Raw genomic sequence first — 72,089 nt, 5'->3', positions numbered from 1 at the left:
AATTTATTTTAGATTTTCCTTAGGGTAATTTTAGTGTGCAAATAGTTACCCTTAATACAATTTAGTTAATTTCAGTGCAATGAAAGTTGTACAAGGTAACATTGTGATGACTTGCTCAGGTCAAACTACAGAAGTACAAAATTCTGTCTTATGCATTCTCAGACATTGACTTCTGTGTGGACCAACCTTTATCTATCTTGTGTACTCCAGTTGTGTTGGACTCTGTTGACATAATTTCCACAATTCCCAATTTATTTGCATGACTAATATGAAACATTTGGAGAGCACCATGCTAATAAAAGCTAATCTATTTTGACTGTCAGTCTTTTCGGATATATTCAACTGATGCAGTGTATCATATTAATCTGTCATGAGAAGTGTACTTCAAGTTCTATATGAATGGAAATTTATAATAGCATGACACATAATACTTGTCAGTCTCTTTGGCAGCTACCTACAATTGAAAGTGATTTTTTTTCTAAGTATAGTTCTGAATTTTTCAATGATCTGTTGAGATAAAAAGAGGTAGTGTTACAAGAATTTCAGTAATGAACTATTTTCAATTTAGAACCAATATATCATTATGTTAAGATGGAGTTATTCTGATTTTCTTTCTATCAGCCTTCCTAAGATCTGGGAAGAAGGCTAGTTTCTGTATTGATTAGAGAGAAAGTATTTATATAACAATCTCCTGTATCCTTATCAGTCTGGAAATCAACTCTTACAATACTTTGGAAATCATGACTCTTCTAATGTCCCAAATAAATAATACAGCCAACCTTACCACCCCATTTATTCACCAATTTGTCTACTAAATTTGCATTTCAAATTAGTTAGAGAAGCGATCCTTTGGGGCTAACTGTTGCTTTCTGAAAAATAGCAGAATATTCAAATATGACTAACAAGCTTCTTCACAATTGTGCTTTTCAATAAATGAAAATATTCATTGAAATTCAGTGAAATATGAATGTCAACATATTAGTAAATGACGGAAGATACATGATTCCAAGGCAAAAACAGCAAGTATTAGCAAGCAATATGTAGTTCTAAAAGTTGTAGCTTCAATCCCAAGATGGAATTGTTGTCTCCTTCATTTAACTATATTACTTTTCTGTTTGATTAAGATATGAAGCTGAAAAAGCCCTCCGGCAAAATGTGCAAAATGATGTTGAAAACATCCGTAAGGAGCTAGACAACATGACCATCATAATAACTGACCTGGAAATGGAAATTGAAGCTCTGCGTGAAGATCACATACTTAAAAAAAAAGAGCATGAAGCGGTAAGACAAGTTTCTTCTCTTTCTCCTTACCAAAATCCTGATCATTTCATTTTCTGTATAGAAACCAATTTTGATAGTTCATGCTTATTTTAACATAAAGTTAGAATAATAAATTGTTGATTAAATCTAGTGAAGTGCATCAGAGGATACTAATGTAATCTGTTTTAAGGACTGAAGGTTATGATTCAATATAATTTCTGTTTGTGAATTTTGTCCCTCAAGTCCAAAAAGCATCACTGCAGTTTTGAGACTTCTTAAGCTGATCTAAATATATACAGGTTGCCAACGAAATAAAGTGTTTATTTAAAACAGCAAGGATTAAAACCACTTAGTTTTGTAACTCTAACCACATCTGAACAGACAAATGCTTAATATATTTAAATCCTGCCAATCCCAACACTCTGAATTTTCATTCTGCTTGTACAGGCCAGCACAGCATTCCTTTAGTTTGTACAGGCTTTAGCCTTGATGAATCACACCAAAGGCCCATCTCATTCAACCTTTTCTTTCCCACACTAGCCAAAGAGGCATGAAACTAAAGGGCTCTTCTGTATAGCTTCCTCAGCAAATGATCAGATCAGAAATAATCTGAATTCATTAAAGCTTTGCCTAACCTTCTTTTAAAATTAAACATGTTATCAGCCACCATGGGATATTGGTGCAGAGAATTCCATAGCACATTTGGCTATTATGAGAATGACTTTTGTTGGTCGATAATCTTCATTGATCAGATTCATGGGATATTTGTTGACAGAAAAAACATTTAAAATATGAAGGAGCAAAGACAAACTTACCCCTATCCATTTTCCTTAAACCACACGGAATTTGGGAGTAAGGAGGGTGCTGTTTTACACATACTTTTACTTAAGAATTTAATTTCCTTTTAACTTGCAAATGATAACTCACTAAACTGAGATTACATGTGTACACAATGCTGTTGGTTCTTTCATTCTCAAGAGATCATTGCTGCATATTTCAAAAAGGTACTCCAGCTAATTCATACTATTACAAAGTTCTCATCTAAATGCTAGAATTTTAAAATTAATATCAATGCCCCTTTATTGGGTGTGAAGAACCATTTCTTCCAAATGGAACAGTATCTGATGTAAACCACCACAGATGAAATACGTCAATTGCTCTGTTGAAACACTAATGCTTAATCCCAAAACTAACTTTCAGTGTAAATCAGAAAAGAAGTAAGAAATAGTGTTGCTATTTAGTGCTCCAGAAATATCTTTAATAATATTGTAATTGGTTCTTCTCACCAAGCTATTATGACAGTGACTGAGTTTGGGGGCATTCTGAAAACTTACTGATTACAGCTTCATTTCCTGAGGCAGCAGCAGTAGGCAAAGCATAGGGAGATATTGCAGTGCTGAGAACTTCACCAAACCAGTTTAGCGTGCCTCATAATTAAATTGTTTACATAGTAATTAGGTGTTTTCATCCAGCTGCTCCTTTGGTAATTATATAGAACATTTACATTTTCTGGATAGAAACATAGACTTTTGTAAAATAGGTGATCAAAATAGAAGAAATACTTTCAGATTGAAAAGAGGAAGTCTTCCTTCTCCAAAACAAACAAACAAAAAAAAAAACAATATTCAAATTCTATTTTAGTAAGTATTCAGGACTTCCAAAAGCTGACTCAGCTACGCTAGGCCAAGCCTAGTATTCTTTCACAAACAGAAATACATCCAGCAGAAAGAAGTACGCTCTTGCATCCTACGCTCTCTCTGTTTCAGATCTCCCCATCCAATTGCCTTGCTTGTACAAGGTCTGGCACAGTGACTCTGCAAGTAATTGGTATGTGCGTCATCCTCACCATCACAAGAATTTCCAGTTAATGTCTCTGTGTGCCAAATCACATACCTTCATATCATCCCTTCTCTTCAGTTTTTTGTCTGACATTTCTGAAACCTCACCCTTGAAAACAAACAGCCTGACTCAGATCCAAATTTAGCTGTGTGTAGAATAGATCCATAAAATTAACAAGACAGCTAAATTATCCCTAATTTAGAACTGATTTGTTTCAATAGTCTCCTCCAAGGATGACTAACTGAGGAATTCTAGGATTTGAAGAGCACACATTTTAAAACTGCTGAGATTGAGAAACATTGCCGTGTAGACATATAGGAATCAGACTTCAATCCTATACTTGAACTAGAATGCTTGCTTATGAAGAGTCACAGTCTTTTCATTACAGATGCTTTAAAAGCCTTTAATAACAAAGGAAAACAGTTACTAGAGAATTTAGGACTCAATATATATGTCTTTTTCTGGGGCAATATTTGAAACAAATGCTTATTATGCTGGGTTTATGTGAAGAAGACAGATTTTGTGGTGTTATATGCTATCTACCATTCCAGAGTAAAGTCTAATTACTTTATCTCACAAACATGGTCTTGTAGAAAACCAAGTCACATTTCCTTTACGTTGCTTTTTAATTTCTAAATCCAAACCTATAAAAACAGTTTGTTACCATTTCCCCCCTTTTTATTTGCAGTATATGAGATATTTTAGTATTTTTACCTCTGATTTCTTTCCTTATCAACAAAGGAAGCATTTAAGTATGTATGTAATTATTTTAGCATTCTCTTAATAACATTCTGGAAAGGGATGAAATGGCAAAACCTACCTGATAATGAAAAAAACAACCGAAGGGGGGCAGCATCAGGCAGCTACAGTCCAATTACCTGCTTACCCATAACGTTTGAATTGCTAATTGGTATGGTAGATATACCACAAAATATCTATTTAAAAACAAACTCTTTCCACCTAACCAGAAAGGAAACTGCTCGAACTGGAAGATCAGGCCTTAATTGACAAAATGATTTTGGAAAACTGCAAAAAAAAAAAAAAAAAACCCGACTTGAATATAGCTTGGATTGATTATAAGAATACATTTGACTCTCTGTTGCATGATGTATAATCAGGTGCCTAGAAATAACAAGTGAATAGAAAACACCAAAAGGTTTTTGCAAAAATCAATGCCACAATAGAAGACAGAGTTGCTGGTTAATTTTGAATAGACTGGGAGACGTTTATATCAAGAGAGGAATCTTTCAGGCAGACTCAAGACTCATTTAGAGTTGCCTGCGCTGTTGCCACACATCTAAACTGCAAAGGAGTTGATGGGTAAACAGAGTTTGCAGATGTGTATAGATGGCCGATGCCCACTGCATGTTGTGCTATGTGTGTGCTGTGTGCTGATTGTTGATCTGACGTCCTGTTCTGTGCTTTGCTATTTGATGACCCTCTTGCCACAACATTAAAATTTGCTGACATATAAAAGGAATGCCTACGCAATCATCCCCGAATGTCAGATGCATACATTCCCTCATGTGCAGTGCTAAAAAAGTCTGCTCAAACCTACATTCTCACTAATACTGTTTGTCAGTGCAGACAAACTGTCAACAATATTGCAGTGCAGTGCAGTGCAGACAAACTGTCAACAATATTGAGCAAGTCAGGCAATGGCTATCAAAAACATCTTATAGACTATTCTTATAGGCTATCAAAAACATCTTATAGACATGGATGATCAAAAGCTCACTGTCCATATATATTGCCATGATATTGCAAGGCAATTTGGACTGGACAAATGTGCTACCTTCACCATTAATGGGAAAATAGTAAAATAGAAGAAATCAAGATGCTCTATGGAAATGATATCAAGAGTCTCAATTGATATCCAGAGTCTCAACTGAAGACAATCACTACAAATACATGGGCTGGAACATTAGGCACATTAAAGTCAAGAAGAATGTTAGAAGTGAATAGATCACGAGAGTGAAGATCTTAAAGTCCAAATTCAGTGGAGGAACACATGGCAATTAACATCTGGGCAATTCCAGTCATTAATACACAGCTGGAATAGTGAATTGAACTCAAGCAGGCGTAAAACCTTAAATAGAAAAACCAGTAAAATAATTAATCATGTCTTTCATCCATGCAGCAACACTAATGGACTCTACTTACCAAGGAGCATAGATGGTTATGGAATGTTGCAGGTTCAACTGTTTTCTTCAGACAGTTGAAGAAAAAAAAGGCATTGAAGACTATCTGAAGGACAGTGAAGAAGATACACTGAAGCTAGCATACCATAAAAGCTTACTAAGTACTGGAGAGCCAAAATGGCCTACAAGAAAGACCTAATGAAGAATAAAAAGAAACATAATAAGGCAAAGTATTACTGTACATGTCCAATGCATTAAAAAATATCAGGCCAAGGAAATAATAAAAACACTAAGAACAGAAAGTTGAAGAAAGAGACAGAGGGGCAAATTCTTGCTGCAGAAGATTAAGCTTAAGAACAAATTCATGTAATGCCAGAATTGAGAAGACAGTAACAGACAGCAAATAGCAACTCTGCAAAGACATTGAAGGAACAGTGAACTAACTTGTTAACTGCTGCAAGTAGACTGTACCAATTGATTACAAATAACAGTATGACAAAATAGCAACAATAGTGCACTGTAAAGTCTGCAAGAAATACCATTTGCCTACAAGCAAGAACTAGTCAGACCACAGATTACACAAAGTAATAGAAAATAAAGTGCTCTGGTACCAATATGTTTTGGTGCAATCACAAAGTATCTGGAATACCATTTGAATATTATATGTAGTGATACAATTCCCATCAATTGCAAAAGGTAGCTTTGCTTGGAACAACTTACATCCTGCGACAATACCTTTAACGCTATCAAACAATATATATCTATCCCGGTCCTTGGGAAGACTTGATAGGTGGATGTATATACCAAATTTAGTCTAAATATCTGGCTGACTGTCAGTGAACTATAATAAGCAGCAAACATTCTGCTCATACATATAAGAACAAGAAATCTGAAGCATTTAAATATCTTTTGCAAAATAATTAATCAAAATAGAGGAGGTTTGAAAATGATTTCTTTATCTCAGTGAGGGGGTATTAGGAAAAAAGGAAGGAAACATTTCCATCCTTAATTAAGCCTTAGTCCATTCCTTTCTTCTTGAGCTAAGTCTAGTCAACTGATCAACTTAAGAGACAACTGTGTCTTCCTCTATTAAAGATCTGGGAGTTTGAGATTTCTGTGTAGTATCTTAGTTGTTCATAGCATTGCACCTTTCTGGACAGAGTTCTGATGTTGTGCTTGGATCTGTTGGAGCCACTCTCCTAACTTAGGAATCACAATCTCCTACCATCACTAGGTCTTTACTTTACATCCTTTCTATTCCTCTTTCAGGCTTGATATTTCTTGAACTTCTTGTGCTCCTTCTTCCTAGTGTTGCTGTTACTTGATATTGCTATATCTATCACCATCTGTCTTCTAGTCCTTGTCTACTAACACAATGTCTAGTTGATTGGCCAGTACCACCTTGTCTGTCTGGACTTGGAAGTTCTACAGGATCTTAGTGCTGTTATTCTCCACAACCTTCTGTAGAATCTCTTATCTGGACTTGGGAGGGTCTAAGACATACACTGTCAGGTGTTCCTATATGCAATGACAGCTACTTAGTTGTTTCATTCAGTGTATGTTGTTCTTGCCTACCTCTTATACCACCATTAATATGTTGGACTGCCTCTGAGATCTGCACAGCCTATACTCTGGGCCTTGTGCAGTATGGTAAACTCCTGTTTCAATGGGATCTGGTGCTTAGTGCCTGCTCTTGTGCTGCTATGTTCAGTGCCTCAACGATGTCTTTTATTCCCACCCTTTTCAGCCACATGTCACTTTTAAATGAAAATCAGAATCCTGTTTAACCAGCCAGAATCTGGAATAGTTTGTTGTGATCTTTCTCCAGGCTAATATCCTAGATTTACTTAATTACTTTTTAATAGGCAGGAATATAATCCAGAGACATAGCTGTGAATTTATGCTGAACCACCCTGACTCAAAAATCATCTGCTTTTCCACTGTCATCCTCACTGTTTATTTCCCAGCCTATCAAAGAAAGTTTTCCATGCTTAATTTTATTAATTGTACCTTATTAGCTCTTTGGGAAGCCTTTGTGCTTTACTGAGACAGTGTATTCCAGGAAGTAGGTGTAATGGCTACCATAGACATAGATCATTGAGTCATATCACCTCAAGATTCTGATTTTGAAAGAAAAATTCTCATTGGTCTTTCTCTTGATTCATATTATGGATTGAAGAACCAGCATTTTCATCTTAAAACTCTGGAAAAATTACAGAAAGAGAAATAAAGTTGGAGAAACACTTCCTATTAATTGGTGTTTGAAGTAGTGCAGTCTTAGCCAAGTTGGTGCCTTCTCAGAATACCAGAATTACAATGTTAAAATTCCTGAAAATAGAAACTTGGAAGAATTTCTAGAATTTACACAGGCTTTTCTTATATCATTGAATATGGTGCTCCCAGTATTCATTATAATATTTTCCTTTCATACTTACCTAGATCCCTCTAAGGAATCTGAGGGAATTAAACAAGTTTCAGTTAAACAACAATAGTTGTTACAATATTTCAGACCCTGGAGTTGGTTAATCTCCTGGCAGAATATAAATCAGTAAGACAAAGTGGAAGAGGGAAACATACCATGTCCTTGAGATCTTTCCAGTTTCCATCAATAAACTATTTATCATGCACATATAACCTGGAGCCTGCAACTATATAATTTTCCCCTAAAGGGAAAATATTATTTGACCTTAAAAAGAAACTGTCTGTCAAGATTGGTGCAAAGCATATTTCTATCTTTTTAATGAAGGCAGTTTCCAGAGTTGAGTTACAAAGTCTGAGAAATACTGCTCTAGAGCAACTGTATCTGTGGATTGTGGCTGAAAAGTCTGAATAAGTGCAATATTCTTGTTTTCATATCCAAGATATTCCCCAAGTTATAGTCAACTGTCTAAACTGAATAGTAACCACTACATTTGCTCAGAATCAAAAAAAGGGTGACAATAATAACTGGGTTCATTAAATTATTTTGCGATCTATTTTGGTTTCCTGTGCCATGAACCCCATCACTGCTATTTGTAAAACGTAATTTATGATCTTAATGACCTTTGATAAATATAACACTAGGAAATCCTGTACCATATGGTGAATAAGAGCTGGTCATACAGTACATAATCATATTTTGAGATCTGGACTGTACTGTAAGAGCCTTACCTGGATGCCCTTCAGATTTCTGTGTTGCATCTCACAGAAGCCCCATCCTGAAGACAATTAAGATATTTGGATTGTTATGGAACAATCTACCTGGTGATTGCCAGACTAGGAATTGAAATGATGGATATTTAATTTTAAAATCTAGATAAAAGCAACGGCAAATCTGTAGTTTTCATGCTTGACTAGAATTCATCTATAAATTCTGTGATGAAATGTATAGTTTGTTGAACAAGCTTCAGGGAGTCTATTTCACATATGAGGCTAATGGGCTTTTTATAACATCTACAGTTTTATGTTGCATAAATGGACCCATATTTAAAGATTGCCTTGAACATTCAGAGCTCAATATCCTTATTATAACTGATCATATTAATTTTGAATATAATCGATTATTGCACAGGACTTGCTTCATTTTAGTATAATCTCAATATATACATTTCCCCCAAAAACCAAAACTAAAATGAACACAGATAAACAATGAAACAATACAATGAAACTTTGGAAAAGGTGGATTTATTATCGCAATGTACAACTAAAATACAGGTAGCTCTAGACTTTTTATCATAATTTAGCCCAGAATTACAGCTGTAAGTCATTCTGTTGTTAAGCAGGGAACCATGAGACTGTGCCTGATTTTATAACCGTTCTTGTGATGGTCAAGTGAACATGGCATTCATAAAGCAAATGTGATTGCAAACTGAATGCATGGTCATAAAGTAAGTGCAGGATTTGTAAAGCAAATGTGGCAGTTGTAAAGCAAATTATTATTATTATTTTTTGCCAGAAATAAGAAGTAAGCACTGGCTTCTGGCAAAAGGATATTATAAATCACAGTCATGTGACCAGAGGACACTGCAAATGGCCATAAATATGGGCCAGTTGCCAAGCACCCAAAATGTAATCATGTGACTACAGGAGAGGCAGCTATTGCAACTCTGAATCTGAGTCATAAGTAGTGGAGAAGTCAGTTGTAACTTCACATGGTTACTAAGTGACTGATCGTAAATTGGGGACAATCTATATTCTTTGTACATCCTCTGGATTTAGCCTGCACCTCCGCAAGGGTGGTTCAACTCACAGTTTGGGAGCTCTTACTCTAGAGCACATGAACATAAATAAGTAGGGCAACAATTACAAAAGAAGAAATCCTGATGGGGTTAAATTCACCAATCAGAAAAGAATAGGGGTAGGATAGATCATAAATGCAAATCCAGACTATAGCAACTGTGAGAAAAAGAAGCAGTTTCCGTTAGGATTGAAAAAACTAAACTTCTGATATCACAAAATCTTTTTATAAATATGCAATGCAGTCAAACATTGGGTCAAAGACAGTTTGAAGCCCCCCCCCTTGTTGCCTTTTGAACAGTGTGGCAAGATACATTATTTGCTGTTTGCCTCAGATAATGGAATACTTTTATTATTCATATTTGAAGAGGTTTCGCTGAGTTTTTTTCTTCATTTTTTTCATATACAGAACATGGAGGCATATGGCTCATCCAAAGACTTTAAAGTGAATGTGAAGGTGGACAAAACTCCACAAGAAGATTTATCCAAGATCCTGGCAGGGATAAGAGCAGATTATGAAGCAATAATTGAAAAAAATCGCCAAAGTCTTGATTCTTGGTTCCAACAACAGGTATCCTTTGGGAAAACAAGATGGAGAAATCATGTAGGGTTGTAACTTTGATATCATAGTTATCTACAAGAGGAGTAGGTCTCAAGGTACAATGATTTCACACCCATTTGAAATGTACAAACAAGATATCTGATAAGATATGGAGAATTAAGAAACACCGCCTCTTGATCTAAAAGAAAGCCCTCCCACATGACATCTGATCCTCCTAACATTTAAAGCTCCCTCTGTATCTTAACTTATACCAGCAAGTGTCAATATGCCAATGTCCAATTTTCATACATTCCATGTGTATATTGCATAAAGACTATTATATTATTGAGAAATAATTCTGCCTTTTAACTACTAAGTTCTCCTTAGAGTTGTTGAAAGACAGTTTGCTTTCAAAATTTATTTCACAAGATTTGAGACAAATTTCTCTTGAATGGAATATGGTGCCCCTACACTTATGTAACTGAGGTTATCCCCAGGGGTGTATAAACCTCTTCTGGGGTAGTTGGCAACCATTCCGAATTATCACATTTTCATTTAAAAGAAGACATCCTCCTGTGATGGGAGTGTCTCAATAGGGGTGTTGCCATTACCCATAGCATAGAAATTACATGTTCACTACCTTGCTGTAAAATTGTGTGGAGAATTTCATTTTTGGCTAGGTTTAAACAATTCCTTCATTTATTTTTTATTTCTTTTATGCTCACACAGATTGGAAATGAATCTTCAGAGGGACAACACAACCAGGAAGAACTACAAAATACCCAGAAAGAAATCTCTGAACTGAACCGCACACTGCAAACCCTGGAAATTGATTTCCAGACAGAACTAAATAAGGTGATGCCCTTATACAGGATTGTTCTTTTCTAATCTTCTAATTCAGGGGTGTCAAACTGGGGCCCACAGGCTGGATGCTCACAGGCCATGGCCATCCTGGCTCCACAAAGGCAAAAAACGTCACAATATCTCACAATATATCACGTGATGTTATCAAGTTTGACACCCATGTTCTAATTCAAACCTGCCCAGTCTGACATCTACTAGGCATGCTGAATATAACTGTCATAATACTTGCCCATAGTTGCCATAGTTGTAGTCCAGTACATTTATAGACACCACTTTGGTAAACACTGCTGTAAACTTAATCTGTCCACTCATATTATACTTTGTTTTCCATAAAGTATTTATGGTTAATTTTCCTAGGAATCTGTACATAAGGGAGAAAAGATACATTATAGTTACCTGGGTGTATCTGTATGAATCCCTTCTATTGGATCATTTATATCCAGGTGGTATGCCCTTTTTTTTTCTTTAATTGCAAGGCAAGTAAAAACGGATTTGTGAAATCAGACCAAAGACCAGTTTACACCCAGCAAATGCCTTTAGAAGTTCAGAAATAAGACATGCCAATGAAGGCTTTCCGGTATTTTTCTCAGCATTTGATATAAACAGATGCACTGCCTATGAACATTGTCAACCAATACGTTATGGTGACTAGGTCCATCCTCATCTGCCATGGAAGTTCACTAGTTGACTTTGGCTAGTCATTCTCTCTAGTCCAACCTACTGTTTTATTACTACTACTATTGATTGTTACTATAGGAAAACAAAAGGAGGTGGGAGAGCTATATATGCTTTGCTGAATGTCAGGCAGAATATCAGTAAAGTAAATAAATAAATAAAATAGCATTGTCATTTGAGAGGCCTCTGGTGAGATGGGCAGTCACATAAGTGTGTTCAATCAATCAGTTAATCAATAGCATTCTTAGAGCTAATCCATCATCTTCATGGAGAATACAATTAACTGGATAATGCAGTGTTATGGTAGCAAGACAGGGTCTCTGTACCGCTCTAGCGTTACATAATTCTGATTTGTAGCATTATTTTTATCCTTATAAAAAATATAAGTTCTAAAATAAATGTGCAACTTGCCTTCTGGAAAACTTGTTTTGGGTAACCCCTTCCCCATCCACCAATGCTAAAGCATAGAGGAAGTCTATTTCAGCAAATGGGGATGGGAGGGGGGTGGTAACACATTGCTCATTCTTGTTGAAACAGACCTTTGAATATCGTAGTACATTTTTAGACCCAAAAGCAAGAAAGTCCAAGATGTGCTTTTTACTTTCTCTGCCATTTCTTTGTTGCATGACAGGCAGGGAAATGCTTCTACTATTGTAGGATTCAGAGTTCTGTTATAAAGATTTTACAGCTGAATGGGTATAAGGTTTAAAGAACCTTATAAAATTGTATGATTTTAAAACTGTATTATTTTAAAGAGGGAACCATTCTGAACTTTCAGTCTTCCTAAAAGATATCCTAGAAAATATGAATTTGCCTTTCTAGGTTAAATACACAATATAGCAGAAAAGTAAAAGGGGCTCTGTACATGGTACTACAGATTGTTACTTGAGTTTTCCTTCCTTGTTTAATACTGAATCTTATTATACATTAATCCCTCCTGAGAAACTGAACTGTCATGAAGGGACTGATGAAATATTCCAGACATTGGCCTGGGGCAATTTTAGGCCACCATAATCACTAGAAAAAAATGAAAAGATAATCATTTCCCATAAGCAAAAAAATTATGCAATCAGACAATGATTAAATCATACCAGCGCTAATTAACATGGCAGTTTGAAAAGACAAGTTGTTGCTTCAAGCACTTTACTTTTTAGATTTAAATAAAGAGGAAAGAAGCTAGGACGGGAAGGGAAAAGTAAGTATCTCCCCACTCCACATAAATAATAATAAACCTATAGACAAATATAAATATATGAATTTCAACACTACTTACAGACCAAAGCTTTCATTTATACATATTCAGCAAATAGGGGCATTTCTTGGTTTCTGCGATGCAGAACGCAGTTTGAAAACATAACATTGTTGGCATGTTTCGTTCTTTCAGAAATTTGCCCTAGAAAACAATTTGGGAGAAACCAAGGGTCGCTACGCTTTCCAGCTTCAAAGTATCCAAAACCTCATCAAAAAATGTGAAGAAGAGCTCAGCACGTTTCGACATGATATCAAGTGTCAAAATAATCAGTACAAGGTCCTCTTTGGAATAAAAACACGTCTGGAAAGAGAAATTTCTACTTATCGCCAGCTTCTGGATGGTGATGCTGAGGGGTAAGACACAGTCAACCTCAGGCAGAAAGAGGAAAGAACAAACTTATAATCTAAAAATTGAAGCTAGTGAAGAAATAATTCTGAAAGTAATTTGCAGATCAAAATACATAGGTGGGCAAATGCTGTCCTTTCCAAGTAAAATGCATTCTGAAGGACTACAACCCTTTTTGATATCTGGTGCCACCATAGACACTTGGCTAATGATCATGCTCCCAAAGAATTGCCCAAGTGTTCTGTCAGAGGATTTTGGCATGATGAGACAGTTCTTACGAGATTCTGAGGCTTTCTTCCTGTCACATTTGATCTATTTCTTTTAAAGGGATTTCTATTTCTTTTATTAAGAAACATTTTAGAATTAGCATTCATTTTAGAAATAGGATCGTGTTGTTTGATGCAGCTATTAAGAAATTAGGGCTTTATAGTACTTCGGATTTGAAGCAAAAAGGTTCTTTGAACAATCTTAAAAGTAACATGGAACAGATTTGCTGCTTTTACTGATATTGTTTTTATTACTTCACAGGAAGACCAGCACAAGTCTTAGAGGTAAATATAATCTAGATCCTATTTTTGTAGGAAAAGTCTCAGACAGTTTTAGAAGAGGATTAGTACATGAATATAAGATTAAAGCTATCAGCAACTGCCAATCATGATGAATATAGCTATTTCAAGATCAAAAGCAGCAAGCTGCAAAACACCTGTTGCTCGAAGTCAAATGTGGGAATGAGCTTGGGAGACAGAAGGATGAATTGCTGACTAGATCTATAATTTTCTGGAGAATCAAAGAAAAATTATTTCAGACTTGCAAGGCTGATGTTAACCTTTAAAGTAGCGCAATTAAAGCAGAAGAATGAATAACTAGCTCTATATTTATTAACAGAATCTTGCAGGATTAAAAGTATTCCTAGAGTTAGCTGTTAAGCCTCTGTGGAAACAGGATGTTGATCAATATGTCTTTTAATCGATCCATCATGATTCTTCTTATAGCATTATCTTTATATTATCATTAGCAATCTATTTATGGTCACAGTTGGATAAAATGGCTCTCACAATTACATGCATCCTGTAATATTATGATTGTGAGATGCAAACATGTTGCATTTTCAATCTAGTCCTGACATTCAGGTTTGTGTCTGCATTTCAGTGTTAAGTTTCTACAACTGGGGAAGTGCCTAACTGTTCTGTTAATCCCATCACACCATAGCTTAGTCTCAAGCATATTTACAAAATTAATTGTATAATGCTGCTTCTGTCCTAATACATGACCAAATTTCTTCCAGAACACAGATCAAGCAATCAAAACCTGAAGAAAATTGTGCAAGAGACTGTGGATGGAGAGGTAGTCTCTACCCATACCACTGAGATCAAACGGCAGGCATGATTTCCAATGTGAAGGAAAATTTACTTATCTGAAGATCATATACAGATTTGACTATTTAATGAAAAGAGTTCTATTTCTTATTGGCAGTGCATTATACATTCTTTGGGGATCCTGAATTCTTTTTCTCAATCTTTCATCCACATGTAATTTAATATGAATGCAAATAATTTTCCATCTTCTGTTTTATTGTGCTTCTTTAAAACCTCAAAATAAATAATAATATCATTAATTTATTCTGGTTCCTAGTAATTGGAGTATCTAAGTTTGACCATCAAAGAACTTTCCTCATTCCATGAGCAAATGCTGCACAGTTATATCATTAAAAGAGTACCTGTCAAGTTATTTATGACTAGAATCTCTATAGAAAAGAAAGAGGTGTATTGTCCAAAACATTCCTAGTCATGATTAAATTTTCACGCAGATTCAAGAGAGAAAATTTGGTGAAAGGATGAGAGGTTCTGGAAGTAGGACTGTCTTATAATGACATAAATGATGAAATGTTGTGGTAAAGACAAATCAATTGAACTATGGATGAAACTAATTCTGGCACATCCATACATTATGTGAAGTTAGAAGCTATCCATTAGAGGTACTTTAATAATGGCTGGGCCTCTATACCCAAAGAACAATAAACAGTTTCTACCTAGTAACCTTTTTTGTGGCCATCCTTCTTGCTTTTTGCTGTTTCCAATTGCTTAATCACACATTACACCAAAGCTTGATTAGCAGGAACCGGCACTGGGAGGAGAAAAGTTTATTTTTCTTTCCCAGGAGATGAGTGGGAAACTACTGCCCAAACATAGGCTCCATAGGGAAGAATGTTGCACAAATCAAATGCCTTGCTTACAAGATTCCAGCATGACTGCATATTCTACTTGTATTACATCTTACACTGTTAAAATATCCTACACATGGAATCAGGGAGTTTTATAGATGGGTGGAGAACCTGGAGGTCATTTAGTTGTATTGAAAGCAGGATACAATGTACAATGTGTACAATGTAGGAGGCAAATGCAACATTTCTGAAAATAGCCATCCAACTGTGGTGGTCTCCCATGAAGAATGAGACACGCACGTAGCTCGGGATGAGAGCCCAGAGCTGACTCCAAGACCCTCTTTTATTGTTACAATAGTTTCTACATCACACGGCGTAATAAAAAGGCGTATACAAGGGCGGTTACAATGTATCACATAGCAGACACTTTCCAGATGCAAGGCTGTGCAGGTGGGTGATGTCTCATCCATCCTGTTTCCCGTGTTCTTATCAGAGCCTGTCCAAATGGCTGATGGATGTGTTCCGTGGCTGGAACGGTCTGCTTTGGTATGTCAAGGACTGTATGAGAGCAAGTCTATAAACAGATCTATGCAATTATTCCCACATCTCCTTCTTTTCTGTTTTTTCAATGTTACATTCCTCCAGTTCCAGAAGGGATTTTGTTTCACTGATTAAGGCGTCCTTCCTAGTGGAGGGCGTAACATTTTTGCACATTTGCAGGAGGGAGGGAATACATTGAATGCAACAACATAGCAATACAATTAATATCAAAATGGTTACTATAATAGAAATCAAAGAACATAGCCAGGATCCATCCGGCAGCCAGGACCAAAGGGCACTCCAAATGTCCACAGTGGCTGATCCATCGCTGCGTAAGGGACTGTTTTGGATCATAGATTCCATTTTTCTTACTGTAGCGGAAATATTAGGTTGAAAATCATGTATATACATACAACAATGAGAATGAATTAAAGCACATACACCACCTTTTGCTGCTAAAATAATATCTAAAGCATACCGATTTTGCAAAACTACTTCCCTTATTTCCTCCATTTCTTGATTAATCATTTTAATGCTGTTGATTGTTTCATTAAACATATGAACAGTCCAATTGTTAAGCAAATGAAGGTCCCGATAGTTCATGGCAACTCCTAGATTGGGTAATATCCCTCTGCTGATTTGAGTCTCTAAACTACCACCCAATGTTAGGGGTGGATCCGAGGAACTAGTATCACGTTTGTTCCGCAGGCGTCCATCAGGGAAATCAGGCAAGGCATATACAGCAGGGGTCAAAAGGCCCAGTGTACAGGTGCCTTTCCAATCTTTAGGCACCTGGCGATAGGCTCTATGGCCAAATAGTAGCCACATATCGGATAACTCATAATAACCCTGGCGAGACTCATTAGCAAATGTTATTATGGATTCCATGTCAAGGCAAGCCATGTAAGTACTGACTTTCGTCCATTGATTGCTTCGATAAGTGTTGTTTATCTGAGTAAGGTTGCTTTTGATGGATTTGCATTTCTTTGCGGAATTCCATATAATAACTTGTTGACAATTACTATAATTTCCCAAATAAGTGGCAGTACTGAATAGTCCTGTGCTATAAAAACAAAATCTGGCAGGTTCCATTATACGAGCACCCACAGCATATGTCATATTCAATGTCTCTGTCGTTAACGTTCCACAGCTGCTTCCTTCCTGTTTCATTGAACGGGATGGCATGAAAAATGAGGCCACCACAACTGTCACCAGGAATTTGCATGCAAATCCAACAGTTTGTGACATTAAGTGTAAGAGCAGTGCGCCTGGCATCCCGTACAAAAGCATTAAAAGCTCACAGTCCCTGATCCTCATATGCCTGGCTGAGGTGGTGTACATTGAGCTATATAAGGATGAACACAACGAGCTGGAGTCCAAATGATCTCGCCATAGTCGTCTATTGCAGCGTAGCCTCGACCCCAGGTAATGAGGGAGGCAGGCCCTTTCCAGGTGGGATCAGGCAAACGTTGATAGTATACCTGGGGGCATGAAGAATCTGTGGGAGAAGCAGAAAAATGCCTGCTTGCGGCGGTTGAGCCAGGGGTGCCAGAAACATTCAAAAAGTTTAAGGTAAAAAGTACAAGATTAAGAGTGTTTTGTATCCCAGGCAAGCCAGGGGTATTTTCCCCTTTCTTTTTTGCATGCATGTCTAGAGCCCTTTTTACAGTCTGATTGGCTCGTTCCATGATTGCTTGACCAGTGGAGTTATATGGAATGCCAAATTTATGAACAATAGACCAGCGAGTGCAAAACTGCGCAAAAGAGGTGCTGGTATAAGCAGGACCATTGTCCGTTTTTATTTCTTTTGGGTTGCCCAGGATAGAAAAAGTACAAATACAATGATTAATAACATGTTTAGCATACTCACCCCTTTGAGGGGTGGCCATAATAAAACCTGAATAGGTGTCAATGGAAACATGCAAATATTTCCAGGGGGCAAATGGCAAATATTGTGTAACATCCATTTGCCAAAGTTGACAGCTCTGCGTCCCTCTTGGGTTGACCCCTTGAGGAACAGAGTGTGCTTGGAGGCTGCAGGTGGGACATTGTTGTATGATAGCCGCAGCCTCCATAGCCATTAAAGAAAATTGTTTCATTAAAGCCTTCTTATTTTGATGAAAATACGAATGGCTGTCCCATGGGGTTATGGGAGATAAAACAAGGACAGAGACATCCTGGTGAGTCGAGGCGGCCGAAGCGGCAGCATCCGCCTTGGCATTGCCTTCGGAGATAATACCAGGGAAAGGTTGGTGACTTCTAATATGAGCAGGAAAAAAACAAATAGAGCAGGAATGGAGGATTGGAATGTGAGAAATAAACTAAGGAGAGAGTCATCCAATGAGGGTGACACATATGAGTCAGATAAAGAGGTGAGAACTTTATATACATAAAGACTATCTAAAATATTGTAGCGGCAAGTTCAGCACGCTGAGCAGAAGTTTGAGGAGGAGTAATTTTTGTGTGCCACTGTTCACCCTCCTTCCATACACATGAACCATAGGTCTTGCTGCCATCAACATACAGAGTGACAGCGTTAGGAATGGGAGAAGAAGAAATAGGGGAATGCAGAGAAATTGAAACATTATTAAGGAGTTGGAAGCGAGGATCAGAGGGAATATGACAGGAAACAGATCCTGCCCAATCAGCAAGAGAAAGTTGCAATACATCTGAAGAGGCAAATAAAGGTTCCCATATAGTAAGAGACATGAGGACATATAAAAAAACAATATCAAATCCAATTAAACATTTTGCTCGAAAACGGCCCTTCGTAATTAAAAGAGCAAACATACATGGCAGTGGATTGATAGATTTGCGAGGGGTATTGGGAAGGTGAATCCATTCGACAATGAAGACCCTCCCCTATTGATGTTGGAGAAGGGCAGCTGTAGGAATAGAAGGAGTATTAAATATAGCCAAAGACAGAGGCTAATTGGGAATGGCTCGGTCCACCCAGCGGGTGGAGAGGGCACTATTAATTAAGGCAAAGACATGTTTTTGAGTGGGGTTAAGAACAACAACAGAGGAGGGGGAAGTGTGGCCACGCAGAGCCAAAAACAAGGGTGCCAATTGGGCAGTGGTGAGTGCAAGAAATGGGCGCACAAAATTTATGGTGCCCAAGATTTGTTGTAGAACAACTAAAGTAAGAGGAGAAGGAAGGTGAATGGTAGGGAGTACCGGAATAGAATGAGAGGCTAGGACTTTGTGTCCCAGATATAAAAAGGGAGAATGGGTCTGAATTTTTTCCGGGGTGACAATAAAGCCATAAGAAGCTAAAAGCTGAATGAGGTGGGGAAGGACAGTTTGCACCGTGCTGGGAGGACCCGGTGCGGCTAGGAGAATGTCATCCATATAGTGATAAAGCAAAAAGTTAGGATAGGATTTGCAAAAAGGCAACAAGGCAGCATCCACAAAAGCTTGACATATAGTGGGGCTGTTAAGCATGCCTTGGGGAAGAACAGTCCATTGATAGCGAGGAGTAGGTCGGGACATGTTAGTTTGAGGCAAAGAAAAGGAAAAAAGTTGTTTGTCATCAGGGTGTAGAGGAATGGTAAAAAAAACAGTCTTTTAAATCAATAACCGCCAAATCATAGTCTTTGGGGATCATATTTGGGTTGGGCATTCCGCACTGTAGCAGACCCATGGGTTTAATTATTGTGTTGATAAGGCGGAGATCATGAATAATTCTCCAGTTGCCTGATTTCTTCTTGAGTATAAATACTGGGGTGTTATAAGAACTGGTGGTTGGTTCCAAATGGCCAGATTGTATTTGCTGAAATACCAGTTTCTGCAATGCTTCCTGTTTTTCTAAAGTAAGTGGCCATTGGTCTACCCACACGGGGGTGTCAGAAATGAGTGTAAGCTTCATGGGTAAAGGAGGCATTATTAGTCTTCAAGAATTAACTTCGCATCAAATTGAGAGAGTAAGTCTCTGCCCCATAAATTTGTGTGAAGGGGGAGGACGACAGGTTTAAATTTAGCAGAAATGCCTTTTGTGACTCGTTGTGCAGTAAGCCAATTTTTACTGGAGCTGCTTATTGAAGTCCTCCCACTCCCCTGACTGCCGGTGAGGATTCAAGGGGCCAGTTAAAGGGCCATTCAGCTGTCGTTATGACTGAGACATCCGCACCAGGTCTACAAGGCCAGAGAAGAGAATGCCATTGATTAAAAAAGGCATCACCAGTTTTTGGGGAGTAATTTGCTTTGTTAGTGCCAATAAATCAGAGGAAGGGTTCCCAGAGTGAGGCGCATACACAGCCTCTGGAAGGGAGAGCGCTGCACTTGGTAATAAAACCAAGTGTGCCACCGTATCCCCCCGGTTCATTGTGTCAGGGAGATTGGTATAAAATTGGACTTTTAGGGTGTCTCCATACGTGGGATCTATCATACCTGGAAGCACAAACACTCCTTGTTCCCGGGCAACAGGTGTGGGGAGGATCATTCCCTCCGTTTCTGGAGGCAAGGGTCCAGAATAAAGGGTTTCAGCAACCGTGAGTAGGTTAGGAAAAGTAACAGAAAGATCAGAAGCCAATTTTAAATCAATGCCAGAAAAATATTGCAAAGCAGAAGAAAGAGTAGAGTCTGAAAAGGGTGCAGCCTTTGGAGAGGGGTTAGCTGCAGACCCCTCTGTTAGTTTCCCCGATTGGACTGAGAGGAACGACACCCTTTTTACATTTTGGGCACACAGTTTTGGGCTTGGCTCCGAGGATGGCAGCGGGTCGAGCCGCGCCGCCTCCTGGGGCTCTGCATTGCTTTTTAAAATGACCAGGTTTTCCACAATTGAAGCAAGTGCCTTGGGGTTGATTCCCCTTTTGGATTGCGGCTGCAAGAGTGTCCATTTGAAAAGCATTGGTTCCCACAATGCGGCAGGCTTTAAGAAAGTCCGCAAGGGTAGCCGTGGGACTGGAAACAAGTGGTTTAAGAATGGACTGGCAGTCCGCATTTGCATGTTCATAAGCCAATTTTATGAGGATTTCATTTGCCGCATCTCTGTTTGAAATTTGACGCTCAATGGCAACTTGCAGGCGATTCACAAAGTCTGCATAGGATACAGTCGCGGTTTAGCGAATGGCAGAAAAAGACTGAATCGGGATGCCAGACTCATCAACGTGAGCCATGGCGGAAAGAACACAAGAATTAATGATCGGGAATGCAAAGGGGGTGAAAGTTTGAGCCTGAGCATTAAGGGTAGCAAAAGTGCCTTCTCCGAAGAGTTGTTCCACTGTCCATTGTGAACCTGGGTGATTAGCTCTGTTTTGTGCCTCTCTCTTATATTCAGATTCAAAAACTACGTATTGCGTTCCGTTAAGAAGCATACGGAACAGATCTTTCCAATCTTGAGGCAAGATTCGATATGTGCTGGCAACTGAGTGTATCAGTCCCCGAGTATAGGGACTGGTTATGCCATAATCTTTTGTAGCCTTTTTCAATTCTCAGATCATAGCCAGGGGAAGTGCTTCCCAATCAACCACTATGCCCGCTGCGGTCTGTTGGTAAGTAACAGGGAACAACTCTGTCTCGGATAGGTCAGAGACGCTCAAATCACCATTTTTCAAAGCCTTTTGAAAAGCGCCATGGATGATTCCGGGCCGAGAGACAGGCGGTAACGTGGCAGGAACAGGAGAGGCTGTTTGTTGTTTATCAGGATCCATAGAATTTTCAGGGGCAGAAGGAGGGTTAAAACCAGCTCCGGGTGGCAAGGGAGTGGCCAACATAACAGACGGACTTTTGTACGGTGGAGGGTCTAATAAAGGCTGATGAGGCGAGTCAGCATGGGTTTGAATCAGGGTATAGGCAATTTTCCAAAGGCATAAAATCTCTGGTGGGGCTCTCAGAGACTGATGGAGAACGGTGCCAATTTTTCTCCATGTATCTACTTTTAAAGATCCAGACTCTGGATAGGATAAGCAGTTAGCCCATACGTAAGCAAGCAATTTAACAGCCTCAGATTTAGAAAGGTGACGGGTTACTTTCTGTTCCTGATCAGTAAGATATTTTTTCCTACCAAGTAGTCTCAGCTCTTCCACATGATGCTTTTGAGCGTGAGACATTCCACCCCACATACTTACGAAGAGGAGTCAGTCGCCAGCAACTTCGTCGGGTGCACCAGGCGATAAGCAAAGGGTCGGCAGGGACATATCCCTTAGTGGATCACGTCGGGTTCACCAGTTGTGGTGGTCTCCCATGAAGAATGAGACACGCACGTAGGTATCTCGGGATGAGAGCCCAGAGTGACTCCGAGACCCTCTTTTATTGTTACAATAGTTTCTACATCACACGGCGTAATAAAAAGGCGTATACAAGGGCGGTTACAATGTATCACATAGCAGACACTTTCCAGATGCAAGGCTGTGCAGGTGGGTGATGTCTCATCCATCCTGTTTCCCGTGTTCTTATCAGAGCCTGTCCAAATGGCTGATGGATGTGTTCCGTGGCTGGAACGGTCTGCTTTGGTATGTCAAGGACTGTATGAGAGCAAGTCTAAAAACAGATCTATGCAATTATTCCCACATCCAACTTCCAACAAAGGGCTTTCTAAGCCCTCTTTCAAATAATTCTTAACGTACGTGGCTTTAATAACATTTTAGAGAGAAAGCAACTTCTGAATGGCCAAAACAAATAACCCTTATATTTTCCCAAGAATTACCACAAAGACTTGTTTGGGAGAGAAACCATTCTGACCTTTCCCTTTTTTAGCATGCTGTTGAGTAAAATCATCTTTATGCCCCTCCCAGAGTTTGGGAGGGAGAAACCAGGGTTCCATGGAAGTTGGGTTTATGTTTTTAAAGTTGCCCATAAAAGGACAGCAAAATGTACTTCCGTAAACCAGTTCTTTCACCAAGCATGTCAAGACCAGTTCATGACTGCAACTTCTGGTTGCATAAGGAAGATTCCGAAAAACCTTCAATGGATTACCTAATGTTTTCTTGGGAGAACTGGTAATACCAGATAGATAACACTGGGTGAATTGCTCTATTCTTTCAGATTAATATCCAGAGACTACCCATTCAAGTAAATTAAAATGGGCCTGGTTTCCTAATGCTGTAACATTATTCATATACATTTACACATATTATTAAAGGAAATAATAGTGGCAGAGAAAGAGCATGAGGGTACAAGGCAAATGATCAGACAGTTAGATTGCCTACCAGCAATTCCCAATTTTAGCACCTCTAGGTGCATGTAGTCCAACTTCCAGAATTCAAAGCTAGCACGGTCATTGCTAATAATTATGGGAGATGAAGTCCACATTTCTAGAAAGCTTTCCAAAGTTCTATCCATACTTCCTAAATCGAACAGGAATGGACTTATAAAAAAAAAAACCCAACAACTTTATATTGACTATAATGAATATGATAAGGGAATGATGTCATCTGGAGTGATTAGGCTATAGAAAGTTATCTTACAGAGGGATGTCAAACTTGGTTCCCCCCCCCCTTTCTGATTTTGACAAATCTGGTTTACCAAGCTAGGCATTTTTCTTTTCAAATCATTTTGTTCTATTTTTTGCTTATGAATTTGGGAATGGATTCTTCCATTCACATTTTGCTTGTAATTTTTCCTGTGTAGGAAAGAATTTTCCCCAATATCTGTTTTTATGAATATATCCATGTTTATACATATCTTACTAACATGCACACACCTATATACACATTATAATTATATAGGCACATACATACAAACTCAGATGCACACATCTGTAAACTGCATTGGAAAATTAAACAACCCAGAATGGTACAGAATGCAGCAATGCAGGCAATGCTGAGCCTAAGATCTACATTTAGATAACACAACTCCTTGGCAAGTGGTCCTTTTGAGTGTCCAAGTGCATTTCAAGGTGCTGGTTTAGCATCTCCAATGCTCTACACAACATTGTCTCCAAATATTTATGCTCACCCTGCAGATCTAACAGGATGAACATTCTCCAGGTCCTTTCTATTAAAGTAGTGGCCTCTCTGTCACAGTGCCTTTCTTTTGGATCGGGATATCCATCCCTCTGCCTTGCCAAATCCACCTCTCACTTCTCAAAAAAATGGGCAGCCATAAAATGGTATAAACAAACAAAAAATAAACAATAAACAACACATTTATTCCAACACATGTGAAAATGGGGTAGAATGGATTTAAAAATAAATAAAAGGACTCCTTTGTTATACCAAAAGTTATCAGTTCCCCATATAACAGAATAACAGGGACCCTGGAGGTTTTCTAGTCCAACCCTTCTGTTAAGATGCACCCATGTTAACAGATAACTGTTTTGTGTTTCTTAAAAAGTTAAGCAACGTGTCCCTTGACGCTCAATCTATAGTTTATGAGTTTTATAATTTGGTGTGCACTAAAGTGACAAAGCATTCCAAAGCTGATTGAAAAATATAAGTCAGTTGCAGATATAATCTGAAGTTTGCCCTCATTTAAGCATTACTTTTTTAAAAAAATATACTAAATCCTGAAAAGTAATATTCCGTAATCTATCTAGTCCTAAAAGAAATACAATTTCTAGAGATGGAGCAATGTCACTTATTATCTATTTTCTTCTTATTTTAATTCTTCCCATAACTAAAGTCACCAGTTTCATTAGAAACAGTTTTGAGTGAAATGGCGTAAGATATTTACACAGTAACCAAATCCTTATATGGTATTTCACTGTGCTGTACTAGGTTATCTGATGTGATGACATTTGTGAAATAAAGACTTTGCACAATGTTCAGAGGTTATATATTTTTATAACAAAGCAGAAGCTGTTGAATAGCAAACTCTGTTTCCTGTGCAGTTATGGGTGGGGAACTGACATATATTCTTGAACTAATCCAACATTAGTCAAATCAATTATCCACTCCAGTGCAATCCACTTCAATTTTTCCTAGCTTGATACCTCAGTTTAATCTGCCTTAATTGGATAAACCAAAAAATAAACATAGAACTAGGAAAGAACAACTCCCTTTATTTCTCCAGCTAGAGAACAGATACAATGGACCTCAGCTTACAACCACAATTGGGGCCTGAATTTCCATGGCTAGGCAAGCAGTTGTTGTGTGAGTTGTGCCCATTTTTATGACCCTTTTTGACATGGTTGTTAAGTGCAACACTGCAGTTGTTAAGTAAATCATGTGGTCATTAAACCACATTGATTTTGGTTCTCCGAAGCTGGCTGGGAAGGTCACAATAGAATCAGAAGTCTCAGGATGCTGCAACTGTCAAAAATACTTTGCCAAGTGCCCAAATTTTGATCCACGTGACCGCGGGCATGCTGTGATGGCTGTAAGCCTCAGGAACTGTTGTAAATCACTTTTTCAGTGCTGTTGTAACTTTGAACACTCGTTAAATGAACAATTATTTGTAGGTGAGATAAGCAACAAACAAGCCTAATAAATAAATAAATTGAAGACTACCTGTACTTATATATCTGTTTTCTGGATGCCCATTTACAGCAATTAACTGTTGCAGAAGTTATTTTTTTTTTCAATAGCCTCGTAATTACATAACATCTAGTAGGAACAAAGATGGCAGGACTTCAGAGTAGATATTCAAACCCCAGAGAATATTGTTAAGAGGCATGCTACAAATGTTGGAACACTGGTTTAAAAGAATCAGAAATATGCAGACTAGTATAGATAACCATTTCAGGAAGATCAGATCAGTGAAACATCAAATCTAGATCTACAATGATTTTACTTCCTGACTGTAAATGCAAAATGGTCTCAATCTCATTCAGAGCAGTTTCAACAATCTTGGTGCCTTGCAGAAGAAACATAATCAATTGACTTTCATATCTTGCAGCTTATTCATGCTTAGTCCCGATAGCATCTGTGCCTGTGCTCTACAAACACAATTAGCCAAGGAAGAAATTTACATACTTATTTTCTATTACATGGAAAGTACCAAGTTTTTTTAACACACGTCAGAGCAAATGCTTGGGATTACAAACCATTGATACCTGAGGAGTTTAAGGTCTGCCAACAAGTAGATTATCTAAGTAATCATTACAAAAGCCCTGTACATTAAGCCAGGATTATTATCCTTTTTGTGGGGAGGGAAACCCTAAACCTGAGAAACAGCAAATAACCAGAAACCACCTCATCAATTCATGACTGATATGAGAATTAAAGCAGAGACTTCCAAGGATATATTTTACACTTATTGCTACCTTTATTTTTTTCATTCTATGATGGAAAAATCTTGCTAGTTAGAGAATAACTTCGATTAGCTTGGATAATCATGATCCTGTAGAGTGATACTGCAGTGCATTTGACTGATACACAACGATAATGCAATCCCCTAAGGAAGTTGTGGGTTCTACCATTCAAGTTGTTGTTTCAAAGGGAATGTTTGAGATAGCAATAGCAATAGCACTTAGACTTATATACCACTTCATAGTGCTTTACAGCCCTGTCTAAGCGGTTTACAGAGTCAGCATGTTGCCTCCAATAAACTGGGTTCTCATTTTACCGACCTTGGAAGAATGAAAGACTGAGTCAGCCTTGAGCTGGTCAGGCTCGAACTCCTGGTGGTGGGAATGCAGAGTTAGTCTGCAATACTACATTCTAACCATTTCACCACTACGGCTCTGGAGATATAGGAAATTATATTATACAATTTGAAAGCTGGTCTGTAGTTCAGTAGCAGAAAACATGTTGCATGGATTACTAATGATTTCACATTTGTATCACCAGTGTTAATAAGATTATAAATATTTCAGAATTGATATAAAAAAATTTGCCTACTTTCTGAAAAAAATAAAAATCTTCTCTATGGTTTCTATGGTTTCTTTAGATTGGAATTGACCTTCCAACACTTTTCTTTGTATATCGCTGTGATTAAAGAATTGCAGACATCAACAAGGATTCAACATTCCATATATGCAGTCCCAGTTACCGGCTTTTGTAGGAGTTAGCTATCATCAAAAAAAGTTACAAAAAGATAGGAGGTTACGCTACATAATAATGTTATGTACATTTTCACATGTGAGGCATCTAGGTTGACAACTTTTATGACTTGATGGACCTCAATTCTTTTTAGGTCAATGTAGACCTAAGACAAGAATTTTAGTGAAACACCAGATTTATTCTTACTTCCACAGGGAGGTGTAAAGTAATATAAGTTGCCTAAAATGATAGGTAAACTATCTTCTATATTTGGAGTCAAAAACTGATATGTTTAGGCCTGGAGTCCTCAATGATATCATCCAATCTTACAAGGAGATGCATGGAGAGTGCTTTTAGCACTGGGGATATAATTTTGAAATCATTTGTAATTCATGCAAAATATGTGGTTTACCATGGAATTGCAGCCAATTTCAAGACTGTTTTTTTTCATCCTGAACATTCCCTTTAGAAAAAAAAATGCCTACATAAGAGAAAATATACCTTCAGTACCTGTTGCATTAGATTGTATGTCAACTATGGAAAACAGCAACTAGCAAAAGTACTCTGACAAAACACAAATGGGTATTTTGCTTTGACGATGCTTCCAGTGAAGCACTTCTTTCAAAACTGCTTCAGGAAGCAACACAGTCTCATCTTAAAATAATGACTATTCTGTTTTATTTCACATTGCTTCTCTGGCATATCTATAGCCAAAATAGGTTTCTGTTGTGCCTTACAAGTAGCATCACATCATTCTGTATTCACTAAAATCAATCCTTACCTCTGAGGTATAAAGTAAAGAAATATAGAAGTAAAGTAAAGTAAGTATAAAGCATAGTATAAAGTATAGTAAGTATAGAAGCAAATGCAGCTGACAGTTTCCAGGGCAGCATGAGAGCCTGAGCAAAATTATTTTTGCAGAACTGACAAATTTGACTAAAATAGGAGCCTGTAAAGGGATCAGTTCTTTGTAACTCCTCTCTGGATTAACGAGAAGACAAGGATCACCCATGTTTGCTCCATGCAGAGAACAGAAGAAACAAAGAGGAATTGCTCAAGCTGATTCTGGAAGGAGACAGAGAAAGTGATATGAAATCAATTACTTGATGGGACTAAAGTTCATTTTTTTAAAAAAATGAAAAGATTTATAAAATTATCCTCTGTTAGATAAGGGTTAAAATATATGTGTATGGGATTTATTTTTGACCAGTTTTCTATGACAAAGTTTTAAATATTTGCTTATAAACTTTCTTCTTTTCTTTATGTTTTAATATATATATATTTATTTTTAAAGATAATTTTTATCTTTGAAAAAAAGAGAGAAAAAATATAGCTCCTACAAACTGGTCTATTTACCAACAGAGCTGTTAGTGGGAAATAGACTTGTATTTTTAGAACATAGACACAAATAGTTCCTCTCACCAAATGCCTGTATCATATAACATGATCTTCAAAACAGTAAGCAAAAATTAGTAAATGTTTTAACTGATTGACACACTTAGCAAAACTGAAGTATAATATACCTAGTTCTATGTTCTCAAATAATTAAGAATCTAAATAACTAATTACTAACCAATTGGTGTACTAAATAAGTATAGTTTATTTGTTTGAAGTTTAAAGTGGCAACAGATACATAGGTCATTCATTCTATTACAAAGGTATGTGCACCACCGCTTTGATTTGGTTCCTTTATCTTTCTGTGCTGATTCATCATTCAAGGCTGTTACAAGGGATCTCCCTGTGTCCCAGTCACAGTAAGGGCCTCATTCACAAACAAAATTCTCTGGAGACTTATAGAAGCAGATGATTGCTCTGCTCCCAGGAAATAATGCAATAATTCATTACAAACAAAGCATTAGCTACCTGCTCCCGTGGCAAATGTTCCCTAATTGAAATATGGGCTGAAAGCTATTGCAATCCTTTCAAGATTACTGGAAAGACAATGTTGAAATTTGGGACTGTTTTTGAAGTTATCACTTGAAAGCCGATATCTAAAAGTAGTACGGTAAGTCTAACAACTAAGTTGTAAAACAACAAAAGTGTTAATAGAAATATTTTGGGATTCGTGAGGAGTAAAATACAGTATTTGTGGAGAGAAAAATTTGGGGTTAAAAAAATGACATCTAATTAGAAGGAATTAAGTTAAAATATGATAGAAAAAGAACAAACCCTCAGAAATGTAAAAGGACAAGGTTTTAAAGGGACCAGGTAGGAAGCCAATGTCTTGGGTCTGTGAATATCCCAGATTGTTTGCAATACATTTGCTGCCCAGAGTCAGTGGACAAAGACATGGATGGCATATGAATTTAATAAATAAAATTTCATGTCTGCTTGATTGCCACCATCCCTTTTTTTTTTAAAGGACCTGTGATTGAGGTTGGCATTTGTATGTCATCCAGCTCCCAATGACTCTGAGCAGCTCACAATAACTGAAGCAAAAAAAAAAAAATACAATTAATCACAAATTCAAAAATAAAAGATGGTGAGAATAACAAACCAGACAGGAACAAAGCAAAGGGCTTCACTCTCCCTCACCAAAGGTCTGAGTAAAAAGCCAGGCCTTCAAGACCATCCTAAACAATAGCAATGTGGGACTCAGCCAGATCTCAGGAATGGAAATAATTCTAGAGGGCAAGTGCTACTACACAGAAAGAGGTTTAAGAAGGTTTAAGTGCTAGTGGTGAAAATGTTCTCAAGAAGAAGTTACGCTCTCTCCTGTATATTTAGAAGGGATGGATATTGGATTTGATTTCATGCAATTTTTCATTTTCCAGAAACACTATAGTGGCAGTGGTTCTCAACCTTTTCTTCACTATGGGCCTTCTTTAAATACCTTTTGTAGCCATGGGCCCCCAAGACTTAACTCAAGATTTAAATCATAACATTTCTTCAAGCCTTCGTGGACCCACTGTGATGACATCATGCCCCTCCCCCAGTGATCCACTGATCACAGATTGAGAACCACTTCTATATGGTAACATCTATATTGGTCTACACAGCAAACTATACAATTCTTCACTGACCTACAACAACAACAAAGAAATTTGGCATTCTCTAGATTTCATCATTAGAGATTCTAATGAACAGGGCAAAGTAACAAGGTTTTTTTTAAATAAAATAAAGACAATTTTTCAGTGATGGCACAAGAAACAACACCATATAAAATTTCAGCTAGTTACCAGCCTCCACTGGCTGTTAAGAAGCCAATATAATGGAGGGTGACAGGTTCTCAGAAACAAAATATTAAATGAACTAGAGCTATAGAAATACAAAGATTGCATTTGTTTATATGAAGGTGGGTGGAAATAGAAGGAGCAAAATAATCATTGAGTTCCTTAAAAACACTATAGAACCAGAAGCAGCTAAGGTAGAATAAAAAAGGAATATACTGTAGGTTTCAGGTTCAATTACTGAGTCATGAGTGTTTTTCAACACTTCCCCCACAAAACATTTCTTGAATGCACATTAAAGCAATATTCATGGAACCCAATATTCTCACTGCATCATAATTTGCTTCTTTTGTAATCTCTCAGGAATCTGATATATCAGGCTCCAAAATGATACTTTTGCCAGTTTCTGCTCACATGTGCAACTTATATGGGTGGCTCAGAAAGAAGACTTTTAAGGTTTATCAGTTGTAAAATGTGAATAAAATAAAATACTGAAGACTCAATAGAAGTTTGTAAATATTGATAACGTTACATCTGAGCTAAGCAAGACAACCCAGTTATTAAAAAGATTAATAATTTATGACACCTTAAAGATTACCAGACATAGCACTTGTGGATCACAATTTATTTCATTAGTTGCATAGGAAATGGAAGAGATGTGAAAACATACAGGCTCAAATACATTAAAAGATCAAAAGAGATTTTGGGGATGGGAAATTACCACAATAAATTAATGCAGAAAGTGTAATGATTGAGGCTCAGGTTTCAGGTTCTGATCTGCATCTGAAGAAGCTGCTCCAGATGAAACTGTGAATTGTTAGTCTCAGGAGACACCAAGCTGATCAAATACAGGTAGGTCCTCTACTTAGAACCATTCATTTGGGACCATTAGAAATTACAATGACACTGAAAACAGTGACTTATTGCTGTTTTTCACACAACCATTGCAGCATCTCCATGGTCACATGATCAAATGTTGGATACATGGCAACTGGCACATATTTATGATGGTTGCAGTGTCCATGGGCATTTGATCTTCTTTTGCAACCTTCTGACAAGCAAAGTCAATAGGTAAGCCAGATTCATTCAATAACCATGTTACTAACTTAACAACTACAGTGATTCGCTTAACACCTATGCCAAAAACTCACTTACCAACTGTCTCATTTAGCAACAGAAATTTTGGGCTCAATTTTGTTCATAGGTCTAGGACTACCTGGACAGGCACTATCTGGATAGTTGGACCAGTCAAATGAGGATGACATAATTCCTCCTAGATCCTGGAAGTAGAGAAGAGAACAGAGATGTTCCCCGAGGCTACTTGCCAAAGCAAGGGAATAAATCTTTTGATGAGTGACAGCTGGTTGCATCCTGATTTAAAAAGTAATTCTGACCTATGTTCCATTTGCTGGAAATAATCTCCATCATGTGACATTCCTGTGAATCCTGTTTCTGTAACAATTTGGACTTCTGAACTGGCTGACAACACTGACCTGGCTCTTGGAATCCTGGATTGGATTTGGGCTATGCGACTGCACGTTCTCATTAAAACCCAACTCTTGGGGCAAGCTTCTGTTTCGTTTACATTCCTTCTTTGCTGCTATCTCTTCAGCCTTAAAGTAAAATTGCTAATTTCCATAGTAACCATGTTTGAGTATGTGTGATTGAAACCTGAAGCAGGATAGAAAGAAACCAATTATTGTATCCCACATGGCAATTTTCTTTAGTCTAGTGACCTCCAATTAATGAAGATTTTAGCCCCCCTAATTCATAGCTGGCGGATTAATAATGTAACTTGGGAATTTTAAAAGTTGCAGTTGTAACACATCTGGATAAAACTAAGTTGGGGATAATGGATTTATGCTACAGAAAATGGGATAAGTGAATAATGTCATTTTTTTTCACTATCTCTCACAAGAAAAAGATAAAGCATGCTAAATATGATTGCACAGAATAAACTGACAAAAGCTTTTCCAAGGGTGGGCACTTTGTTTTTCTGCTTGCTGTTGCATCCAGTTAAACAAGTTTTGCAAATACGTGTAAAACCTGTGAAAAATTTGTATGGTAGTATATAGCCACATTACAGATCTCAATTCTTTCACAAATTATAACTAAATTCATTTAAAAAACTATCCTTAGCTACTTTTTTCCTCCAAGGAAACAAACTTAACTTTTATTTTCTAATAAATCATGTTGTTTTCTCATACTTTCAGATAATTTATTTATTTATATAGCTGTCCAATGAACACAAAGGTGATTCCATGTGGCATATAACATTTAATACTCCACCACATAACAGACACCCACACACATACACACACTGCAGCAGGAACACAAATCAAACACTTGGTTGGCTCCATTTCCATTTGTGGTCCCTAAACCTGCTGACAAAAACCACATTTTTAACCAATTTCAGAAAATCAATAAGATGGGGGCCAACTGTGAATGGGGGAAAGAAGGAGCCAATTCCTATCTAGTTGGACGAATGGGGTATAATTGGAGGGAGAGGTGGTCCTTCAAATAACCTGGACCATGTAGGGTTTTAAAGATGATTATCATGATCCTGAAATGTACCCAGAAGAAAATTGGCAGCCAGTATGGTTTCCAGAAAAAAGATGCTATATGTGAAAGTCTAGGCTTGCACAAAAAGTTCAGGCCACTGCATTCTGAACTAACTGGAGCTTCCAGACACACGTCAAAAGCATCCCCATGTAGAATACATTACAACAGTCCAGACGGGAAGTGATAAAGGTATGAGTTGAGGGCACAATAATCATCAATGGTGATTCAAACCTATTTGAATGAAAAGCAAATTTAGCACTAACAATAGCATATAGATTTATATTCAGCTTCATAGTACTTTACAGCTCTGTCTAAGTGGTTTACAAAGTCAATATATTGCCCCTAATAATCTGGGTTCTCATTTTACCAACTTTGGAAGGATGGAAGACTGAGTCAACCTTGAGCTGGTCAGGATTGAACTCCTGGCTGTGGGCAGAGTTAGCCTGCAATCTGCATTCTAACCACTGCATTCAGGATGACATAATGTATTTATTCACCGGGCAAAATACAACTCTGTACTCAGAAAACCAAAATGGATTATTCAGAATAAATCCCAGCCCATGCTGTCAAGAGAATTGGCATAGATAATATTCATATGAATTTTTGATTTAGAGACAGGTTGATCAATCCATTTCCTAGACAAGTGATAGTATAGAATGAGTGAGTACATGGAAAAAATGCAGCTATTTTAATGAGGTGCTTCATATGTATTGCTTTTCCGTATATTGCAAAGTATCTTTTTTACATTCCAATTAATCCAGTGGTTGCCAGAAGCTACTGAGCTCATTGGTTTATTTCTGATTTCACAAAATTGACTGCATGGAGTCTGTGCTATAGTAAGGTAGCCCGCTCCCATTTGTGGGGTATGGCTTTATTTACCTCAGACTGCGTGTGCTGTTACACATTCTGATAAGTATACCCTTTATCTTTTGTCTCAGAATACTGACCTGATGGTACTAGTGTATGGAGGGAACAAATATTATTCACTATTTCTTCCTTGGTCAACTTTACCATAATGTGTTTGTCAGGAGATATTATGCCTGTGAAGGAAAAAGAGTTGTGTACATGTAAACCCTTCCATCCCAAAGTACAGGGTAGGCCTTTGGTAAATAGCAAGGTCCTCTCTCAAGATAGAATCCTGAAGTATAGATGATGGAGCAGAGGAACTGCTAAGAGACTCAGGCAGAGCAATTGCTGTTATGAAAAACCTGTGTGTCAAATATGCCCTAAGATTCTTTCAACTATCAACACTAGTACAGGTAACTGTCAATTTTAATCAGATTTCTGAGCTAGTAGGAGAAAAGCTCTTTTGTCTTCTCTTAATTATTCCTTAATTATCCCAATTTCAATAAATTACTCATTAAGAGGAGGGAGGCAAAGAATGGGACTGTAAATATACTTGTCTTGCTCCTCTCTTCATCCTGGGATCCAAATTTCTTTGCATACTCTGGGGACTGCTTTGTAACCAAGTAATCCTAACAGTATGAGAGACAGGACTGAAGAAGACCTGGTCATCAGATACAATCATATGTAAGCATTCATTACCATTTGATTCCCCCCAAATGTCACTGTAAATCAGACAAAACATTTAGGTGCCAACAATAGCATCTCACATATCCTAATGGTTGTATTGTAATTTTAAAAAATAATGATTTTTTTTCTAGAAGGAAGTTATTTCATCTGTCCTCTTTGATCCTGTCTGTATGGGGATTAGCTGGGATGAGTCAATAAGAGAAACATGTGTGGTTACATTACATGGAGATTATTTATCCGGAGGAGGAGGAAAACAAGAACTCAGTCAACAGTGAGGTCTAAGGAACAAACAAATAATAATATATAATAAAGCTTTTGCCTTAGAATCCTATTTCTACAATACTAATGCTTCCAAGCCCTTTGATATCTTCCCCCCAAGAACAAAAAAACTATTTAACATATCACTATTGTCCAAACTTTTCAACAAACAATTGCCAGCAGATTCACTTTAAGGTCTGCCCTCTCTTTTCTGGGTATCAGTTGGACTAAAGCACCAGGACTTGCCTCTCAGGAGATGTAGTGGAGAAGCACCTATCTGCATTTTGCTGATATTTCCCATATTTGACTATTGGGAATATTTCTTCCCCCCTCCCCAAATAATCCTAATTCTTGATCTTAAGTTATGTTACTGTTCAGGTTCCGGTTCAAAGTTAATGTATTGTTCAAAGTTAGCTACATCAGACAAGACCAGAAGAAAAGCTGATCTCAACCAATTTGATAAGCTTTGAAAGGTGTCTTAATAAGCCACTTTTACTTCTTCTTTTAGATATCTGATAGGCATTGCCTTCAAATGAACTCTTCACAAAGCATAAAAGTGCAAACAAAATATTTTTCCCCAGAACAATAAGACAGCCATATCCTTAAAGTTTTGACAACTGCTTTAGGGCCTTTCCAGATTGTTTAAGTATGATGCATGTGAAAGAACTGCCCAGCTACTGGAGATCTCCTATTTACTCCTTCAGGAATTGCTTAAGGTCACCATTTATTAAAGTGTTCTGCAATAAAGCCCTACCTCAGAAAAAAAAAATAGATCCCAAGTAGCTGAAATCAATATTTTACATTTTGTTGCTCCACAGTGTTCCTTCCAGGCTGTTGCCTTTACCACCCTACTTTCGCTGAGCATGCCTTTTAGCAATGGAGGATTTAATCTTCCTCTTATCACTATTTTTTTTACATTTGGTTAAGGACAAAAGTAGCCTGTTATTGTTAACTTCAGCTAATTTCCTCCCATCTCAGTTTGGAACAGGTTCTTTAGGCCAGGGGTTCTCAACCCCAGTCCGTGGACAAGTACCAGGCCAGAGACATGCCAGCAACCGAGCTGCACAAACAAGCAAAGCCCCATCTGTGATATGCAGACAGCACATAAAACCATAGCCCCTCCGGCCCATGGAAAAACCTCTCTTCACGTAACTGGTCCCTGGTGCCCAAAAGATTGGGGACCTCTGCTTTAGGCCCTCTGGAGAAAGGTTTATACAAAGATGACTTTACTTATTTCAGATAGCTATTTTCCTTTCCTTCCCTTGTTCTATCCATTTTAAATATGACTCTGTGAAACCTGGAACTGGACTGTAAAATGTTCTCTCCTTCTGGGTGCAAATGTAATAAAAATAAAAACATTGTTACTTGAATACAGGTTCTGCTTGAATTGACCATATCTTTTTTCAATTTGAGAGAGAGAATGCCAACTTAGAAGAAAGAGGGAGGATCAAAACCATATTGTGTATTGTTCTATTTGAGGTACATTTAAATTTCCATGCTCCTGATTGTGACTCTAAAAATGTTGGCAGATATGAAATTACAGTATTCTTAAAAATTATGGGTCTTTTGTTGATTTGGAAAGTGGATTGCCAGGCATATTTCACATTTCAAATGTTTCTTTTCCAATTTTCTCTTTAGCAACAATAAAGCAATCAGGTTAATATACTGTATAGCAAAAGAAGAAAGAGGAAGAATAAATGAAATTCTTTCTGCAGAAAAGGTTTGCATCAGACAATGTGCAAGCAAAAAGAAGGGAAATGGTGACCTCTAGTGAGAAAAGAGAATAGAGACATTCATAACACTATATGGAAAAAGGAAGCAATACTGGGTTAAGAGTACTTAATACTGTAGGAAGAGGACATCCCTATGACTTAAAGTATACGGCATCTATTCTAGAAACATAGCTAACTATTGGTGTCATTGTGTATAAATTCTCCATTAAGACTACATTTTGCCAGAGTGTTTAAGGGCCATTATAAATTCCTCAGCTGCCAAGCTATCCAACTCATAATCAAACACATGAAACACAATTCTTGTCTTCTTGCAAGGAACAGCTTTTCCAGAATGCAAATTGACAATCTCAATTAATTCTCCTTCAGAACCTGGTTCCTGAATAATTATTCCACACTACAGTGCTATTCCTGCTCGTGGAACTGTTCACAATGATATCTAATCCATAACAATATAAAAGATTGTTTATCATGGAAACAATATAAAAGATTTTGGATGATACCATATAAAAGAAGAAAGAATTAAAATTTTCCCATGGATGGCAACTATCATTTTCCCCATGAGAGCCAGTTTGGTCTACTGACTAGAAAGTGGGAAATATGAGTTCAAGCCCTGCCTTAGCCATTAAATCCAACTGGGCAGTGGTGGGATTCAGCCAGTTTGTACCAGTTCAGCAGAACCAGTAGCTAATTTTTGTTGTCCAGGCCCAGAATGGACATCTGGAAACAGAATCCACAAAGAGAACTGGTTGTTCACATATATGAACCCCACCACTGCAACTGGGTACTTTGGGCCAATCTCTCTTTCTCAGGCCAGCCGACCTCACCGGGTGGGTGTGAGGTAGAATTCAAATAAATAGAAGTAAAATACAGTCATCAAATTAAGTTTTTACAGAGGCAACTATTTGTTAGCAATAAGAAAGCTGGAAATAAAGATGAACTATGCAAAACAAATTTTGAATTTGCACATACACCAGGCAAATGATTGGCATCCAAGTTGCAAAAAGAAGAAAGATATACTTTGTGCATGAAATAAATATAAATTAGTAAGTTTTAAATTAATGATCAGAAAAATGTTAATAAAAATACAAAATTAGAAGATCAAATAGAAGTGAAAGAAAACTGATTTTAAGATTGATAAAAAAGTGAATCACTTGGATATCGCTACGATGAATATGAATTATCTACTAATAGTTATATTAAGACATGTAGTGAAATTAAAAAAGGCATGTTAAGATGGGGAAAATTAAAACTGTTCATATTGGGGAGAATCTCTGTGATAAAATGAAAGCTTTTGCCAAGAATAATGTTTTTGTTTCAGACAATATGGCTTTGATACCTGCTATACCACATAAACATCAGCAGAAGAATATAATATAGGGCAAGGGGAAAACCCATGATAAATGTATTACAAAATGCAAAGTAAAGAGAAGGGCTGTCTTTACTGGATTCAAAACTATTTTACTGCTTATCTGTGGCCTGGATGAAAGAATGGATGTTGCTGAGAAACAAGACAGAGACTTTTAAAGGTCATGGCCTTAGGTTTAGATAACATGGAACATCAGCCTCAGGAGACATCAAGCCAAGAATCATATGAGACTGATCAAACACGGGCACCATCTGGACAGCAGGAAGCTAGATATGCTGAGGACATCTGGCTTCCCAGCACACCCACCAAGTAGACCAAAGAGCAGAGCAATGTTGGTCTATGTGGCTTATGGCCAAGAAAGAGAGTACCGGTAAGTCTCTGAATTAGTGACAGCTGGCTGCAGCCTTATTTAAGAAGCTCCCTTCATTGGAAACAATGCTGATTTATTCTTGTGTAATGTTCTTGTGAACATGTAAAAAAAACCTTTAACTACTGGCCTGGCTGACAACCATGTCCTACTCCTCAGAATCCAGGATTGCATTTGGGGTATTCTAAAAGAAACTCTTCAAGCAAGCTTCTTTTTTGTTTATAGCCTTTGTTTGCTATTTCTTCAGCTTTCATATAAATGTCTTAATCTGTGTACGTGCGCATGTGCACTTAAAACCTGAAGCAGGACAATTTCAATATATGGTTACTGTGAAATATTATTATATGCATAAAGTTGGAAAGATTCAATGCTGGCCATTCAGAAGAATGGTTGGTGAAACTGGTAGATCTTGCTGAGATGAATAAACTAACTTCTTTGATTAAAGGCACTATCTATACTTATTGGGGACTGAAAATCTCTTACTGACATTTTGTGTAAAAATGAAAAAAAAATAAACTTGTAATTTATGCTCTTGATGATTAGATAAAATAGATTATAAAATGCTTTGAGTGTGTGTGTTTGTGTATGTCTGTGTGTGTCTGTGTCTGTGTCTGTGTCTGTGTGTGTGTGTGTGTGTGTGTGTGTGTGTGTTCTGCTTGGAACAATACAGGAAGCCACTACTTTATATTTTTTTCCTTTATTTTTCTGTATTTTGTTCTTTTTTTGCACTTTTTGCTTTCTCTTTTTCTCTTTTCTCTTTTCTTCATTAATTTATATTAGTTGGTGTTAGTTTGTATCTTCTTTTTCAAGCTTTTAATAAATATATATATGTAAAAATAAGAAGAAAAGCCTAGCAAAAGTAGACAATGTGTAAGTTGTTCTCTATGTCTGAAAGTTCTTTATGGCTTCTTGAAATTCATTAGCTTTTTGCCAGTTTTTAATCCAAGTATTTTTATAACTCAATGAAGATCTTTCTTGGTTTTTGTTGCATTTTAGACACTTGGCTCACATAATCATAATCCCAGGCTCTAAAGATTAATCTGTAGATTTAGACCTGAATGCAACATATATAGGCAACCTGTTGTAAATAAAATTCCATATTTTATTTATTAAATTTGTTTGCTACCCATCTTGCCTTGGGGTGACTCTGCCATCATATGACTTCATGCCATTGAGTTTTTATTTTTTTTGTCAGAGTACTTTAAAAAGTACTTTGAAAATGAATGATATGAGAGAATACCAGAGCGTGAACGTAGAGAAAGGGAAAATATTAGAGCAAGTAGAAGATTCTCAAATGAAATTAATAAAAACAAATATGAAGAATAACAGTGAGATTTCTGTAGAATCTTTAGAAGCTTCCTAACTTTTTCCTAGACCCTTTTAATTTAAAAATAAAAGAAAAATGGCAAATGGAAAAAAGCAGCTCTTCTTTCAATTTACAAGAATGGCTTAATTGCTGGAGACAGACTGAAACAAGAATCTCTTCCAGCGAGCACAGAACATTCCTTCAGGCACAACTTAGAAACCCACAACCATAACTGAAGCAGAATCTTCCACCCTGCAAATGCATTTATTCATAAAAGATCATATATGTTTAACACAGGGCATGTTGTACTGTAAGTCTTCTGATTGCATTTGTGATCTCATGCCACTAGCTGGATTGTGCTTCATCTGGAAAACCACTTTGACTTAAAGGCTAAACACCCTTTTTAACTAAACATTAAATATTTCACAGTAATGACTACACTAAAAAAATATTTTCCTTACTTGAAAAAGGCTACTGAAGAAATCTTGGACTCGGTTAGGTCCATATTGAGTCCTTCAAAAATATGTGTACTTTTTGATACTTGGCTCATATGGAAGTCTGGACATGTACAGGCAAAAAAGTGAGCTATTGGTTTTATCAATTGTGCTGAACTGAAAATCTGAATTTCTGGAACCTGCAGCTGGATTCCATTTTTTGATATCCATGCCCCTAATTTTCAGGAATGCAATTTATTACTTTATGCTTAATCCTAACACTGAATCCTCCCAACCCCCACCCCTTTTCTGCATTATACTTCAGTGTGATAATTCTGGAGCAATTCTAAAAATGCTGAGAGAAGATTTTAGCTTAAAATAAGAGGTGATTAAGAGTTTGCTGTTTGTTTTGGATGTGCTTATTTTAAGTGTATGTGCTTCTACAAGAAGTACCTTGTTTGCTATCAACAACAAAACTGTATTTCTAGAACAGAATCCCTTTATAAATGAAGCTACATTATCTTCCAGCTGTTTTTCCAGCTCCCTTAATCTCCAAGATTTTCTTAAGCAAACAGACACTCTGTTTTAGATTGAATTTATTGGTAAGATATTGAAATGATTAAGATATCTGCTTGTTTTTTTAAAATAAAATCTTCAAATTGAATTGAAAATTTAGATCCTGATTTTTCTGATGCTGACCGTGCATATGAACTTTCAAGGACTAAAAAATTAAAATCTGGCCTCATCCAGATGAAAGTTCCCCACCCATGATAGAGAATGAAGAAAATTTAGATAAATGATACCAAGCGTTAGTCCTAGATTCTGTGAAAACTCTGATGATTGAACTCTGCTCAGCATGAGAGTTCTTCTTTTGGTTTCATAAGATGAAGCAGAGTTTGTGCATATTTTTTTTTAGTTGAGAACATTCAAATAAATTTCACTGACACAACTTGTCAGACCCAAAGAATCCAGAATGGCACAAGGAGTTATTATTGAGTATTTCCATTATTGTTCTTTGCCTACAAACAGAAATCTTGCCACACTACAGCACTACCTGCAATAACTATTAATAACATCCTGGGGATTTCTATCTTCCTACTGTCTTCCTACCCACCAAACATTCCAAGCTCCACTATATCTTTGTCATCAGGGAAAGAGCCCCTCCCTCCTGCAGCCCAGACTACATTCCACCACACAATTCCAATTATTCCTCCATGAATCATCAGCAGTCTTTATAATTATGACTTCACCTTTATTATTCCACTGAAAAAAATGCAGAAAACAAAATCCTATATTTATACAGATAGTCCTTGACTTAATGATCATAACTGAGCCCAAAATTTATGTTGCTAAGTGAGATATTTGTTAACTTAATTTTGCCCCATTCTATGACCTTTCTTGCCACAGTTGTTAAATGAATCACTGCAGTTATTAAGTGAGTAACACATTTGTTAAGTGAATCTGGCTTCCCCATTGGCTTTGCTTGTCAGAAGGTCATAAAAGAGAACCCTAGGACACTGCAACCGTCATAAATATGAGCCAGTTGCCAGGTGTCTGAATTCTGATCACATGACCATGGGGATGTTGCAACAATCATAAAAGTGAAAAACGATCATATGTTATTTTCTTCAGTGCAGTTGTAACTTTGAACAGTCACTAAATGAACCACCTGTGTTTATCAAAACAGACCTTATTGTCTGTGTAGTTTGCGGGGGGGGGGGGGCGGAACAACTGTGACTGGAATGATATTTCTCTAGAGGAAAAATATGGCTAGAAATAATGGGGAAATCTGATCTTAGTGATATTCACTGAGCTGATTCTATATCAACATTAATGTATGAAATAACACTCTATGTATTACTCTATTTTCTATGAAAAGGCAAAATATTGAATGTTTTGCAAAAAATTCTTAGAAAACTGTAAAATTGGTGTTTTGAGAGAAAATAGATTTAAACAAGTGTTTTCATGAGTACAGCCCAATATCTATTTAATTTAGATGCATATTGGAGATGAACATTGTTTTAATTTAGTGGGATAGAGATAAAATACAACTAAGACATGTTACTCCCATTTCATCTGAGAAATAGCCAATCTTCATTAGGAAATGAGATCTAAAACTATTGCTTGCCTGCCTGCCTGCCTATTTATAATCTATTTTAGGTAGACTAGCAGACTCAGAAGATTGCAGTCTCCCAAAGAAAGCTGTCATGACAATATACATGAGAATGATACCAACAATGGCACATTGAAAATGGCATACGAACACATTCCTAATGGTAGGATCTTTCAGCATTACCATTTAAGGACTAGATTCAGCACTATACAATAAAGGGATTCCTAACGACCTTAATGTAAAGATGCATTAGCAATCTAAGTGGAAAGACCTCACCTACTTTACCTTCTACTTTTGTCTACTGTTAATGTTTATTCATAAACAAAAGAGATATTGCTGGCTTCTTACTTTTCTTATCTAAGAGATTTGACTGTCATATACATCAGCCAGTTACACCCATTTTCCAAAGTCTCCAATGATTGAACTTTCACCAGAGATCCAAGTGAAATATTCCAATTCTTCCAAAGTCCAACTTAAGTAGTTTTTTTTATCAAATATTGCTGTGCAGAAATCTGCCTTACAGTTTCTTAGAAATTGTCTTCTTTTCTCTCTTTCTACTTTCTCCTCTTAATTTCATGGTTTTTGAAATATTTTTTCCCAAGTTTTTCTTTTTGATCTTATTTTATTGTTCAAAGTAAAGGCAATGCTATTGCTGATGCAGTTAGCAGACTTCTGATATAAGAAAAAGGCCCTTCTTTTTTATCGCTGTGTTCTCTATCAGTCTCTAAGAATCAAATAAGATTGAATGGAAAGGGGATCTACAGCATATGTGTAAAAAATAAAATAATAAAATATAAAATAATAAAATAAAATAAAATAAAATAATAAAATAATGATATCACAACAGTAGTCCATCAAACTGCAGGTTTGGCAGCCAAATTTATATTATTTAATGTATTTCCTGATTCCAGTAATCAAAGGGAGGCCCTGGCCTTTGGCTTCTGCTCTAAAATACCAGGTCAGTATGTGATAAGGCTTCCTCATCTGTGTTTTGATTGTCAGGACTCAGAAGGCTGACCTGGTATGTATTACTAAGACTTGGCTGGGCCTGGAAGGAAGAGTGGCCCATTCAGAGATTTGTTTAACTGAGTTTTAAGTGTGCCAGTAGCCAAGAACTGGGGCAAGGGTGGAGTTGTGGCAATTATGATTTGAGAATTGTTGAAGGATTTCAGGGGCATTGCCCAACAGTCACTGGATGTGAGACCCCCCCCCCTATTCATTAAATTGCTCTCTAGGGATCTAGTGCTGTTAATACTATTTGTTTTCCTGGCTCTCCATACTCTCCTCACACCATAGTCTCCATCTTTCCATTCTGCTTCTTCAACCTCTATTTCCTTTGGGTATCACAGGGAATCTGCTGTCTTTGTATTTCTGATCTTTACAGTTATAAATACTGTATATCCTGACATTTGAATATGTCCGTACTTAACTGAGAGCCAGAATATATGTAACTAAAAGAATGCCATCCACTTAGAAGAAAGAAATAATGATTGGTGGTAGTGATAAGCTCAAAGTAAAAACAAAATATCTTTCTGGGGGGGGGAAAGTACATGCATAATCCACAAACAATGTTATGAAGTCTAAGCATGCCTAGTTGATACAAATGGCAGTTGAATATTAACATAAAATATCCATCTATCTATCTATGTCACAGAACTAGGTATAGATCTGGAAACCCAACACATAAGCATGCAGGACAACAGTGTGCCCACTGCAAACCAGAAATAAGTAGGAAATAAGAACCAAAAAATACAGATATGTAGGTAGAACATTTGTTGGAATTATTCCGTTCTCTGAAAGCTTTGGTCCAAAACAAGAAATAGATTAAATTATTGGAGATATCAGTGGTTCTGATATAACCTATAACACAAATCTTGAAGAAGAACAAAAAAAAACCCTCTTAAAATGATTATTTGGAAATCAACTGCTGCATTTTAATTAAATGTATCAACTTTATATATGAATGAAGACTAGCAAGTGAAGATGTAATACACTGTCTAGATGTTCATTGTAATGTTTATGATTTTATAGTAGTTGAAATTACCCAACTTCAGTTTATAATTTATTTCATACACACAGTTTGACAAAGATTGATGTAATAATGATAACAGTGGGAGGATATTGGTGTCAGAATTTGCATTGTTAACTTCTAAATATTCAAAGTATAATTCATATATTTGACATTGATAAAATTCAGTTTTTGAAAAACAGGAAGTCCAACAAAAAAGTTTACTTTTGTGAATAAAAGCACTGAGGTAAATTATAAATTAAATGGCAAATCCAATAGGCTCATACAGAAGTCAAGATCAAACAAGCTTTTATCCTTTTGCTCTGTGGACAAAGCACTCTGTCCTTCTTAAAATTGACCTTAAGATACACCTCCGTTATGGTTTGGCAGATGCATCATCCCAGTCAAATTCCCTCCTTAATATTGCACATATAGTAATGATCTTGATATTACTTAAACAACACTGATTTCTTTTTACAATGGAAAAATGTTGAGACTTAGCAATAAATAATTCAGTCAAGTCCATTTACTTACAGGAGATAATTCTTCAGTAGAAATGAAAGTCAAACTATATTAGGGTGCCTCAATGACTTTGCAACTAAATGTTTTCCTTCCTAAATGAGCATCTGCAGATGCTTTTCACCACATTTTTTGAATTAAAATTTAGGGTTTTAGAGAGTGTGCAAAGGAAACAAAGGCATGATTCACCATCAGAAACAATCTAAGCTCTGTTGCTAGGCAGTGATGTTAAAAGTCCAGTCTAAGTGCACCAGATTTCCAATTTTCCAGAATCTTTTTCAGGAAAAATTATATAAAATTAGAAAAGAGGCAAAGAAGTTCCCCTTTATTCTAATATAAAGCTTAGAAAGTACAGTAGGGATTAAAAAGAAAACAAATGAAAAGCCCACCGATATCAAAATTTTTATGTTAATTGAACGCTTGTATAATTGACCTTTTGGGATGAGGAGATACTGTAGGCTTTATTCAGTAGCCCCATTTCTCAAGGTAGGCCTTTATTAATTTTCTCCATTTTCAGAGAAGCAAAGAATGGAAATCAATAATAAAATCATATGATTAACATTTAGTTCTGCTATTTATTTATTTATTTATTTATTTAGCCGCCAAACTCCATTCTTAACTCTGGGTGGCAACAGGAAAAACAACAACAACTAGAACTAGATTAATACAAATATTCTGCCAAAAATACTCTGAAAAAGAATACTAACACTGTCAAAACAAAGAAGGGGTCACTCAAGTTCCCTGACCCAAAGCTGTGGGAAGAGCCAGATTTTAAGGACTCATTTAAATAGGAGACAGCACATGAATATCTGAGGACACATTATTCCAGAGGGCAGGGAATGTAATAGAAAAGGCCTACTTCTGTGGTGATGCTTTTAGTCCATGGTACCTGGAGCATGATAATTCTACCGAGTCATACATTATAGGCAGAATGCACCAAAGGAGCATGAAAAATAAAGTGTACAAATAAAAAATATTTGCATTTGCAGAAGAAATTACCAGTTTTTGCTGAAAAAAAATGAACTGGTGAATGATTAAATTTAGAGGAGGAGGAGGAGGCTTTAACCACAACACACAGATGTTCAGACACACTACGTATCTGCTCAATGCACTTGAAACTTCTTTTCATTTCATCAGCCATCAACATTTCAAATAAGTTTAAGTCAACTTCTGTACCAGTTTTAAAATAGTGTTTTTTCCTTTAAATGGGCAACTGTACCAGTTTTAAAATAGTGTTTTTTCCTTTAAATGGGCAATATCCAGTGATGGGATTCAGCCAGTTCGCACCAGTTCAGCAGAAGCAGTAGCTAATTTTTTGTTGCCCAGGCCCAGAATGGAATTCTGGAAGTGGCATCCACTCAGAGAACTAGTTGTTCACATATTTGAATCCCACCACTGGCTATATCCCATGTGTAAATCCACTCACAGAGAGCACAATCAAATTCTACAAACTACAATGAAATATTTTCTTGCCTGGGTGGGTGTAAAGTACAGAATCTTGGAAAATGCAATAGGAACTGCCTGCTATCTTTTATTAGTAAATTTACTAAGGGAGGGTTTTTCTTTTTGAATCTTTTTTTCCCTGTGCTTTTTTTTTTTTTTTTTTTTTGCATATGGAACAAGCTGCAGATTATTCACAAACTCTTTCCACACCTTCTGTTTGTTTAGGGCTGACAATCTCTGTCCACGATCTCTCACACCATGGCATGTAAAAGCTTTCTCGATTTCCATTGGTGGCTTTGACAGGTGATCCATAGGGGATGGGAACAGCCTGGTACCTTTGGCACATATGGACTATTGCAGGCACACCCTTCTTCTTCAGTCCTGGACATTTTCCTCAGATACTATTCTTCCCATCCTCCCCTCATGGAGAAAGAGGAAGAGCTGGGCCAGCTGCTAGTTCAGTTCTACCTGGGTTTTCCACGGGCTATTAAGCAGCTGTTTAAGAGTCTAGGGAGCTGATCATTAAAGCAGGAGAGGAGTTCCCAGTTTACATACACTTTTCCCAGCTTGCCAAATGACTGAGTGAACATTTAGCAACAGGGGCCTGAGAGAGTTGACTCTCTGGCTTGAATGAGTACTTCTTGACAGGTCTCCTCTTTTGATGTAAATTGTAAAGCAGGGAAGAAGAGTTAGCCATCTTTCAAAACTTGGTATCTCCCCAAGCTGGTATCACTATCCTGACTGGCAGATTATTTCATTCTAGTAGGTGGCATTCAGAACACAAAAAGGCAGTAAAGCCCGAAAGTTTCACCACTCATTTTACTTAATATATTCTTCACATTCAGAATCAAGACAGCATCATGTAGCAACAAGCCAAAAGAGAACTAATGCTTAAAGATACAGATTGGCAATAATGACCACAAATTTGCTGCAAGTAAATTTTTCCACCAACCTGAAGATGGGGGACAGCACTTTAGTTCAGAATGGGGAAAGACCTATTCCCCTGCATAAAACAGATTAGTGGAGATAAGATGCCACTGCTTGATATATGATTATTGTAAATCCCTATTGAAAGTACATTTTGTTTCCTCTTTTAACACAGTACTTAGCAAAGGTACACAAATACAATTTCCCACTCTCTTCAATCTTAGTTAAATTAACAGAAACAAATCAAAAGCTCAATGATTAAAATTTAATGAGAATGTGTATGTTTCTTCTAGCTAGTCTTGAGTCCTGGTGACCACCTGGATACATACAGGTAGTACTTATCTTGACTTACAACCACAATTTAGCCCAAAATTTCTGTTCCTAAGTGAGATATTTGTCAAGTGAGTTTTGCCCCATTTTACAATCTTTCTTGCTACAGTTGCTAATTGAATCACCACAGTTGTTAAGTTAGTAACACAGTTGTTAAGTGAATTCCCCATTGACTTTGTTGTCAGAAGGTCTCAAAAAGTGATCTCATTAGCGCAGGACAATGTCACCATCATAAATATGAGTCAGTTACCAAGTGCCCAAATTTTGACCACATGAACGTGGGGATGCTGCAACAGTTGTAAGTATGAAGAACAGCCATAAGTCACTGTCATAAGTTTTTTCAGTCCACTGTAACTTCAAACAGTCACTAAATGAACTGTTGTAAGTCAAGGACTAGCTGTAGAAGAGATGAAATCCAACTTCTGCTCTCCAGATAATACTTCACATTTTCCTTTCAGCTCTTTTAAAGAGTGGACTTCAGTGCCTAGAATTCCTCAGCCAGCATGTTTTATGATATGTGGACAGCATGTCAGATGGGGAATTCTGAGAATTGTTCATATTTTTTTACAGTTTCTGAGGTTGAGAAATACTGCCCTAGACTATGAGAGAGAGGGAAGAAAAAATAACAGGCAGACTAGCAAGATTCTGTTACTATAGCCTGTGTCAATAAACTATAGTTCTAGCCTTCCTGTGTATCAGTTTCGTGGTCTGCCCCTACCTGATATCAATCAATCAATCTCAAGTCTGGCAGTGGCCCTAAAGGAAAGCAAAGAAAGGGAGTATTTAGCAATAACAATAGCTCTTAGACTTCTATACCACTCCACAGTTCTTTACAGAACTCTCTAAGAGGTTTATAGAGGTTGGGTCCTCATTTTACCAGCCTTGAAAGGATGGGAGGCTGAGTCAATCCTGAGCAGTCAGGATCGAATTCCTGGCAGTAGTAGGCAGAGTCAGCCTGCAATACTGCATTCTAACCACTGCGCCATCATGATTTAAACAATTGCATCCAAAGGCAATTTTTCAATAGAACAGGAACTCCCTGATTTTGACTAATCCCTCTTTTCCCACTGCAGTTATTCTGGGAACTGAAGAATTTTATGGAACACTGTAGATATTCCATAAAATTCTCAGAATCACTAAACTATATCTTTCAAAGAACCTGGAGTACTGGGGAACTACCAGAGGACTGGAAAAGAGCTGATGTAGTTCCCATCTTCAAAAAAGGGAAAAAAATGGATCCAGGAAACTACAGACCTATCAGCCTGGCCTCAATACCTGAGAAGATTCTGGAAAAGATAATCAAATAATGAATCAGTGAACACCTAGAGGCAAACAAAGTCATTACCAAAAGCCAACATGGGTTTGTCAAAAATAGATCATGCCAGACAAATCTTATTGCATTCTTTGACCAAGTGACAAAATTAGTGGACCAGAGGAATGCTGTGGATATAATTTACTTGGACTTCAGTAAGGCATTTGATAAAGTAGACCACAATCTACTACTTGATAACATAGAAAAATGTGGGTTAGACAGCATCACCACCAAATGGATTCATCGCTGGCTGACTGGCCGTACTCAGCATATGGTCCTCAATGGAACTGCATTTACATGGAGGGAAGTGTGTAGTGGGGTGCCCCAGGGCTTTGTTCTGGGCCCAGTGCTCCAACATCTTCATCAATGATTTGGACGAGGGGATAGATGGGGAATCATCAAATTTGCAGATGACACCAAGCTGGCAGGAATAGCCAACACTCCAGAAGATAGGCTTAAGATACAGAAGGATCTTGACTTGAATATTGGGTGCTATCTAACAAAATGAAATTCAATGGTGAAACAAGTAAGGTTCTACATTTAGGCAAGAAAAACCAAATGTACAGATATAGGATAAGTGGTACCTTGCTCAATAGTAGTAACTATGAGAGGGATCTTGGAGTCCTAGTGGGATAATCACTTAAATATGAGCCAGCAGTTGCCGAAAAAGCCAACACAGTGTTAGGCTGCTTTAACAGAGGGATAGAATCAAGATCATGTGAAGTGTTAATACCACTTTACAATGCCTTGGTAAGGCCACATTTGGAATACTGCATCCAGTTTTGGTCACCACAATATAAAAAAAATACTGAGACTCTAGAAAGAGTACAGAGAAGAGCAACAAAGATGATCATGGGACTGGAGGTTAAAACATATAAGGAATGGTTGCTGGAATTGGATATGTCTAGTTTAATGAAGAGGTGTCACTAGGGGTGACATGGCAATACTTTTTAAATATTTTCTAGGAATGGGAGAAATTTATATTAGTTACCATATTTGCTCATTTTTGTTCATTTTCCCTATATATAGTAAATGTGAATAGATTGGTAATACTGTACCAAATTGGATTAATTATGGAGCTTTTCAATGATCCACAAAATTTTATCCTCATGAAAAGTTTTTTTGTCCAACTTACCTTTCTTCTACTTACTGACAATTGCCTTACATCCAATAAGATGGATTCACTACTACGGAAGATTCAGAAGATTCACTATTTCTACTCCTATGGACGATATGTGAAAATTAAGGATGGAGCTAGGCAGAAATTCAAGGCAAACTTTATTTAAATAGATATATGAGTATAAACTTTAGCCTTCCTATTGACATTTTCCTTAGTTTGTCCTGAGGGAGAGATCCCATTACACAAATTATGGCAGGCTTAAGGGAAAATACTGTATATGAAATAATCACAAAGAAATACTGATCTTCTTTGGACTTTGGACTGAAGCACAAAGGTTGATTAAATGTGTCTTTTATTGCCAAGCCACAGGATGGAATAAAGTAGTAACAGTGCCAATTTCCCCTAATTGTTATCAAAAAAGGCGGAGTTCAGCCCTGTTAACCCTCCCTTTTACACCCAAATAAAAAGGTCCAAAACTGCCCTATGCAACATTTTCTCCCGCAAAAGTGCTTTAGATATTTTGTTCTTTAAACATATATACATACTACCAATGGCTCGATCTGGCAGTGTCAACTTAAAAAATGTCTTTTTCGAAAGCAGTGGATCATCTGTTCCCAGTTCTATCTCTAGATTATCATCCATAAAAAAATACCGAACACCCAGTGTCCATGGAGGAGCAGGTGGCTCTGGTACCCGAATTTCCTTTGGCAGTAGCTACAGCAATACCCTTGGCAGTAATTTGCTACGCAGCACTTCCATAAATGAGCTGCTGCTTACAAGCAATGAAAAAACTACTATGCAGAATTTGAATGACCGTTTGGCCGCATACCTGGAAAAGGTGCGCTCCTTAGAAACTTCAAACTCTGTTTTTGAAAAGCAGATACGGGAGTGGTATGAAAAGAGTTCCCCTATTGCTAAGCAAGACTATAGTGCCTACTTTAAAGTAATCAGAGAACTTCAAGATAAGGTAAGATTCTCTTTCATATCTGAATAGTTTACTGCATGAGGCAGTTAAGAGTAGACAATGTATTGTTTCTAAAGGGAACTTATGTTGAAGCCTGATCGAGGATATGTCATGGTTACATCATCAATAAAATCATTTTCTGCTAACAATAAAGTTGCAGAATGTTTATGAAGGTATTATAAGAGCCTTTTTGTAACTGAATACTGTAAGGTGTCAGATATCTACGAATTGTGCAGGAAAAAGAAAAAGGGAGGTAGAGGCTCTAGCACACTAATCGTTGCATGTCTAGTTACCCTAGGGCTAGTATGGCAAGTATCAAACTTTTTATTTTCTAATTATCTGGCATTATAGCCATCTTACATTCTTTCCAAAGATGTTGAACTACTGAAAGGTGGGTGAGGGTATTTACCAGGTTAGCAACCATTCCATTCTTGGTTGCTATCTATCAACCTTGACATATAACCATTTTGCATGCTTGCTTGCTTTGTGGCCCATCCAGACATTATTTCCAGACTATTGGATTTTTTTTTAGTGTTACCTTTTCTTCAAATGGCAATTGGCAGTGCCAACCAATCAGTGGGTTGGCAAGAACATTCTTGGAGAGATGCTGTAATTTTTTTTGCCAATGAGAAAATATTGATATGAAAAAATGAAATAATTAGCAATAATTAAAATGTATTAGGATAACAAAAATAATGCCAGGAACTCATAGTAAGTATCACTTGTTTATTCAACAGGCAATAATAAATATTCCATTATAATCAAATAAGAGTGAAACTAGTATTACAATGCTAGTTACCAGCTGCAATTAAACTCTGCAAAACATTTATTTATTTAATTTTTACTTAAATTTTTTTATAGCTACCCATCTTTCAGCCAACTCTGCATGCCTCCCAATCAAAGATTAAAATATAAAATCATTTTAAAAACTATAAAATACAACCAGTTAAAAAATTTAAAACATTTAAAACCTGGCACCAATCCATTATAATGTGCCATTAACTAATCTTCTCCCAGGACTTGGGGGTAAAGCCAGGTCTTTAAAGCCTTGCAAAGGGCTAAAAGACTAGGGGGGCTGCTAAATTTCAGGAAGAAGATGTTTGACAGGGCAGGGGCTGCCATGGAAAAGCCATATTTCCTATTTCCCATTAGATGACTTTTTTTCAGGGGGGGGGAAGGAAGCAGGTGTTTGTCAATGCTCACAATATTACTGAACAAGAAAAACATTCTTGATCCAGGATGGCATCATATAATAACATAGCACTATTTAAAATGCAATGTGGGAGCAATTTTTATTTCACTACTTCAGCATTTCTAAATATATGTAGCCACATAACTAGGTCAATATCCGGAGTGAGAAATGTTGGAAACTGGTGTATCATTTCAGAAACTCATACAGTTCCTTGTATAATCCTGCATATATTAATTTCAGAGCAAATACCATATATGTTATTGTCTACCATAATTGTTCTATTATGATAGTACTTCCAGGACACTTATTCTCATTTTTCTTTTCACACATCCAATTGTTTTGAAAGTCCAAGTGATGAGAAATGCCTTATGTGTGAGATTTTTAATTAATTCGTTATACTTTTCTTGTAACCATTCTGCAGCTATTCTAATCTCTTTCATGACATTATATTCAAGTCATCATCATCATCATTTTAGCCATTGTCTATCCACTGCAGAATGAAGGCTGCTTCCGCATGTTTTTAACCAATATAGTCCTGAGCTTTCTTTTGCCCATTGGGCCTGCAAAACTTGCTGATGTTGTTGATCCATCTTGTTTTAGGTCTCTTTTGTGGACTCTTTTTATCAAGTGGGATCCATTCTATGACTGCCTTGGTCCACTTGCCATCAGTTCTTCTTGCTATGTGACCAACCCATTTTCTTTTCCATTCTTTTACTCTCTTGATGATATTGTATACTTTCGTTTGTTCTCTAATCCATGTGCAGGTCTTTCTATCTGGTTGTAATCACAAGCATGTATCTTTCCATGGCTCTTTGCACCACTCGTAGTTTTTGACTTGATTGTGAGGTTAGTGATGTCTAGGTTTCACTGGCATAGATTAGAGCAGGTAGCACACACGGATCAAAAACTTTTCTCTTCAGGCATAGGGGAAGTTGTTCTTGAAAATTATGTTTAGCTTGCCAAATGCCTGCCAATCACATTTAATATGCCATTCAGTTTCTTTTATGGTATCACCTTCCATTGAGATCCGTTGACCAAGGTTCACATAGTGGTCTATTACATCTAGTTCTTTTTCAGATATAATTTTTTTCTTTCTTTGGTGAATTTATTAAACATAAACTAACTCTTTTTCATTTATTTGAATAATGAAATATTCAAATAAATAATAATATATTTATTAAACATAAACTAACTCTTATTTTTAAGCCAAATGGTTCTCCTGCTTTGGCAGGTCTTGTATGTGTCTTTGTATCTCTTAGTAAATCTATTGTAGGTCATTATCTAGGTGGTATTATTTACTCAAGTAATGGGAGAGGTAGTCTATATGTTACTACACTTTCTATAGCCTTGATAATCTTATCACTATTTGGAAAAACTAACTGAAATAAAAATCTGATTTGATCTTTAGCATAGGCACTCTTGCCCTTCTTTCAGCAAGGAATTCCTGTACAGGTGTTAAGACATAGAAAGTCAAGTTTATTTTAAATCTGCAGTTTAGTCATCTAGATCAAAAGATGTTTGAAATGAAAAAGAGATAGTGAATTAGAATTCAGTAGAAAGTTTCTAAAAAGCTACAGAAAAGATTTATTGCCAGAAAATAGGATAGGTAAAGCTGAAGCCTAAGCTGGGAGAACCAATCACCTCTGTTTCATCATTAGACTTTTTATCTTTTTGTTAGATTCTCCTATTTTATATAAATATTTTATAATATGAGTTACAAATTGCTTTGAGATTTTAAGTACTCAAATACTTATTCTTGTGATGATGGATGAATGGATGTTCCATTCTCAGGGATGATCCAAGACATTTTGCTAACACGAGGATGGCTAGATAGGGAATAACTAGTGCTACATACTACCAGAAATTTCTCAACTCCTGATTTACAGTTAATCAGAGTGGAATGGAGTATATAGGAGGGCATCCCAAATAAACATAATTTAAGAAATATTTCTTTCATTGACTGTAAAATATGTGGGTACTATCAAAGGCTTTGCTTCGATGATGATTTTTATTTTATATATAGGCAACAAATAGTCTAGCTTCGTATCTCTTAAGCTAAAGCCTTCAAGTGCAGTGGAAAATATGTTCCATTGCCAATATATATGGAATTAACAGTCAAGTAATAGTTCATCTTCAGGAGAATGATATTTAAGGAAACTTCTAAATATTTCCAAATGAATGCCCAAATACTCAACTGAAAAGGAAACTCCTGTCTTTTAGATAAAGCCTGAAAACCAGTTGAAAAAGTGGCTTTCTTGAATACTTATAGTATTCAAGTTTTTTTTCAAAATATTAAGCTTCTAGTTAATTATCCTATAGACCCAAACCAAAAGAATAATGCCTTGCTTTTTCTTATATTTTATTCTTTCTCAGATTACGGAAGCCCGAGAAGATAACACCAGGATCATACTGCAAATTGACAATTCCAAGTTGGCTGCTGATGATTTCAGAGTAAAGTATGTATTCTAAAAATATAGAAAGAAATCAAAATCTTCAGCATGATTTAATTACCAAATATATTCATAGAGAGAAGGAAGGTATGTTTAATATAAAAACTTTAAATAGTGTCCCACTGAAAGAATGATGGATTTTAATCATAGTGAATTATGCTGATATCCCAAAACTATTTTTTTCTCAACCCAACAACAACCAGTGAGTTTTAGTATGTATTATCTGCTGAACCATCAATGCCAATATTGATGGTTATGCCAGTAGCATAATGAAATGACCAACAAAAGGACAAGATGGCCTTGACCGTATTAGTCATTTTGTGCTACCAGGGGCATATCTATTCTATTTACTGTTTACCCCTCTCTCTTTTTTCTAGGAGAGAAGGAATAGGGCATAGTTGCCAGCTGCCATTGTATCTGGCAATGTTCCAAACATGCAGTAAAGCTGGAGTGTAATTTTAGAGAGAACTATTTCTCCCACTTTATCAGGCAGTTCTTCCCCCCCCCCCCCGCCCCCAAGATCCTCAGCTGTTTAGCAGGCTTCTACTAACAGTAGGTTACCGGTGCTCAAAATAAGGTTTCCAAACAGCTGGTCCATAGTTTCCAGAAAATGGCAGGTTTGAAAGAGCCAGGCTTTCCTAATTTTCCATGAACTCCAGTAATTAAGTGATGTGTGGGTAGACGAGGGTTTTGACAGATGGCTAAACTTACAGGTCTAGCCATCTGATGAAATCATCTTTCAATCACAGTAGGAATAGGGTCAATAGGCGATGTCCTACTAGTTGGTAATATTTATTAAAATAAAGGGTAACAAAGCCCAAAGGTTTAAACCAGTGGGGTTTTTTTCAAACTTGGTAATTTTAAGATGTATGAACTTCAATCTCTAGAATCCCCCAGAAGCATACTGGCTGGGAAATTGAAGAATATACATTTTAAATTGCCAGTTACCAATTGATACTAACTGGTACCAAATAAACCAATTACTTTGTTTAATAAGTGCAGTACAATACAAATTGGGTCATCATCATTCAGCAGAATGTCAGAATAGACAGGATAAGAAGCAACAGCGGAAGTAGCAGATTGTAATCAGTATAGTTTCTGCCTCTTCAAGTAAGTCATGGGGAAAGAGCCTTCAGTGAGTAGTGTGGAAGGATAAAGTACCCCAAGCCAATCAGTTTATTTTTTTTCAGATCCAAATCATGTCCTTCTAGTATGACTTCAAAATAAAAGTAGTTTTGCAAGCTTTGCTATCTCTGCCCAAAATGTGCCATAGTGTATTCTCAGAATTTTTATCTCTGTATCTCCTATGTTAAGAGATGCCACAAAATTTGACTTCTAGACTTTTTAAAATATATCTGAAATGCTGAAGAGTTGATGTGCTTAAAGAGCAATCTAAAGAAAACACATTATAACATATTTGACCAATGCTGCCTTTCAGCAGACTACATCTAGATATTTCCAAGGGAATAGTCCAAGGTTAAAAAAATATATATGCTTCTGAATTGGGTTTTTTTTTCCTTTCTTTTTCTTTTCTTTTTTTCTTTTTTGTATTTTGCTCAAAATAGCTTTGGGAAAAAAACTACAAAGCATTCAAAATTGAATTCACACTGAAATAAAGCTTTCTTTAAACAGATTAAATTACACCATAAGTAAAACATCTACAGGGTTGATCAACAACATCACAATGGCATGTGAGAGTATGTGATTGTTGTTTAAAGGAACAGGGCTTTAACCACCCAGTCACACCCTCCATTTTAATGTTATTGACTGCTGTTGCTGCTGAAGCCCATGACCAAAACTTAGTAACAATTCCAACAATATATTTGTGACGCCTTAACACTTAGAAAATGATTACAAAATTAAACAGTCTTGTAAAAAGAGTTTCTCTTCAGAAAGTAACAATTGTTTGGAAGGATCTACTCCAAAGACATCAGAAAGCAGAATTTGAAATGAAATTATTATTAAGCTGATCATATGTAAAAATGATGGAAGTGGTGAAGAAATGGATTATTTTGCAATAATCCTAACTTGTTACATATTTTTCTAAAAATAAATAGATATGAAACTGAGTTGGGCCTGCGACTAAATGTGGAAAATGACATCACAGGATTACAGGGACTAATTGATGACCTCACACTAGTTAGGACTGATTTGGAGCAACAGATTGAAAGTCTAAAAGAAGAATTGGCTTACCTCAGGAAACAACATGATGAGGTAAGAAAATATCACCAACTGAATCAAAGACTTATGAATGTTCCTCCTACAGCATGGGTATTAAACTCGCTGCGTCACGTAACGTGTTGCAATGTGTTGTATTGCTGGAGCTGGGGTGGGCGCGGCCTCCACATGATGCAATCAGTCCAAGAGCCGGCAGTCCACGGGCCGGCACCCCTGTCCTATAGTTTGTTTTTACAACTATTGATCTATAGAAGCTACAGATTTCTTTGTTTTAACACATATGGTAGAATTAAGCCAGGAAAACACACACACACACACACAGAGAGAGAGAGAGAGAGAGAGAACTATGTTAGTCAGAATCACCACAGAACACCATTTCGTGCATGAGGACTTTCAGATGTGACTGCAGAAATCCAGATAATTAAATCAAGATGAGAGCAGAAGGAAATAAATACTCTAACTTTTTACTGTGAGCTAATTATTATCTAGCAGCCCAGAATAGTTTAGTATATTGGGCTATATGGCCCAGTGAATGAAGAAGTGAATTAGACTATACAGCCTAGTGAATGAAGAAGGGTTATAGAATTGATAGCTTTTGTAGGCCACAGGAAAAATATTGGGAAAAACAACAGTATTTAGCCATCAGAAGTGTTATGTCTCACAATAATGGGGTATTTATTGACTGAGACCTACAGTAAGTGACCTTTGGCTTTCCTCAGCTAGCTTATTCATGGAATAACTCTGAATGTACTAACTCTACATTTCCAAGCCTTGCCTCATGGCTAAGGTGACCAACTTTTTTACAATGAAAAGGAGGATACAAATAAATTGAAGAAAAAAATATTGTAAATAAAAGAAACATTTTATTCATTGCAACAATAATACAGACAACTTACATGTGCAAAGTCTGCCAGCCGGGTGTTTTGGTGCGCTCAGCAGGAATTCCTATTGGCTTTCGAAAGCCAATAGTGGGAGTAGTACAGCTCATGCAAAAGTTGAAAAAAAAAATCAAAAAAAGGTGTCGGGACGCCGTTCTGAGCGTTCTATGAGGGGAAAAAAAAGCCCTGCAGATTAGTCTTCAAATATCAAAAAGGAGGACATGAAGGATGACACTTTTTGAGGGAGGACAGAACTTAAAAAAGGAGGACTGTCCTCCCTAAAGGAGGACGGTTGGTCACCTTACTCATGGCTCTTTTCATGGTTCTTTATCTTGGACTGAAATTATCTTCAAACAAAGCACATACAGGATTGAAAGCCCTTCCAAAAAAAGGACTGCTCTCTGTAAACTAGGATATTTTGTAACAGTGATCAACCCAGTGGTAGGATTCAGCCAGTTCCCAACACTTCGGCAGAACCAGTAGCTAATTTTTTGTTGCCCAGGCCCAGAATGGGCTTCCGGAAGCGGCATCACACAGAGAACCGGTTGTTCACATATTTGAATCCCAGCACTGGATTAACCTCCTTGTGTTTCTGAGACATCTTCAGTTTTCATCTTTCCCACCTAGTATGAGCAATGACCTATGATGGACAAGTTAAAGTTTCTGGAAATCAGCAGGTTCTGTAATCTGCTTTACATCTGCAATTCAATTACGGTTCTAATGTTTCTTTGTAATTTCATAATTTCTTTTAAACTGGCTATTGAGAGTTAGAAAGAATCTATTTCAATCCCAGTTTCTTTAGGAATTCTATGTGATGGTAGGATTGCTACTTAGCTAATAAGCCAAATTTATAGCTCAAGATACTTTAATGATAAGAATATATTTTTTGAATTGGCAATAGATTTAATTAATTGTTTTTGTAAACAATTATAGGAAACAGCAAGATTACGTGGACAGCTGAGTGGGAATGTTTCTGTGGAGGTAGATGCTGCTCCAGGCATTGATCTAGCCCAAATGATGGAAAACATGCGTCAGCAATATGAAATCCTGGCTGAAAAGAACCGTCAAGAGGCTAAGGATCGGTTTGATAAACTGGTGATGCTTGTATATTTAATACTTTACAAACTACAGAAACTTTATTACAGTTTTGTTTGTGTTTCTTCCTGCAACTCATCTGTAAAACAAGCTTTTAATTGTTCACAAACTGGAAATCCAAGCTAAATTTCCCTGAAGCCTTATTAAGCACATTGGCCCCATGCAGAAAAATGCAGAGAGACTTCTTTATTTGGATCAACACATTTGAAATTCAAATACTTTTTAAAAATTTATGCAGCATTTTTCTTCAGATTTAAGGAATGGGTGGAAGAGGAAAAGTATGCCTGTGAACATAGTGTTTGTTTCTATCCATAGATATATTTTAGAATAAGGTTAGAATGATAATGTTGGAACTAAGGCATTTAAAATACTGAGTGTTATGAATTCTGATATAAACTAACCTGCTCTAATTCTAAAATACCCTTTTCAGTTCTTATAATCAGGTAGTAGTAGCAGCTGCAGTATTTATTATTTTTGTATTCCCTTAACTGTGCAGATATTAACAAGATACATTAGGATTTATCAGAAGTATCTCTCTATATCAATGGAAATATTTTAAACCTCTAATTAATCATCTAATATCTGCACACTGTACCATTTGCCTTTCATTCACTGAATGTTTTAAAAGTTTTCTTTGCACTTCAGATTGAACAATTGAATGAGGAAGTCACCACAACTACCTATCAACTTGAAACACACAGAAGTGAGATTACAGACCGGAGGAATACACTCCAAAGTTTGGAGATTGAACTCCAATCTCAATTGAGCTGGGTAAAGTCTGATAATTAAAGTACATAAAGTTGCTGATCCTTTACCTCTGAATTTAATGTAATGTGTAATTTTTAAAACATTCTCCCCAAGGCTCCATCGATGGGTGGAGGGCGAGGCTGGGCAGCGCGGAGTCCCAGCTGGGGCAGCTGCTTCCTTGCCCTCCTCTCCTTCTTCCTCCTGCTGCCCCCAGGTGGCTCGGTGGGTGCTGTACCCCCCGTGGCTCCATCAATGGGCAGAGGGCGAGGCCAGTCAGCGTGGAGTCCCAGTGGGGGTGGCGGCCAGGCCAGGGGCAGCAGGGACCCCCAACGATGCAGCCGTACTGCTGCCGCCACCAGAACCGCTGCCTCCCAGCCTGCTCCCCCTCCCCGCCCGTTTAGCTGAGGATGTGGCGGAGGCCGGGCTGGGGCCAGTGGGGACCCCTGATGATGCTGCCGTAAAAGAGAGAGAAACAGAGGAAAAGAGAGAAGAAAGAGAGAAAGAGAAAGGAAAGAGAGAGGAAGAGAAAGAGGGAGGAAACAGAAAGAGAGAGAGAGAGAGGAAAGAGAAAGAGAAAGAGAGGAAAGAGAGAAAGAGAGAGAGGAAAGAGAAAGAAAGAAAGAGGGGGAGAGGAAAGAGAAAAAGAGAGGAAAGAGGGAAAGAGAAAGGAAAGAGGAGAGAGAGAAGAGAGAGAGAGAGAGAAAAGAGAAAGAGAAGAGAGAGGAAAGAGAAAAAGAGAGGAAAGAGAAAAAAGGGAAAGAGAAAGAGAGAGAGATCAAAGAGAGAGGAAAGAGAGAAAGAAAAAGAGGGAGGAAAGAGAGAGAGAAAGAGGACAGAGAGAAAAAAGAGAGAGGAAAGAGAAAGAGAAAGATAGGAAAGAGAAAGAGAGAGGAAAGAGAAAAAGAGAAAGAGAGAGAGAAAGGGAGAGGAATAGCGCTTCTCCAACCAGGCTGGGTGGAGCCGGCGGAGCAGCTTTCCTGCCCCCCCTCCCTGGCCAGCTGGATGGGGCGTTGGGGGTCACCACAACATGAGGAACTGTATTAAAGGATCGCGGCATTAGGAAGGTTGAGAACCACTGTACTAAGTAATATGTGATAGTGATAGGAAATATGAAATATAAACAAACACACAAATTTGATCAGGTTTAGCTATATACTGATTTTAATAAGATTAAATAGCCTTTGAGACTGAGGGTAAGGCTTCTTATATTGATCAAAGAAACAAGAGTCTCATTCTTTTACAATTTTTATCAAAACTAATAGCATTGTTAAATCATGAGCATGTACAGATGCTGAGCAGGTAGAGAGAAGCAAATTTTAATGAAAATTTTCACAAATTGACACCCTTCACTCTGGAGGCCAAATTCTAGTTAGTGCCAGTATCTATCCCACTATATATCTGATCTATTCCTCTAGAAAACTGAACGAGAGAATGCAATGGCAGAAATTGAAGCTCATTACAGAACTATATTGGCTCAAATTCAAATGGCCATTGGAAACATTGAGGCCCAACTAATGCAGCTGCGAAGTGACATGGAGCAACAGAGTATGGAATACAGCATCCTCTTGGACATTAAAGTCAAGCTAGAAGCAGAGATTTCCACTTATCGTCGTCTCCTGGAAGGGGAGGATTGGAGGTAAATAATTCAGATCAGAGAAATATAGATGGGAAAGTTAGCAGAAAACCGTTACCTAGTGAAAAGGATGCTATAAAGAAAATGGGTAAAACTGGTTTTACAAACCAATATACAATTTGCTAGAAAATGATGCTAGATAATTTTTTTAGGGGGTGGGGAGTCACATTTTTATGATGACTGAAGAAACTCATATAGCTCATCTCCAAAACAAATATCGTGCATTTTGATTTGTTGAAAGACATTTGCTCTGTCCAAAGTCACAGGCCCGTGTTTCTCAACCTGTGGAATTCTGAGAGTTCACGTCCATGTATCTTCAAGTTGCCAAGGTTGAGAAACTATCCTAGGCAAATGGAAATGAAGAACTAACACTTAACAAATATTATGTCATTTAATTCCTTTAAATGGCCATTGCTGAATCAATGCCCACTTGATCCATGCTGTAAGGCTCAGACATTTTGGGAGCTGTAATCCAAGATAGCCGAACACCACCTTAAAGGGTTTATAAAGGCTACCTTAAAATGAAACCGGGAGACTGACAATACACTTTTTTTTTAATAGAATGATTGCTTCAGATTTAGAGACGAGCAAAGAAGCTGAAAAAGGTAAGGGCATGTTCCCAACCCTTTCCTCACTGAAGGATTCACCACTTTTGTGTTTTTTCCATTGAAGATACTATTTCACTGGAAGGAATAATACTCTTTTATGGGGTGCCTGATCTATGAAAAAATGTAGCATAAAGCCTAAAATAATATCATACTAAGGATAAAAAATAAAAAGAAACATCAATCTGTTTATGTGACCAGTCAAATCATCTGAGCACTGAAATGTGGAGGTATCAAAGTGACATTAGATCATTCTTCTCTTGATAAGAAATGGAGCATACATACGTAGCTTCCAGAAAGCTATAATGTAAATTTTAAAATATGTGTATGTCAATTCCAAGAATTCCCCAGTTGGGGTGCTGGCTAGGAAATTCTGGGAATTGAAGTCCATGCATTTTAAAGTTGCTAAGATTGAGAAACACTATTCTAGAGGTAGGCTATTCCGGCTGATATTTATCTATCTCATTTATATAGCTTCTCATCTCACAAACAAGTGTACGTCAAAACTAATTTTGGCATGTTCCTGGGAAACAGATGTCTGCAGTAGATGAGCTTTTTTTTTCAATTCTCCACATTAAAAAAAATTGGGGAGGGAAAAAAGGGATATATAAAAGAAAAGATTTGTAGCTCAGGGTTGAACTGGGTTAAATAGGGCTGAACAAAGACAGGCACAATTTCCATTCCTAGAAGCCCTGGACATCCAGGCTGACCTTGTAATCCAGAAACCCTCTTTTGGCTCATCAAGTTATAAGGCTAGGAAGCTGGGTTTCCCTTCTGGAGAAATGACCATGTCCAACCCCCAAGTTACCAGGTCCCTTTTGGGGCTCACCTCTCTGCTTGTAATTCCTTTCTCTGCCCTTGATCCCTTTGAATCTCAATCTTTATAGCTCTATATAGATTTAATAGATTTATATTTACATCTGTATTTAGCCATGAAAATTGTTGTTCAAGAGGCTCAGCTTTCATTTCCATTATATTCCAATCACAATATGATGTGACATTAACAGAAATCTTCAGAAGAACAAGTTAAAAATATGCTATATTAGTCATACCAGCAGGGATGCATATTATTGCTTATTGAATGACATAATTTTTCTGTCCTTATTTTCAGAAAAGAATAAAACTGTAAGGATCAAGACTGTGGTCGAAGAGATGGTGGATGGAAAAGTAATATCTTCCCATATTAATGAAAGAGAAGAGAAGATGTAGAGTCAGCCATGAAATAAATGGCATGTTATGTTTGTAATGACAAAAAGAAAGAAAAAATGATTTCAAAAATTGTCTTCCTGAAAGAGAAGAAAATTCTTTGCTGTCACTTTAAAATTATCATCCCCAATCCACTATTTTTCTAATTTCTACCATAAATGGAGGGCAAAAAAGGTTGATTTAGAAAGAGAAATCTGCTCTAAAAGAATGATTTCAAGCATGTTATTTATGCATAATTTCTTATTTTCTAATTCAGTTAAAAGAACAGAAAGCTCTTTGTTTCTTCACTGGTTGCATACTTGGGCACTTGTGTTAAAACCATTTGCCTCACTGAATGATGTCCTCAGTGTTTCCCTTGTGGCAAGGGATGGGCAGAGGTTTGAATTCATGATCTGCCCCAGACATTGGCAAACCCTCTCAGATATGCCCTTGAGCATGCCTAGCCCTGTCATACACAGCACTTAGCCACACATCTAATCCATGTCACTCCACACACATTGCTTTCTCCTTAGTTTCAAAAGTTAAGCATGACAAAAGGGAAGTCATGACATTTATCTTCCCAGCAAAGAAATAGTTTGCTATTACTGTATTCTTACTGCTCTAAATTCACTGGCTCCATGCCCCACCATGGCTAAGGCTGATTTCAAAGGGAAAATGGAAGATTTCACCTCACTATTCAAAAAGAGCTTCTGGGAGCTGCAGGCAGTCCATGGGCTGCAAATGGACCAGTCCTGTCTGAGGAAAAACATGGGTTGAGTGGTGGTAGAATTCTGTTAATTAATCACTCATGATTTATGTTTTCTTAATTTTTATGGAAATTTAGTGAAACTAATCAAAAGTTTGAATCTTCAAACTCAGATTTATTAATCAAAATAAGTTGCACCTTAAAACTGTTTCTAATCCAATTACTTAATCAGTCATTTAATTTAAAACTGTTATTCCTAAATCCTTGGTACTAAATAGATTATGGATTCTTTCTTAAAGTTAAATAAGAAAAAAAGGACTATTTTTAAAACATGATTCTATCTTTTTCTGTAAATGATGTAACCTTAGAAGCTTTTTGTTTGACCCTTTCTTCTTTCTACAATATATGATATTAAATTCTACAATGGAAACAAACATGTTTCAAAGTAGAATGATTATATTTTAATTTTAAAAAATCTGTAAATTGGAGAAGCATACCTTTATTTCATTAGCAAATTACAAGTCTGTTTACTTTGTGGGGACAGAGGAGATATATGCATAAGAATGTTAGGCCAATAAATATATTGGAAGTTAATAAACAGGGCTATTGTTTAAATAGAAAAGCAATTATGAATTACAAAAAGCACAATTTGCAAACATGATCTGTAGAAATCTTTCTTTTTAATTAAAGAAATGTTAAGTATGATGGAATCTTAAAATATTGATTTGACTTATTAGCTACATACTGACTGGTTTGGTAGATCATATTATCCTTGACTTAATATTTATATAAATACTAATCCATAATCCACTTTAGCCAAAGAAATAGAAGTAGGAGAAGGAATTTGGGGGGAAATGATCATATAATTCAGTAGTACTTGTAGAGAAATTGCGTGATGGCTAAGAGTCAATATCGACTTGATGGCACATAATCAAAGCTGAATTTCCTAAAATACATATCTTAAACTTTTAAAAATGGACTTTAATAAACTTATTGCTCTGATAAGTTTATTATCAGAAGTAATAAATGGAAAAGTTAATGGGAAAAGATGCTCAAAATGTATGAGAGTTCATAAAGAAATAGATATTAAGAACAAGTATAAATAATTCTGTTATGTCCCGAGCCTTTGCAAACGGCTCGGGCGTTTGCAGGCAGTCCCGGGCAGGTGCAAAGCTGCCCGGGACCAGACAGGCTGTCGCCAGCACCGTGCGCATGCGCGGGTGCTGGCGCGGGAAAAGTAACCCATTTACCCGGGAGTTGCCTATATAAGAGGCTGCGAGGCGTTTGGGCGAGGCTGAAGCCATCTTCCTGTAAGCTGAACGCTGAATAAAAGAAACTGAGAACTCCAGCTGCTTCTCGTGTCTGTTTTCCCGCCAAGGACGCAACACTGGCGACGAGGGTGGGATGCCTTGCACTACCTGGAAAGGAAGAAGTGTAAGCTTACCCGAGGAGTCCTGAGCGGCGGAAGAGGAACGGCGTCGACTCGGCAGCTACTCGCCAATCCGGTGCGCATTCGGGGGTAGGCTGGCTGATAGACCCGTCTCCTGAAGATCCGAAGATGGCGAAAATTGGAAGGCTTTCGGAATTCGACGTCTCACATCCAGAGCGGTGGGAGTCCTACGTATCCAGAATGGAGAACTACTTCAAGGCAAACCAAGTGAGGGAAGATAGCTTGAAGGCCGCCACCCTGCTTTGCGTTTGCGGCCAAGACGCCTTCGAAATCGCAGAAAATCTTGTAGCACCTGTTCCAGTAGAGTCTGTAAGCTACGCAGACCTGAAGAAGCTGCTGAAAGAGCACTTCCACCCCAAGGTGTCCGTTATCTCATGGCGCCACACCTTCGAGCAGAGGGATCAACGGTCCGGTGAAACAGCCAAGGAATACATCGCCGCGCTACGGAAGGCCGCCAAGCCCTGCGAGTTCAAGGACCTCGAGGAACGACTGAGGGACCGATTCGTGTGCGGGCTAAGGCATCGAGAGCTACAACAGAGACTTTTTGCCAAGGAAGAATTATCCTTCCAAGACGCCTTAAGGGAAGTCACCGCAGAAGAAGCAGCAGGCGGCGCTATCAAAAACATGCGGCCGATCAGAAACAGTGCAGAGGGTGCGTCCGTGCACCAGGAAGACGTCCGACGAAACTCCGAGGAGGATCCGGACGAGGAAGTCGACCGTCTACACCCCGCGAAGGAAGAGAACCAGAAGGGAAGCTCTTCGGCTCCGCTCAAGTGCATCGGCTGTGGAGGTCGCCACAGGAGAACCGACTGCAAGTTCCGCTCCGCTACCTGCCGGGCATGCGGCAAACAAGGGCATATTGCAGCTGTGTGTCTGAGCCGACGAAAGGCACAACCCCAAGAAGAACGCCTGAAAGGTACCAGATTCCCCAGCCAGAATAGGGTAGGGTTTTGCGCTTCGCGAAGAAGCATCTGTAGAATAGGCACACACAAGCCCATGAAGAAAAAGCTGTCACTCAACGTGAAGCTACAAGGGGTTCCATTATCTATGGAACTAGACACAGGGTCTGCCCTGTCCATCATTTCATTGCATACATTTAGGAAGATTTGTTCCAGTAGTGGGTCTAAGGCCAAGTTAAGGCCTTCTGATATTGTATTAACAGATTTTCAGAACTCAAGAGTGTGTGTTAAGGGGGAGGCCACCCTTAACGTGCAATACAAGAGTTTTGAAGGTCCACTAGACTTATTAGTAGTAGGGGGTGAACGAACGAGTCTCATAGGACTCGATTGGTTTGAGGCCCTGGGGATACACGTCACAGGACTCAACAGCTTACAAACACTCGACCTACAGGAAGTCTGCAAAGAATTTGCAGATGTTTTCAGCCCCCAGCTGGGCACATTCAAAGGACCACCTGTGTCCTTAAAGCTAGACCCCACTGTCACTCCCATTAGGATTAAAGCAAGAAGGGTCCCTTTTGCTTTAAAAAGTAGGTTGCCTCTGCCAGTAGTAGAAGCTGACCCCGCGCCAGCTGTCAACATTCTATCAATCCAAGCCTTGCCCGAGCTCCCTCTTAGTGCCAGGGATGTTACCGCTGAAACAGGTACAGATCACACACTTTCACGTGTCCGCTCCTGGGTCCTGTCCGGGTGGCCTGAGCACTGCCCTAGTCCTGAGTTTCAGAGTTTCTGGTCCAAAAGGAACGAACTGTCCCTTTCTCAGGGTTGTCTGCTTTGGGGAAACAGAGTTGTCATTCCCACCTCAATGAGGACTAGGGTCTTAGAATCCCTCCACGAGGGTCATCCTGGCATTGTTCGTATGAAGGCTCTTGCACGAAGCCACTTGTGGTGGCCTGGTTTAGATAAAGATATTGAAGCTAAGGTACACGCATGCCACCTGTGCCAACGATCTCGCCCAGAGATGCCCCAAGCTCCTGTGCATAGATGGGAGGAAACACAGTCCCCATGGTCTAGGGTGCACATTGACTACGCTGGGCCCTTTCAGGGCCAGTTCTTCTTGGTCCTTGTTGACAGCCATTCAAAATGGCTTGAGGTTGTGCCTGTCTCATCCACCACCACTGCAAAGACTATTCAGGTACTGAGGGGGATTTTTGCTGCACACGGGCTGCCAGATGTCATTGTGTCCGACAACGGCCCTCAATTCACCTCCTCCGAATTCCAAGCTTTCTTACAGGCAAACCTGATTCGTCATGCCACGTCTGCGCCTTTTCACCCGTCCACCAACGGTATGGCTGAACGCATGGTGCGCATCGCAAAGGACGCCTTGAAGAGACTCACCTACGGGGACTGGCATCACAGGTTGGCTGACTTTCTCCTTTCTTATCGCACCACACCGTCCACTTCTACAGGGAGAAGTCCAGCTGAACTTCGTTGGGGGCGCCAACTTACTACTAGACTTGACCGGTTGCATCCGGACAGACTGCCTTCATCTACCTCACATCCTAGGGCACCTAGACAACTACTTGTGGGTGCCCCGGTTTGGGCTCGCAATTACGGGCCTGGTCATACATGGGTCCCCGCTTCTGTGTCCAGGATCACAGGTCCTCTCTCCTACGAGGTTGCCCTGGACAACGGTCGTGTCCTGCGTCGGCACATCGACCAACTTCGCTCTAGGCGAGACTTTTCTGCTGAGACTCCTGGGTCTTTTCCAGGGGGGGAGGGGGACCCTTTGGAGCAAAGGGAAGGGCACGAGCTGCTGCCCATCTCCACTGAGGGAGCCACAAACGGCCCATCCCAGGGTTCCGCGAGAGCTCCGAAACAGGAATTCCATGAGCTTACCTAACTACCAGGCATCCACGCCTACTCCAGCCAGGGAGTCACCCCGGGGGCATACTCACGTTCCACACACGTCACACAGCACTCCAGTCACGGAGGATACCCGGGGGCATCCCAACAAATCATTCCCCGCAAGAGAGCTGGCACACAATCCCCAAAGTTGGCCTGACCTTACCCCAAATCCTACAGGGGGTCAAACATACACAGAGTTAGTCGAGGAACCAAGTCCCGACTACAACAACCCTAGCACAAATCAGGGAACACCTGAGTTTTGGGAAAGTACAGAAACCCACACGAGCCCGAACACAGAATGGGGTTCAGGGAATGGACAGCCTCCTGACAGGTCTTGGACTGACCTAGGAGGTTCTACAGAGACGCCCAGCAGCGGCTATCACTTCAAGGGGCCTGAGGGTCTACAGCTAGGTAGGTCAACCAGGTCACAAAGTAACAGAAGCCCTGGCCTGACGAGCCCGGTGGGCAAGCAAGCAGGCCAGGCATCGGGGCACAGTCCTTGGAAGACACCAGGACACAATAGAGAGAACAGGCTCACGCCTCCCTCCAGTCAGGGGACTTATGCCAGTAATCCACAGCTAAGAAGGTCACAGAGAGCAAAGAAATCTCCCAAGTACCTAGAAGACTACATAACATTGCTGGCAAGGCAAAGGCCAGTAAACAGTGGGAGCACTGGGGAGCAAAATGTCATATAAAATAAATGTTGTATGTTGGTAGTAGTTTTAGCCCGGGGGAAAGGGGTGTTATGTCCCGAGCCTTTGCAAACGGCTCGGGCGTTTGCAGGCAGTCCCGGGCAGGTGCAAAGCTGCCCGGGACCAGACAGGCTGTCGCCAGCACCGTGCGCATGCGCGGGTGCTGGCGCGGGAAAAGTAACCCATTTACCCGGGAGTTGCCTATATAAGAGGCTGCGAGGCGTTTGGGCGAGGCTGAAGCCATCTTCCTGTAAGCTGAACGCTGAATAAAAGAAACTGAGAACTCCAGCTGCTTCTCGTGTCTGTTTTCCCGCCAAGGACACAACAAATTCCATTGAGGGAAAATAGAGGACTGGGAAAAAAAGCAGCTACATAAAAAGAAAAACTTATTAAAAAAAATAAAAATGAAAAGGGCACAGATAAAAGATGGAAAAAGAGATGATCATAGAGGAAAGATAGTCAGAGAAGTAAGCGGAAGATTAAAATATACTAAATTAAAAATAATCAACATTGCTTGGTCACTCATAAATATTAACAAAGAGTATTGAAAAGCAGACAAGAAGAAACTAGAGGAACTGAATAGAAAGGGAGCAGAACTGGAGAAAAGAGCAAGCTTCAGGCAACAGGAGATGGATCCAAATTTTGAGAGAGGAACTGCATCACTCTCCATCATGACTTATAGCATTATGGCCAATTCATATCATAGAGGTCATTTTAATGGACATCACCACAATATTTATTATATGATAATGCCCAGTTTGCTTTCTTCCTCTCTCAAGTTATTTATTTATTTATAATTTATATAGGCTGTCCAACTCACTCTCAGTTACCCTGGGTAGCTTACAGGAATAAAAACCTAATTAAAAAAACAATAAAAAGCAATAATCCCTACCTACCTGGCAACAACAATCAAATGAGCCATTTGATGGATTCATCCCACTCTGGGGTCCCCGGGCAAAACAAGTTCTTGGGGCCTTGCAAAACAATGTCAAAATGGTGGGGAGCAATTTTATCTCTATGGGGATGATATTTCACAGGGATGGAGAAGGTTCTTCTTTTTGGCCCTGCTAGATGAATCTCCTTAAGAGAGAATACCCATAGCATTCCCTGCCTCCTTCAACTGGCAAATTGGGAAGATGTGACTAGGGAAAAAATGATCCTTCAAATATTCAGAATATTCAGGTCAAGTAGTTTTGGGACTCTTTTGTAATTATTTTTGTAATATATATAATAAGGTATCAGCTGTAATCTGCTGATACAGATTTTCTTCTCTTTACACTTATTCACACACACACACACACACACACACACACACACACACACTTACATTTTCCCCAGTAAAAATGTTTTCTTTTGAAAAAGTCTTTGATCAATTTGATCTGTACAGAGAAGCCAAAGAAAACACCAATTGGTTTCACAACCATGAGTCATTATCTAATTCTATAAAAAAGAGGATTATTTCAGATTCTTTAGCTTCCTACATCAATACCAATCAAAGAACATCCTTGTGAAAGCCACACCCATAATCCACAGATCCATTATAAAGTGATATACTCAAGATGACATCACTGTCAAGATAAATAAAAACTAATCCAGAATCTAAAAAGGTTATTTGTTTGCTGTATTCACTATAGTATAATGCCTTGACTGAGTTGCAGATCTTCTGTATTTAAACATATAAGCAAAAATCTAATAATTATTCTTCAAAGAATAAAATAACATGGCAAATCTCACATTTCAAACAGTTCACAAATCATCCTAGGATAAGCTTCCTCTGCCAGAACATTGTATGTACAGGATATTCATTGGTTTGTTGTTTGTGCAAATATGTCTAATTTCACTGCTTGAATAGCACAAATCCCCATTGTCACTTTCGTTCATTTGCAGCAATTTGATCTGCTGTTATTGAAATATTATCTATCCTTAAGTTTACTTCATATTCTTTCTGTGTGTATATTTATCTTAACTAGTACTTTCTGAGACAGCTCATTATTAGCCTCATTTTATTCATGGGAAAAAAAGTTTAAACATAGCTTTATCATAGCGAAAGCGCCTTTGGCATTAGATGCATGGACATATTGGACATCTAGATTAAGATATGGAGGGAAGGCATCAAATAGTTTGAGGGAACTCAGCTTTGCAAAAGTGGGTGAAAAAAAATAGGATGGGATGGGATGAAGAAGACTGTCAGGCTGGAATCCTAAAGAGAAACAGTCTATATTGTAGTGAAAAACCAAGCTAAGAAAAATGAAAACAAGTGGTTATATTTCTTTATGATTAGGACAATGGGATGAGACAAAGGAATAGTAATTTGTTTTTTAGATATGCAGAAGGAATGATGACAAATAATGTAGCAAATTGTAGAAACAGCAATTAATAAACCTAGAAATTGTTTTGTTTCAGTGTTACCAATGGATTATTTCAACATTTATCTCTATTCTACCAAATCTAGCCCTGTTAGCAGAACACATACCTGCAGAATACTGTGTCTTTACAGTGATAGAAAAATTGACTATGTTAGATTGCAGTTGATTTTTCAATATTTCCAGTAAAAACAAGTGAAATGTAGCACATAAATTAATAAATGCAGGCATCCCTTTAGGAGTTCTTTTTTCTATGGCAGGGAGAAATAAAACAGGCAGAAGCTGCAAGGTAACCAGCACTCTGCTCTGATATTAATAGGCTAATTATTTTCTGACTACTTTCTCTTCCAGCACAGCTTGTGCTTAGCCACCAGAAGCTTTACAAAACAACAGCTGTGTACTTTTCTGTGAATTTCCCATTGTCTATATGTTCTTTTCTTCTCCTTATTCATTTATTTATTTATCTAAAGTATTTAAATAGCCACCCATCTTCTAACCAACTCTGGGTGGCTCCCCAAAATTAAAACAACGTATAAAATCATATTAAAATTACAAACATTAAAATATTGAAATATTAAACACAGGGACCTGGCATCAAGTCAAGTTGTAATGTGCAATTATCCAATTTTATCCAATCTAAAGGTTCAATTTCCTTTTGCATAATTTTTCCGGATGCTCTAGGGCAGAGGTAGGTTTGTCAAAAACAGATCATGCCAGACAAATCTTATTGTATTCTTTGACCAAGTGACAAAATTAGTGGACCAGAGGAATGCTGTGGATATAATTTACTTGGACTTCAATAAGGCATTTGACAAAGTAGATCACAACCTACTACTTGATAAGATAGAAAAATAAGGGTTAGACAGCATCACCACCAGATGGATTCATAGCTGGCTGACCGGCCGTACTCAGCGTGTGGTCCTCTGGGCCCAGTGCTCTTCAACATCTTGGATGAGGGGATAGATGGGGAACTCATCAAATTTGCAGATGACACCAAGCTGGCAGGAATAGCCAACACTCCAGAAGACAGGCTTAAGATACAGAAGGATCTGGACAAACTTGAACACTGGATGCTATCTAACAAAATAAAATTCAATGGTGAAAAAAGTAAGGTTCTACATATAGGCAAGAAAAAACAAATGTACAGGTATAGTATTGGTGGTTTCTTGCTCAAGAGTAGTAACTGTGAGAGGGATCTTGGAGTCCTAGTGGACAGTCACTTAAATATGAGCAAGCAGTGTGCTGCAGCTGCCAAAAAAAACCAACATAGTGCTGGGCTGCAATATCTCAGTGGCCACAAAGAAGAAGGAGTCAAGCTATTTACCAAAGTGCCTGAAGGCAAGATAAGAAGCAACGGGTGGAAACTAACCAAAGAGAGAAGCAACCTAGAAATAAGGAGAAACTTCCTGACAGTTAGAACAATTAATCAGTGGAACAACCTGCCTCCAGAAGCGGTGAATGCTCCAACACTGGAAGTTTTTAAGAAGAAACTGGACAGCCATTTGTCTGAAACGGTATAGGGTTACCTGCCTGAGCAGGCAGTTAGACTTGAGGACCTCCAAGGTCCCTTCCAACTGTATTATTATTATTATTGATCATCGCACAGTCAGCCAGATGTTCAGACTGGATTTGGCATTTTGTCTACCTATCGAGTCCTTACCCCGGACCTGGGATAGGCAGATGTGGATGTTTGATGGTATTACAGATATCGTCGCAGGATGGAAGCAGTTCCTAATAAGGCCGCCTTTTGCAACTGACTAATAGCGAATTTGTCAATGCCAATGGTGTTCAAGTGGTGCTCCAGTTGTTTTGGGATTGCACCCAAGGAGCCTATATTATTATTATTATTACTTTTATTATTATTATTATTATTTCTATAAGATATAACAGAAAGGCAATATTTGTAATTATATGTCTTAACAACATTGTTTGCACCAGCAGCATTTTCAGC

General features: G+C 37.9%; 2 protein-coding genes across 2 annotated transcripts in view; both read left to right on the top strand.

Moving 5' to 3' along the window:
• Positions 1–14,751, top strand: part of LOC120312798 (keratin, type I cytoskeletal 23-like) — a 24,035-nt gene extending 9,284 nt beyond the window's left edge. Inside the window, exons 3-8 of the mRNA XM_039353992.1 lie at positions 1,125–1,281; positions 9,865–10,026; positions 10,726–10,851; positions 12,920–13,140; positions 13,661–13,683; positions 14,418–14,751. Of these exons, the coding sequence (XP_039209926.1) occupies positions 1,125–1,281; positions 9,865–10,026; positions 10,726–10,851; positions 12,920–13,140; positions 13,661–13,683; positions 14,418–14,518 (790 nt within the window). The 3' untranslated portion in view covers positions 14,519–14,751. The remainder of the gene's footprint in view (positions 1–1,124; positions 1,282–9,864; positions 10,027–10,725; positions 10,852–12,919; positions 13,141–13,660; positions 13,684–14,417) is intronic.
• A 34,941-nt stretch (positions 14,752–49,692) lies between these two features.
• LOC120312797 (keratin, type I cytoskeletal 19-like) lies at positions 49,693–63,531 on the top strand. The gene is made up of 8 exons (XM_039353990.1): positions 49,693–50,163; positions 53,726–53,808; positions 55,860–56,016; positions 57,792–57,953; positions 58,599–58,724; positions 60,116–60,336; positions 60,895–60,938; positions 62,050–63,531. Exons 1-8 carry the CDS (start codon positions 49,747–49,749, stop codon positions 62,145–62,147), a joined length of 1,308 nt encoding a protein of 435 aa, XP_039209924.1. The 5' UTR covers positions 49,693–49,746; the 3' UTR covers positions 62,148–63,531.
• Positions 63,532–72,089: the final 8,558 nt, after the last annotated feature.

This window comes from Crotalus tigris, unplaced genomic scaffold (assembly GCF_016545835.1).
Source record: "Crotalus tigris isolate CLP2741 ecotype Arizona unplaced genomic scaffold, ASM1654583v1 scf7180000018544.1747854, whole genome shotgun sequence".
NCBI classification, from domain to species: Eukaryota; Metazoa; Chordata; class Lepidosauria; order Squamata; family Viperidae; genus Crotalus; species Crotalus tigris.
Note: the sequence above shows the minus strand (reverse complement) of the source record. Positions and strands in the feature narration are given on the sequence as shown.

Coding starts and splice junctions, on each gene's coding strand:
- LOC120312797 (XM_039353990.1), top strand. CDS start 49,747: ATGGCTCGATCTGGCAGTGTCAACTTAAAAAATGTCTTTTTCGAAAGC. Junction 56,017..57,791: donor TCAGGAAACAACATGATGAG/GTAAGAAAATAT, acceptor AAACAATTATAG/GAAACAGCAAGATTACGTGG. Junction 57,954..58,598: donor AGGATCGGTTTGATAAACTG/GTGATGCTTGTA, acceptor TTTGCACTTCAG/ATTGAACAATTGAATGAGGA.